General features: G+C 41.8%; 1 protein-coding gene across 4 annotated transcripts; it reads left to right on the top strand.

Moving 5' to 3' along the window:
* The first annotated feature begins 32,303 nt into the window (after window positions 1–32,303).
* On the top strand, window positions 32,304–57,630 carry BNC1 (basonuclin zinc finger protein 1). 4 transcript variants are annotated; one of them, XM_073653124.1, is made up of 7 exons: window positions 32,304–32,593; window positions 37,612–37,678; window positions 40,492–40,594; window positions 40,696–40,931; window positions 46,359–48,241; window positions 50,508–50,851; window positions 52,847–57,630. In XM_073653124.1, exons 2-7 carry the CDS (start codon window positions 37,670–37,672, stop codon window positions 52,921–52,923), a joined length of 2,652 nt encoding a protein of 883 aa, XP_073509225.1. In that variant the 5' UTR covers window positions 32,304–32,593; window positions 37,612–37,669; the 3' UTR covers window positions 52,924–57,630. The 4 variants fall into 4 exon arrangements, with proteins under 4 accessions (XP_073509225.1, XP_073509223.1, XP_073509224.1 ...); XM_073653122.1 differs by lacking the exon at window positions 52,847–57,630 and having other exon boundaries at window positions 50,508–52,828; XM_073653123.1 differs by lacking the exons at window positions 32,304–32,593; window positions 52,847–57,630 and adding an exon at window positions 33,414–34,346 and having other exon boundaries at window positions 50,508–52,828.
* The last annotated feature ends 14,459 nt before the right edge of the window (window positions 57,631–72,089 follow it).

The raw sequence follows: 72,089 nt of genomic DNA, 5'->3' as shown, positions 1-72,089 counted from the left end.
GTACTTAACTCTTTTTCCAAGTCTACAGGTACGCCTCCTGCTCCGGTTTCTGCTGAGGACGAGTTTGAGGTAGAGAACATTCTTGCCACCAAAAGGGTAAGAGGAAAGACCTTTTTTCTAGTAGATTGGAAGGGGTTTGGTCCTGAGGAGAGAACGTGGGAGCCCCGGGAGAACATCCATGCCCCTCTTATCCTTGCTAAATTTCTGTCTGGCCTAAAAAAGGGGGGGCCTAAAGGGGGGGGTACTGTAGCGCCGGCGTCCCTGCCCTCTGCTAGGCAAGGACGCTGTTCCCCTCACCTCCCTGCTCCGTGCCCGGCGTCCTCCTCCCGCTCTGCTGGCAGCGCGCGCTCCTTCCCGGCCACTGTGCTTAGGGCGCGCGCGCGCGCTCTCCCTCCCTCTTAAAGGGGCCGCGCGCGCCGTCCTAAGGAGTCCCCGGCCAATGGCCGGAGGACTTCACCATATATAAGGCACCTCCTCCAAAATGGAGGTGCCCGAGCAATGTTGTTGCACTGTTCACTACTCTGCTTCAGCCCTCAGGTCCCGTTGCCAGTTACCTGCCAGTTACCTGCCAGTTACCTGCCAGTTACCTGCCAGTTACCTGCCAGTTACCTGCCAGATTCCTGCCTGATTATCTGCTACCTGCCTGCTAGTCTACCTGGAGGCTCCGCCGTCACATGCTGTGACCACCTGCCTGTCCAGTGACTCCTGCTCGCTCACCTGGGAGCGCTCATCTGCTGCCTGTCTGCTAGCCTACCTGGAGGCTCTGCCGTCACGTGCTGTGACCACCCGCCTGTCCAGAGACTTCTGCCCGCTCACCTGGGAGCGCTCATCTGCCGCCTGTCTGTTGGTCTTCCTGGAGGCTCCGCCGTCACATGCTGTGACCACCCACTTATCCAGAGACTCTCGCCTGCTCACCTGGGAGCTCAAGTCTACCATCAGCCGCCACAGGTCGTACCAACCCTTTACCCAGAGACTGCCCCGGTCACTTGCCGTGACCATCTGCCCGTTCACCCAGAGACTGCCCCAGTCACTTGCCGTGATCTCCTGCCCGTTCTTCCAGAGACTGTCCCGGTCACTTGCCGTGACCATCTGCCCGTTCACCCAGAGACTGCCCCAGTCACTTGTCGTGATCTCCTGCCCGTTCTTCCAGAGACTGTCCCGGTCACCTGCTGTGACTGCCTGCCTGGTCGCCACCCGCTCCCTTACAAGGACTGCCCCCTTGTATAGTAGCTCAGAGGTTCCGCCTCCCAGACCCGTTACAGTCTGTCTTCACGGAATACAGATTTTACCCGTGAATTGAGAATTTTGAATATGATCAGTCCTGGAGGAAAAAGAAGATAAAATATATTACAAAGTTTCTTATTTTCATATGTATTACTAAATTTGTGAAAAAAAATAAAATGACAGTTTGGCTAAGTGCCCACGATGCAGAAATGCTGCATATTTTTTCCGCTTCTCCCTGCAGGAAAAACGCATGCGGATTTTACATGCGTTTTTCCTGCCAGGTAGAAGCGTTTTTGCATGCATTTTTGCATGCGGGTTATTTAAGCGCTTTTCCAAGCGATTTTAGCATCACTTGGAAAAGTGCTTGGCAACTGTAACATCCCTGGCGGCATGCTTGCATGGCTTACCATCTCCCACCATGCAAGACCACAATCTTACCTTTCAGGCCAGGCTGCACACTTTGCTCCAGTACCTGCTGTTTGTATGTTTCTTGTCTGCTGGCTTAGGGCGTCGGCGCTGTTGCTTCCTGATTCTTAAAGCTACAGTGTGCGCAGTCCTAATGCGTCCCCAGCCTATTGTTGTGAGTCACTGGATACTTAAACCCCCTCCACCCAGTAGGAGGGGCCTGAGCAACACTTTCTTACAGTGTGTTCTGTGCAACTGTGAGTTGCCAGGTCCTGTCCTGACTCTCTAGTCTGTTTCCGCCACCCTGGGGGCTGAGTACCCAGGGCCTCTACCTGTACCTGTGACTTCTAGTCAGTTTCTGCCACCCTGGGGGCTGAGTTCCCAGGCTCGTTCCTGTATCTTGTTCCTGTCTGAACAGTGTCCTAGCCCGTTACCTGTTTTTCTCTGTCTGAACCTGCACCTAACTCCAACTCGTCTCTGTACTTCTGTTTGTGAGTTTTGTGTCCACTCGCTACTTCATTGTAAGTACCTTGTGTGTATCTGGTTCTGCTTGTCCCCTTTCCCTGCCTCTGTATCTAACTCCTGTGTTCCAGCTGTCTTCTTGTGTTTTCCAGTTTGTTCCATGTGAACAGAGCCCTGTCCTGTCTACCGCATCTGCGGGTTTTGCTTGGCTCTGCTTGCTCACCGCACCTGCGGTTTTGCTCTGCTTTGCTTGTTCACCGCATGTGCGGATTTTGCTCTGCTCTGCTTGTCTACCGCACCTGCGGCTCTTTTCCTGTATCCCAGTCTGTACTGGTCCCTATCCTGCCTACGTTCCTACCTGCCAGTACCCGCCTGTCTGCATGTCAGCCGTGCCTGCCTGTGCCCATCTGTCTGCATACCAGCCGTGCCTGCCAGTACCCACCAGTCAATATGCCAGTTTAACCTGCCTATTCCTGCATTCCCCGTAGTGGGTCAACAGCTGTGACCAGGGTCTGACCTGGAGTAGCACCTGGTCCCTCTGCTCGGTTCCTCCCTGGTTCACGGAGTCGACTGAGCTGCCGTGCGACCTTGGTAGGATCGGGTTGATACTTAGTTACGCCCCTCCAGGCACTCCTCGGTTCATGGTACAGTGGGATCACTAATCAAGCTCACGCCAGTTAGTCCGAACGCGAGCGTAACAACTTGGTCACACTATATAAATCCATGCAACCGGCATGGATTTATATAGTTGACCAAGTAATAGTTAAAAAAAAAAGAATGGTAAAAAATAAAGATTAGACTTTCCTTCCGATGTCCCCCAGTATTTTTTCCGCTCCGTCTGGTCTGTTGTATGGGTTGCGGTGGTGTGAAGGACCTGCGGTGACGTCACTCAGTCATGTGACGGGTCACGCGACCGCCGACGTCAGCGGTCGCGTTACCTGTCACAAGACTAAATTACGTCATGGCAGGTCTTTCACACCACCGCGACCCATACAACAGACCGGACGGAGTGGAGAAAATACCGGGGGCCATCAGAAGTTAAGTATAATCTTTATTTTTTATTTTAAATTCTTTTTTTAACAGGTTCTATGGTACCAGAGTCTGGAGCAGAGTCTCCTCTTCTCCAAACCCGGGTACCATCCGCACATAGATTCGCATAATATCAGTGTGTGCAAATGTACTGACACGGATATTATGCGTTTCAATACAAGTCAATGGCGGCAATTACGCTGCGTGTCTGCAAAATTAATGGACATGCTGCATATTTTTCCGCAATGATAATCCGCAGCGGAAATTTCCGCAGCATGTGCATAGCACATGCGGATTATCATTGGGGGCATGGGGCACGTATTACCAAGCGTTTAAGCGTTTTCGCTGCGGAAATTCTGCCGCAAAAACGCTTGAAAAACGCATAGTGGGCACGCCTTACTCTTTAATATCATAGCCTGATAATAACATCTAATTGATGGAAGTCCACATCATAATATTTAAAAGTCTAAGACATAGCATTTTGCCATTTTTGTTGCTTTTTTATCTATTTTACTCTAGCAAATCAGGTAGGTGGCACAAGATAAACACTACCAGTGTCCCCAAAAAGATTATTTTTCTTAACTAGTTTCAAGATAAAAACCTAATAAATCTACGATTGGTTCCCAAGGCAGCAACACTATGTGATTCGCCTACTTATTTCAGGATCTTAGGTAATTTTACACAAATACTGGACTTGCTTGATATTCTGAAAATATTATTTTTATGATAATCACTGGGTCAAATCAAACCAGCGCGCCTGTGTTCTGTTCATAATAACAGTAGAGGCGTGGTCATGATTGCCTTCAGCACACAGCCTTCTATTTATTGACAAAATGCTGGTGAAGTAAGTGATACTTGGATAATGATGACGATAATGATCATGTAGCTGAGAGCACTCAGTACAAAGATCATATACTAGATCGTTTATAAAAATGCTGAACAACACTGTGGCCAAGAAAGAGCCTTGTGGTGCCCCATTTGAAACACACTTCCAACTGGATATGCAACCATTTATTAGAATCACTGAGCCAGTAATGAAATCACCTAACCGTAGCCTTGTCAATTCCATACTTGGTCATTTTTTCAATAAGTATAGTATGAGATACTTTATCAAATGCTTTGCTGAAGTCAAGATATACTATATCTACCCCATTTCCCTGATCCACCCAGTCAGTGATCCTATCATAGAAGGAAATTAGATTAATATGGCATGACTTGTTTCCTACAAACCAATCCTGGCTCTGGTTAATTACTGTATTCTTATTCAAGAACTTACATGTTGTTTAATTTTTTTGTTCAAAGATCTTTCCTGGTATAGAAGTAAGGATCACTGGCCTGTAATTTCCTTACTCCATCTTTTTTCCGTTTTTGAAGATTGGAGAAGGGCAAATGTTATACCCATCTTCTGGGACTTCTCTTTTCCAGGAATTTTCGAAGATTCTGGCCAGTGGTTCTGAAATTTCCTCTTTCATCGCTTTCAGTGCCCTAGGATGTAATTCATCTCGACCAGGAGATTTAAATTAATTTAAATTAGCTAAGTGTTCCCTCACAATATCTCTGTGTATAGATGGTGTGAATTATTTTATTTAGCAAAGTGAGGATGAGTTGATGTCACATTTGCTTTCTTAGAGAACACAGATGCAAAATAGGAATTTAAAATTTCGGCCTTCTCAACATCATTTTTGACCACTTAAACCTTTTCTTCTTGTAAAAATCCTATAGCATCTTTGACTTTTCTTTTGCTTTTGACACACCCCCAAAATCTTTTTTTTTTATTGCTTTTGGTATTTCTTGCAAGCCTTACTTCATTACTGGCTTTAACTTTTCTAATGCTTGCCCTGCTTTCCCTGCAGACAGCATTATATTCTTCTTTAGATATGCCCTTCTCTTCCCATTTTGTTATACATTTCTTTTTTCCTTTTTAGCAAGTGTTTAGGTTCTGTGTTTACTCATCCTGGTCTCTTTTTAATGCTTCCAATTCGTATTTCTTTTTGGGATTGTTACTGATTTGTGCTGTGAGTATTTCATTTAGAAAAAATCATTCATCATTCTTTGACATTTGTGTCCTTTAGAACATCCAGCCATTGGACCTTTCCTACCCTCTTTCTGAGTCCATTAAAATCTGCCTTTCTGAAGTCCAACCTTAAAGTCTGAGTCCTCGCTGGTCTTCCTCCTCTTGTAATAAAAAATTTGAAGATAGCATGATAGCTGTCTCCTAAATCCCCAGTTACCTTAACTTCCTCATCCATTTTCTCCCTGTTGGTAAGAATTAGGTCCAAGATGGTAGATCCTCTTGTTCTCTCCTGCCTTTTTAAAAGATAAAGTTGTCAGTGAGAGTAGATAAGAATTTTCTGGACTCATTTCTTTTGAGAGACATTCCCAACAGATATCTGGTTAAAATCTTCCATGATCACTGTCATACTTTTTTGAGAACAAATTCATCTGATGTAAAAATAATTCATCCATATCTTTTTAGTCTGTCCAGGTGGCCTATAGTAAACACCTACAATAGTGTCCTTTCTGTTCTTCTCTCCTTGTATTCTTATCCAAACAGTTTCCACAGAGCTACCATTCTCTGAAGCTTGGATCTCTGTGGAGATGTACGCTTCCCTAACATACAATGCTACACCTCCTCCCCTCTTGTTAAGCCTGTTTCTTATAAATAAGTTGTAGCCTTCAAGGTTTGTATTCCCATCATGTGTATCATCCCACAAAGTTTCAGTGTTGCCTATGACATCATATGTCTCTTCCTGTGTTAGCAGCTCCAATCCTTGTTTTTTTCCCATGCTCTGTGCATTTGTATAGACACATTTTAGTTTGTAGTCGGTTTCTCTTGTGCCTCTATTTTCATTCAGAATTTTGTTGTCTTTGTTTTTTATTTCCACTTCTAATAGCAGGGGTCTCAAAAAAATTAATTTGCTGCATACTTTTTCCTCGCCGTATATTTTTTTATTTTCTTTTTATCATTTTCTTTCTAGATTTTTTTGTTCTATTTTTTTTCTTTCTTCTTTTCTAATAAATAAAAAAGTTTACACCAAACACACACAAACGCACCTGAATAAAATTTGGTTATTTTACATAAAACACACACCCACCACACATGTGAAAAAATGTCCCACTCATTCTAAACATGGTATTGAGCCGAGGAGGTATACTCCTTCCTTGCCTCCGACACTGATAGTGAGGGAGAGGATGCCACCTTCCTTTATTTTTCCTCCTCCTCTTTCTCAAGTGATGCCTGAATTGCCACGCAGACGCCTCAGGAGAGCAAATGAGCCATTGCCCAGGAATGCAATTTGATACTACCGGTAACACAAAAATCTAAATTTTCAAGGTCTTTTTCTCTGATGATTATGTAAACCTCATGGTATCCGAGACAAATTTGTACGCCTAACAACTTTTGGCCCAAAACCCCACTTCATTATTTTCTAACTAGACCCCCATAGATGCAGTTGAAATTAAGTTTTGGGGCCTTGTTCTTCACATAGGGATAGTAAAAAGACAGAACTTTGGAAATATTGGAGTGTTGACGTTTTATATCACACTCCAGTGTTCCGCATGGCTATGACCCATAATTGCTTTGAGGTCATCCACAAATTTTTGCATTACAACAATAATGCAGTGGGTCCTCCCTGAGATTACCCCAACTTTGACTGACTGTTCAAAGTTCAGCCTGTCATTGATAACTTCAGCAGCTAGTTTGCTGAGGTGTACATTCCCCAAAGGGACATCTGTGTGGATGAGTCCCTAATACATTTCAAGTGGAGGCTCAAATTCCGACAATACCTGCCCAGTAAGTAAGAGGGCCAGGTATGGAATTAAACTCTACAAGTTGTGTGAGAGTACCTTAGGGCAGTGTTCCCCAACTCCAGTCCTCAAGGCCCACCAACAGGTCATGTTTTCAGGATTTCCTTAGTTACACAGGTGATGTAATTATTGCCTGTGCAGGTGATGGAATTATCACCTGTGCAATACTAAGGAAATCCTGAAAACATGACCTGTTGGTGGGCCTTGAGGACTGGAGTTGGGGAACCCTGCCTTAGGGTACACCCACAGATTTAGGGTTTATGAAGGGAAGGACACTTTGATTCAACCCCCTGCATGCCCCCTGTCCTGGGAGTGAGTGGGAAAATTGTGTGGGATTTGGTGCACTCACTGCTGGATCAAGGTGATCACCTCTGCGTAGATAACTTTTATACCAGCATCCCACTCTTCAAATACCTCTCTGACAGAGCTACAGCAGCATGCGGTACTGTGTGCAGAAATAAGAGGGATGTCCTTTTCTTGGCAATCATACATGGTTATGGCAGCACCCCCACCTTTGTACGAGGTCCCTCTACACAGGTCCACAAACCAGACTGTGTCCTGGGGTACAATAAAAATATAGGGGCAGTTGATCTTTCTGATCAAGTCCTTCAGCCCTACAGTGCCATGTGGACAGCTATGGTGTGGTACAAGAAGCTGGCCGTGCACATCATACAGATGACATTGTATAACTCTTTTGTGCTAACACGATGTAGAGGTCAGACTGGCACATTCCTTCAGTTCAAGAAGGCAGTGATGAAGGCCCTAATCTTTGGAAGTCAGGAAGGAGCGGGCCCCAGTACTTCTGGAACTGAAGGTGCTCGTATTTCCCACCTGAAGTCCCTCAAACTTCCAAGAAAGGAAGGTTGCAAAAAAAGTATTGTGTGTTACAGAAGGGGGATAACAAAGGACACCATTTATTAATGCGACACCTGCCCCGACAAACCTGGCCTGTGTATAAAAGAATGTTTCAAACTGTACCACTCATCCATGGGCTACTAAATTTATTTCTGACTTGCACAACTTGCATATACCAACCTGATGCAATCTACACAACTCACATGCCAACCTGATGCACTCTACACAACTCACATGCCAACCTGATGCACTCTACACAGCTTGCATATGTCACCACATTATAAAATTCACATACCAGGAAAACACTAGATCAATTCCAATATGGGGTCACTTATGTTTTTTTTTCATTGTTTGGGCACATCATGGGCTCTCCAAACGCAATATGACAACCGCAGACCATTCCATCAAAGTCTGCATTCCAAAACGTCGCTCCTTCCTTTCCGAGCCATACCATGCACCCAAACAGTAGTTTTCCCCCGCAATTGGGGTATGTGCGTACTCGGAGAAATTGCAGAACAAATTTTGGGGTCCATTTTCTCCTGCTATCCTTGTGAAAATAAGAAATTTGGAGCTAAAACATAATTTTGTAGGAAAATCTTGTTTTGTTTTTTTTTTTGTTTTTATTTTCATGACTCAACGTTATAAACTTCTGTGAAGCACCTGGGGATTAATGGTGCACTCCAGACATCTAGAAAAATTTCTTGAGGGGTCTAGTTTCCAAAATGGGGTCACTTGTCGGGGGTTTTCACAGTTTAAGCATATCAGGGGCTTTCCAATCGCAACATGGCGTCCCCTCTCAATTCCAGCCAATTTTTTCATACAAAGTCAAACATTGCTCCTTCCCTTCCAAACCCTGACATGCACCCAAACAGTAGTTTTCCCACACATATGGGGTATCTGTGTACTCAGGAGAAATTGCACAACACATTTTTGGGTCCATGTTCTTATGTTTAACCCCAATTTTTTTATTTTCACAAGGGTAAAGTAACATTTTTGTGAAAAGTAAAATCTTCATTTTTTTCCTTCCACATTGCTTTCATTCCTGTGAAGCACCTGAAGGGTTAATAAACTTATTGAATCTGTTTTTGAGTACTTTTAGGGGTGCAGTTTTTAGAATGGTGTCTCTTTTGGGTATTTTCTGTCATATAGTCCCCTCAAAGTCACTTCAAATGTGATGTGGTCCCTAAAAAAAAAATGGTTTTGTAAATTTTGTTGGAAAAATTAGAAATTACTGATCAACTTTTAACCTTTCTAACTTCCTAACAAAAAATTGTTTAAAAAATGGTGATTTAAAGTAGACATTTGGCAAATGTTATTTATTAACTATTTTGTCTGACATAACTCCTGGTTTAAGGGCATAAGAATTAAAAATGTGAACATTGTGAATTTTCAAAGTTTTCAAAAATTTCCGTTATTGTCACTAGTAAACGCAAGACATATTGAATAAATTTTACTATCATGAAGTGCAATTATGACACGAAAAAACAATCTCAATCACTGGGAACCATTGAAATGTTCTAGAGTTATTGCCACATAAAGTAACAACGGGCCAGAATTGTAAAATTTGACCTGGTCATGAAGGTAAAAACAGGCTGGAGGTGAAGGGGTTAATATGTAGCGGCCTCATTTTAAACTGACCAAAATTAATTGGACGGTTATCTCAAAAGCTCTTTATTGGGCTGCATGGGTTTTTCCTTGGTTAATCCATTATCAGTTAAGCAAATCTGGAGCTGATTCCAGGTGTGTTATTTACATTTGGAAGCTATTGCTGTGAACCCACAACTTGTAGTCAGGGGAGCTCTCAATGGAAGAGAAACAGAGCATCATAAGCTGAAAAAAAAGAAGAAATCCATCAGAGATAGCAGAATTGTTAGAATTGGCCAAATCATGAGTCTGGTACATTCTACAAAAAAAAAGCGCACTGGTGAGCTTGGGAACTCAAAAAGGCCTGGACGTCCACGGAAGACAACAGTGGTAGATGATCACAGCATCCTTTCTATGGTGAAGAAAGACTCCTTCACAACATCTACCCAAATGAAGAACATTTTTCAGGAGGTAGGTGATTCAGTATCTAAGTCTATCATAAAGAGAAGACTTCATGAGAGAAAATGCAGAGGCGCAAACCATTAACTAGCCTTAAAAATAGAAAGGCCAGTTCTGGAAAAGCATTGCTTGGACAGATCAACCTATACCAGAATGATGGGGGAAAAAGAAAGTATGGAGAAGGCTTAGAACGGCTCCTGATCTAAAGCACATCACATCCTCTGTTAAACATGGTGATGGCATGGGCATGCATGGCTTCCAATGGCACTGGGTCACTAGTGTTTGTTGATGATGTGACTGAAGAACGAAGCCGCTGGATGAATTCTGAAGTGTACAGGGCTATACTTTCTGCTCAGATTCAATCAAATGCAACTAGGTTAATTGGACTGTGCTTCACAGTACAGATGGACAATAACCCAAATATACTGCGAAAGAACCTTTTTTTTTTTTTTTTTTTAAGGCAAAGAAGTGGAATATTTTGCAATGGCCGAGTCAATCACAGATCTCAACCCCATTGAGCAGCATTCCACATGTAGAGAATGACTGCCTAAAGTTTGGAAGGCATGGACGTCATCAATGTATGAAAAACTAAAAAATTTTTTATGGTAAAATTAATTTGTCCAATTTGGTTTTGAAGCCCTGAAATGAGGAGGCTTTGTAGAAAAATGGTTGCAATTACATCACAGGATATTTTTTTCTATCCCTTTTAATTAAACCTCAAAGTCTGCACTTCAGTTGCATCTGTTGTTTCATTTTAAATAAAAAAAAAAAAAAAGTGGCATACAGAGCCGAAATCACAAACATTCGGTCAGTTTCCAAATATTTCTGAACCTAATTCTATGTAAAAGGATCATTAGAAAGGTCACTGTACTGTCCATTCATATATCTGTATATTAGAATAGGATCGCCCCTAAGCCTTGGGGTTATAGAGTTTGAAAAAACAAAGTTTGATAGCCAAGTATATGATCAAAAGAGAAATCTAAATCAAATCAAAATTTGGCATTGCCATCCCTAGCCATTTTTGTCATTCAAAAACTGTTGGCAAGTTTACATAGAAGAACTGATGCCTTCTTGAAGGAACTCTGCATGGTGGGTGTTCAAAACATCTTTGAGAACTAACCACAGATCTTCTGTGGAAGTAGGATTGCACATTGCCTTCTTTATATAATCCCACACAGACTTGATAATCTTGAGATCAGGGCTCTGTGGGGGTCATATCATCACTTTTAGGACTTTGTTCTTTTTATACTGAAGATAATTCTTAATGACACTGGCTTTATGTTTAGGGTTGTTGTACTGCTGCAGCATAAAGTTGTAGCCAATCTTACACCTCACTGATGGTATTGCATGAAGTATATGACTTTTTCTCAACATTTAATCCTGACCAAATCCCTTCTCCATTTGCTGAAATACAGTCCCAAACTTGAAAGGAACCTCCACCATGCTTCACTGTAGCCTGTAGACACTCATTATTAGACCACTCTCCAGTCAATCGGTGAACAAATTGCATTCTGTTACAGCCAAATATTTCATGGTTAGACTCATCTATTTAGAGTAACTGCTGCCATTTTTCTGCACTCCAATGTCTGTTTTTGTGCATAGTTGAACTGTTTGGCCTTGTTTACATTAGACGGTATTGCGGTATTTATGGAAGAATTTTGTCCAAAAAGCTTCTGGCCAGACTTCTTCAAACCATAGATTGGTGCAGGTGCATCCCATTGGTTCCTGCCAGTTCTGAGCTGATGTCACTGCTTGACATCTTTTGGTTTCGAAGGGAAGTAAGCATGATGGGTCTTTCAACTGCTGCACTAAATTTCCTTGGTTGACCACTGCATTTATAGTCCTCAATGTTGCCCATTTCTTGGTACTTCTTCAAAATTGCTTGAACTGCACTTCTTGAAACCTCAGTCTGAAATTTTTGCCTTGCTGAAAGACATTGCTGATGCAGTAGAACTACCTTTTTGTGTTACTGTTCTCAGTCTTGCCATGGTTTATAACCTGTAAAATGAAACCACCTCACTTTTTTAGCAGCTTTTAGCTATTCCTCACCCAATTTTAAGCCTTCTACACAGTTATTTTAATTGATGACTAGCTTTCAGCATACAATGAAAATTATATTCATTATAATCTGTTTGGTGTAATTGGTTTCCCATACCAAATATGTTTTATTTTTTATTTGCTCATGTTAAGGTTGGTATCACATAACAGAGTTTTATGGTTTGTATATGGACTGAGATTTTCTAATCAGTTTTAGGTCTCCTGACCCAAACTTAAAGGGAATCTGTCACCAAGTTTTTGCCACCTAATGTGGGAGCAGCATAATGTACAGTAGATACAGCGATGTGTCACTTACTTGGCTGCTTATGTTTGTTTTGATAAAATCACTGTTTTATCAGAAGCCGATTCTCATTAGAGAACTAGTTAACCTGCTGCCACATAGTCTTCCATATTCTTCTTCTCTGTATAACCCTGCCTCCACCACTGATTGCCTTCTTTCTGTCTAATTAGGGGTGTGGGTGGGGTTATACACACCTTAGTATTCAGAGAACTCGTAGATCACGAGATAACTGTGATTTTATGAAAACTACAGCAAGCAGCCCAGCAAGTGATACATTGCTGTAATCTCAGTCTCTGGCCCTATATCATACTGTTCTTAGATGAGGTAGCAAAAACTTGGTGGCAGATTCCCTTTTAACAGCCTCATAGGATGTGTGAAGCTGGTATTCGTGAAAACATTTTAAAGCCTTGTTTACACAGTGAACTCCTGATTTTGGCTGATGCTAAATTTATCATAAACTACAGTCCAATGTAAAAAGTTTTAATTTAGTTGCTGGACAAAGAATTTCTAGCCGTGTGGATTTTGTTTAAATGCTGCCTGCTAGGTTACTGAGAAGGGACACATCTGATAAGGTAGCCAGTAACACTTTCCTCATCAATCCAGGATGAACACTGAGAATCTTTTTATGTTTCTTTACATTCCTTCACCATTTTCTTCAATGAATTCATCCATCGCTAGCTGTGAAGATCTCGGGTTTACAGAATACAGGTGTACACAGTAGCATATTTTCATTCACTCTAAAAGATGACTATCAATATTTTTCTCCATCCATTAGTACTTTTAGATTTTGTCTGTGTTTTTTCCCTGTATTAAGTAATGAGGTTTCTATAACTTTAAAATTGCAGATACCAATTTCATGTATAGAGAAGAAAGATGACTTTCTGTGCAGGTTACTGTGATGACTTCCAGATCATCTAATGCTTCAGGCACAGTTAGGTCACCCTTATGTCTCTGTGACCCTTCCTAACCTACACTGGTCAGCAGGCTAAATCTAGTGTCAGTATTGTTTACTTGGCTGAGACTGATGGCATCCAGGTGGACCCTTCTGTATGGTTACCCTGCACTGCTACTTTGGAGCTCTTCTAATCTCTAGTTGAACTTCGGGACCTTTTTGCTGTAGCAGTAGTTTCTTGCAAATATCCTAATCTTGGTGCAACTCTAAACACGTGAACCCTAACGTGTATTAATTTTAAATTCACTCTTGTAGTTTAGGCTATGCCCTTTTGACATGACATAAAAGCCCTTTTTGTATCTCTTATGTCCCAGAAAATACCAAGATTTTTTTTTTTTCATTTTCCGCTGGACATCACTGTCCTTGGAGATTTATAGGACTTTCTTTGTAAACATTATTCCATTAATTCCATTAAATGGTCTGTCTACGTTAAACCTCTTTGACCTTGACAGTCCTGTTGAAGATGTTGATGAGTGAACATTCCTACAACAAATTCATCCTACATAACATTTAGCACCAGCCACATCACAGATTGCAGAGAGCATATCATGTTTTACTGAATAGCATATTCCCTTTAAGTGGGTCACCAACACAAAGGCATTTTAATTACAGCGAGGGCCATACAATGAACATTGTCGGTAAATTATACATCTGGATTTCTTATGTTGGAAGTGACCTATTCTGTACATGGCGAAGTGATAAAGAAATGATGAAAATATTTGTTTAAAAAGAGATACTTTCATATTTGCAATATCCCATCTTTTTTTGAAATCCAAGAGGAAATCATCCTGTTTGTGCTGACCCTGAAAATCCGGAATATTTGTTAAAATCCTAGCATGAATTGAATTCCTTCAATTCAAGAATTTTCTCCATCCATTAGTACTTTTAGATTTTGTCTGTGTTTTTTCCCTGTATTAAGTAATGAGGTTTCTATAACTTTAAAATTGCAGATACCAATTTCATGTATAGAGAAGAAAGATGACTTTCTGTGCAGGTTACTTTGAATTCAAGAATTCCTTCTTGCTGTTTTAGGCATTGCTTTTAGAGAATAACTTTGTATATATGGCATCTAAAGCGGCATCCTTCAATTATATTTGTATTTGTGTAAGCATATATTTTTATTTGTATGGAAGGCAATGAAAAATCTCTGTATAAAGAGGTCTGAAACTAGATGCATACGGAGGCACATTAGAAGTCTTGGGGCAGTGCTCCTACACTTCAGTCCTCAAGGCCGACCAACAGATCATATTTTCAGAATTATCACCTGCCCAATACTAAGGAAATCCTGAAGACATGACCAGTTGGTGGACTGGAGTTGCAGAAAACTGCTGTAGGGTAAGTGCACGCAAAGTCTTTAAGACGCCAGTGAACGCACTGAGGTTTTTGTAGGCGAAGCCACATCAGGAGACAGCCAGTGTTTTTTTTTTTTCTGAAGTGACTTTCCTGGCAGTTTTGCCACCATATTTGCACTAGCCACCGGCATCTTTTTTTTTTTTTATTTCCATTATTTATACTCTAGTGAGTTGCTTCCTGGTAGGTTTCCGAGCCCTGAAGCGGTTAAAAAAATAAAAATAACAAAAGGCTAAACATATGCACAGTAATGCCGTTTTTACATTTCTGTGCACTGTTCATTTTTTGCGACTGTTTTGTGCTTTTTCAGGAAAGTGGAATCCACCTGAAATGGATGTTGCGTACAGGTTACAATAAGGCTAGGACTACACAGCGACATGTTGTAAGCCTGGAATTTCCGTTTTCTTTTTCTCCTCTTGTGGGTATGTTATAGGGAACCTGTCATGTGAAAAAAACACTATTAACCTGCAGATATGGGGTTAATCAGCAGGTCATAACGTTCTGACACTATGCTGCACCCGCATTAAGAGCCCTGTTGTTGAGAGGAAATTAACTTTATTCCCCCTGGCAGCCTCACTGTTTCAGTCATAGGGGTGGCGGCTGCATGGCTTGTCACCGCTGTACTCATAGATAACGGCCACTGTAACTGCACCCTCAGCACTGACTGACAGCCAGTTCATCAGTAGGGCTGGCTAACAGTCAGTACGGAGGCGTGGTTACAGCTGCCACTCTCTAAAGTACATTTCCTCCCAACAGCTGGGCTCTCGGTGCAGCAGCTGCTCAGAACGCTATTCACCTACAGATTAACCCCATATCTGCAGATTAATAGTGCTTTTATACATGACAGGATCTCCTTAAGTTTTATGTTCAAATTTTCTCCATAGAATTGCATTACATGTGGAGAATCTGCAGTCATGTGTGAATTACTTGGTATATATCAATTAAGTTTTGTGAAAGCCAAGTACCAGGAAGTAACAAAAATGTCAAGCTTTATTTAAAACTTGACATGCCAAAAATAAAAAGATCTCAGCTTCAAAAATGAGATAAAAATGCATATAAAAAAATTCCACCAAAAATGTAATGTAAAAAATGCAAGTAACCTAATTGACTTAATAGGTGCACAAATGGAGCAGAAAATCTGCAACATCAAAAATTCACCAAATACTCATTGTGAGAATGTAACCTATGGTATGTGCAAACGTTGAGTATTTGCAGCGGAAAACAGTGTTGGCAAGAAAAACATTGCGTAAAGATGTATTTTTGATGCACTTTTTTTTCCCATTCATTTTGGGTGAAAAGTGTTAAAGATTGGCTTTTCATATACCAGTGTTAATGAAGGGCTTGCTGGAGTACTATTCTCCAAATTCACTGAGAAGCGCATACCGCTTAATGAGAGCAGCGCATCTTCTCAATGATGTTGGTCTCTCTTGCGCCTTGCTAAAAATGCAGGGTCTAGAGTGGCATTTCTGATGTAAATGAACACCTGCAATTTTGCTTAATTTAATAGCCACACCAAGTTTCACCCCAACTCTTCCCCATACATTTTTGGTGGCGCTTCATCAAGCTAATGTAAAAAAAGCATCAAAAATTGCAAAGTTGTTGCACAAAAATATTGCTACTTTTTAAAGCCTTTTACTCTAGTTTTCTGGGGTAAAAGCATCAATGAATCACCCCTATAGACTTTTTTGCAGGATGCCTTTGCAATGGAAAATATATTTCACTATGCTTTTCAATAATCCAAAAAATGGATCCCAATATATTGCACGTGACAAACTTTATGCCAAAAGGACTGCACATACAGTACAGACCAAAAGTTTGGACACACCTTCTCATTTAAAGATTTTTCTGTATTTTCATGACTGTGAAAATTGTACATTCACACTGAAGGCATCAAAACTATGAATTAACACATGTGGAATTATATACTTAACAAAAAAGTGTGAAACAACTGAAAATATGTCTTATATTCTAGGTTCTTCAAAGTAGCCACCTTTTGCTTTGATGACTGCTTTGCACACTCTTGGCATTCTCTTGATGAGCTTCAAGAGGTAGTCACCGGAAATGGTTTTCACTTCACAGGTGTGCCCTGTCAGGTTTAATAAGTGAGATTTCTTGCCTTATAAATGGGGTTGGGACCATCAGTCGTGTTGTGCAGAAGTCAGGTGGATACACAGCTGATAGTCCTACTGAATAGACTGTTAGAATTTGCATTATGGCAAGAAAAAAGCAGCTAAGTAAAGAAATACGAGTGGCCATCATTACTTTAAGAAATGAAGGTCAGTCAGTCCGAAAAATTGGGCAAACTTTGAATGTGTCCCCAAGTGCAGTTGCAAAAACCATCAAGTGCTACAAAGAAACTGGCTCACATGAGGACCGCCCCAAAAAAGGAAGACCAAGAGTCACCTCTGCTTCTGAGGATAAGTTTATCTGAGTCACCAGCCTCAGAAATCGCAGGTTAACAGCAGCTCAGATTAGAGACCAGGTCAATGCCACACAGAGTTCTAGCAGGAGACACATCTCTACAACAACTGTTAAGAGGAGACTTTGTGCAGCAGGCCTTCATGGTAAAATAGCTGGTAGGAAACCACTGCTAAGGACAGGCAACAAGCAGAAGAGACTTGTTTGGGCTAAAACCCACAAAGAATGGACATTAGACCAGTGGAAATCTGTGCTTTGGTCTCATGAGTCCAAATTTGAGATCTTTCGTTCCAACCACCGTGTCTTTGTGCGACGCAGAAAAGGTGAACGGATGGACTCTCCATGCCTGGTTCCCACCGTGAAGCATGGAGGAGGAGGTGTGATGGTGTGGGGGTGCTTTCCTGGTGACACTGTTGGGGATTTATTCAAAATTGAAGGCATACTGAACCAGCATGGCTACCACAGCATCTTGCAGCGGTATGCTATTCCATCCGGTTTGCTTTTAGTTGAACCATCATTTATTTTTCAACAGGACAATGACCCCAAACACACCTCCAGGCTGTGTAAGGGCTATTTGACCAAGAAGGAGAGTGATGGGGTGCTACGCCAGATGACCTGGCCTCCAGAGTCACCAGACCTGAACCCAATGGTTTGGGGTGAGCTGGACCGCAAAGTGAAGGCAAAAGGGCCAACAAGTGCTAAGCATCGCTGGGAACTCCTTCAAGATTGTTGGGAGACAATTTCCGGTGACTACCTCTTGAAGCTCATCAAGAGAATGCCAAGAGTGTGCAAAGCAGTCATCAAAGCAAAAGGTGGCTACTTTGAAGAACCTAGAATATAAGACATATTTTCAGTTGTTTCACACTTTTTTGTTAAGTATATAATTCCACATGTGTTAATTCATAGTTTTGATGCCTTCAGTGTGAATGTACAATTTTCAAAGTCATGAAAATACAGAAAAACCTTTAAATGAGAAGGTGTGTCCAAACTTTTGGTCTGTACTGTATGTTCAGCCCAAAGAAGGCACCAGGAGCATATAGCATATGTGCCCTTTGAATTTAGTCTAAACAGTTTGGAGGAAGCCTGTTCATGTTTCCATTGGGCACACACCACTTTTGGGGAATTTTAATATTTTGGGCATATTACTGTGCCATGAGGAGTACAGTAATACATAAGAATTCTAAACAAAAGGAAACACAGTAGATGTAGATAAAGGTAATCTATATATGTAGTTTTTATTTATTAAATTGCAATTTTAAAAAGAGATCCATTTTCTGCTTCTGCCCCTGAAAAGGTTAATGATGTAAGGAGTTTAGGCGAGCAGCGAGCCTTGCTTTCCTTTGTGACGATTCTGAATGCTGCTGCTCTAGTAGTTTATTTTCTGTTCCTCTGAAGACGGCTCTGGCATGATTAGTGCATCTTCCTGTTTTCTACCTATTCCTCGCTGCTATCTGCACTTCTGAAAACCTCACTGAAGTTAAAACATGACTTCAGGAATGTTATGTTTATGTGTACTCTTGGCCTATAGGCTTCTTTTAATTGGATGCAACAGAAAAAGGATCACCAAGTAGATGGATATCTGCAGAGCAGAGTGTGGTACTTTTGCTCACATGCATCTCTCATAAACCATTAGGAAAAAGAGACTTTTTTATTAATTACTAAACTCCTGGTGACAGACCAGACTTGCCTGTTAAAACTTGTATTGCAATTTATGGATTAAAAGCCACACCTCTAGGGAACATCCATACCAGAACTGTTTTTTTGTTGTTGGAGACGGTGCTTGTTTAAAATCGGTGATCTTCTACACCAGTATTACACACCGAAGGTGACACAGAATTAACCCTGTAATGTGTGTCTTCATAGACATTGCTACAGGCTAAACTCTCACATGGGGAATGAGGAGTTAGTGGAGCATCTGAGAACTGTAGCTTATTGATGGGTGTCAGTAATTACACCCTTCTCCAAAAGCTTAGGCTGGAATCTCACATGAAGTTTTTTGTAGAGGCTTTTGATGCAGGTTTTTTGAGCCAAACACCAAAGTGTACAGTTAAGTCCAGAAATATTTGGACAATGACCAAGTCTTCGTGATTTGGTTTCTGCATGACACTATTTTTTATTTAAAATGAAACAACTCAGATGCAATTGAAGTGCAACCCTTTTTCTACAAAGCCTCCTCATTTCAGGGGCTCAAAAGTAATTGGACAAATTAACTTTAAAAGAAATTAAAATTTAATTTTTAATACTATGTAGAGAATCCTTTGCAGGCAATGACTGCCTGAAGTCTGGAAGCTGTGGATGTCCCCAAATGCTGGGTTTCCTCCTTTGTGATGCTTTGCTAGGTCTTTACCCCAGCTGACTTCAGTTGTTGCTTGTTTGTGGGTCTTTCTGCCTTTAAGACAAAATTTAACATGTGAAATGCTGCTCAATGGGGTTGACATCTGGTGATGGACTTGGGCATTGCAGAATATTCCACTTCTTTGCCTTAAACGCCAAGCTTGCTTTAGAAGGACAATGGCCCAAAATATACATCTGTACTGTGAAGCGCCATCCAATCAACCTTGCTGCATTTGGTTGAATCCAAGTAGAAAGTATCGCCCTATACACTTCAGTATTCTTACGGCTTCTTCGGTCTTCAGAAGCAAGCCATATAGGTCTATGCCATCACACTCTCTCCACCACATTTTACAGAGAATGTGGTGTGCTTTGGATCATGAGCCATTTCAAGCCTTCATACTTTCTTCGCCCCATTATTCTGGTACAGGTTGATCTTAATTGATCTGTCCAAAGAATGCTTTTCCAGAATTTGGCTAGCTTCTTTAGATGTTTTGTTTGCAAAGTCTAATCTGGTCTTTCTATTTTTAAGGCTGATTAATGGTTTTCACGAAGCTCACCAGTGCTCTTTTTTTTTTTGCAAAGTGTATAAAACTGTTGATATGGCTAGTCCTAACATTTCTGTTGTCTCACTGATGGATTTTTTTTCAGCCTAATGATGGCCTGTTTCTCTTCCATTGAGAGTTCCTTGACTGCATGTTGTGGGTTCACAGCAACAGCTGTCAAATGCAAATGCCACACCTGGAATCTGCTCAAGACCTTATACCTGCTTAATTAATGATGGATTAACAAGGGAATAGCCCATGCAGGCAATTAAAGTGCTTTTGAGAGAATTGTCCAATTACTTTTGGTCCCTTTTTAAAAAGAGGCAGCTACATATTAAAGAGCTGTAATTCCCAACTCCTTGCTCCAATAGGATGTGAATACTCTCAATTTAAAACTGAGAGTCTGCACTTTAAGCCCATATTGACAATATAACTGTGTGAATACTGGAATATTTTTTGGTAAACCGCTAAAATGCCAAAACTTGTCACTCTCCAAATATTTCTGAACCTAACTGTATACACAAAGGATATATGTGGACTTGGGTTCAAGTCTGGAGAACAAAACTGCAAGCTTGATGAATTTCCCCTATAGTGTTTTGTTTGAATCTATTAGATGCATATACAGTAGTGGCTGTCGTGTAAACCTGGTAGTAAAGCTTTTTATAGTATTCAGACAATACTTCAGGGGCAAAGGCTAAATAAAATTAGTCTAATCATTTAAAAATTTGCTTGCCCAAAATTTTACCATTGTTCTGTGTAAACCAGTCGCTGCACTAGACTAGACCACAATGTGAAATAACATCCTGTAAAACTTGGAGCTGACCTACTAGGACCCTTGCTGATCCAGCAATGGAGAATTTCATCCTTGCCTTGGCTCAAAATCTGACATGCATTTTTGTGGACTGGTCTGCACCAAAGTACAAGTACGTTGACTATAGAGGAGAACAAAAAAAATGAAAAAGATTCAGACTATTAAAAAAATGACTAGTCTCTCTGTGCCTGACTCTCATGAATCTCTTCTGCTCTTTATGATCCCAACTAGTCTCACCAAATACAAAAAGTCTTTAATAAGCTACCTTATGCAGGCTGCTAAGAATGTCATTCCTCATCACTGGAAAAGTACTTCTCCACCTACTCTGTAGGAGTGGTTCTGTGAAAAAGCCCTTCTAAATAGAATGGAACATTTGATTGCCCAATCCCCCACTGATTGTGATAGATACTGTGAGACTTGGAGAGATTGGATTGAATTCAAGGAATCTGATGCCTACCGTCTTACATCAGACTCATGTGACCCACCCTTTTCTCTGGTGCGTTTCTTCTCTGTCCGGATTGTGCTCCGTGTAGGTTTGCGCCTGGCTGCACTATGTATGGTTTCCATTGGATTTTATTTGTAATACTGATGGCCTAAAATGTTCCCTTCCTTCCTTTTTTCTTCCTATAACTTGATGTTTTATTGGACGTTATACTTATATTCTATGATATATTGATGCTATTGTTGTCCTGGTTATTCTTTTTTTTTTTTTGTATTTTTGTAATTGAAAATTATTTAACCTTTCAATAAAAATTGAATTTTGAAGAAAAAAAATCAAAGAAAAAAATGTACATAAAAATGCTTATTTTAAGTCTAGCCAAAATGTGTATGAAGGCGGCCATAGAGTATGTTCTGAGGCGGTCACAAAAGTGTCGTCAAACGCGCTATTGTATCTGCCTCAAAAAGGTAGACACTGCCAAAATGAAGGCCTCATTAAAGTGAGTGGCCCCATGAAGGGTTCCGCCCAAATTCTATCTTTCAGGGCTTCAGATGGAAGCCCAAACAGAACATGAAAGTACCCTGAAAGAGGCTGTGTTACAGTTCTCTGCACAATTATGTGCTGATCTAGGCTCTACATGGGAAAATTGTGAAGGAGCCATACTGCTTGACTAATGCCATTGCACCTTCACTGTAGTAAGTCTTAGTTGTCAGACTTGCATAATTTTTGGTCATAGCAATATGTCATAATCATTGTACAATAAAACTTTTTGTAACTTTCTAGTTTTATACATTAATTGCTCACCTCTCTGAAGATTCCTGCTTACATATAGTTAATGAGGGCATTAATTGATTACATTTAGGGCAAGTGCAGATGACCATATGTTCTCCGTCCAAGAAAAACTGTCCGATTATGCTAATCACACTCTGATTGGATCAGAGTGTGGTCCAATTTTATTGGATGTGGAGAATTAAAAGAAAAAATGGTTTCCATCTTCTCCATTCAGTCTATCTGTGAAAATCGGATCTCACTCGGATGTCATACTAGTGTGGTCCGATGTTTTCTATGGGCCCGTAGACCTGAATGGGCGAGTGCCATCAGATTATCAGAGGCAAATTGGAAATGTGCACTGTATCATTGAATAACATTGGTCCGAGTGCGATCCGATGTTTTGACGGATCGCACTCAGCCGGAAACTATGGTGGTCTGCACAAGCCTTTAGAAGCAGAAAACCTGTCCATCCATGTTCTGTAGTGCAAGTGTAAATCTGATCAGGTTTTCAGGTATCAATTCACTGACCGCAAACACAGATATTGAAAATCATAAAGTGAAGTATCTTCTATTGAGAGAACCCACTAATATATAGGGCAGCACGTTGGCTCAGTGGTTAGCACTACAGCCTTGCAGCGCTGGGTTCCTGGGTTCAAATCTAACCAAGGACGACATCTGCAAGGAGTTCGAATATTCTCCCCATGTTTGCGTGGGTTTCCTCTTGGTTCTCCGGTTTCTTCCCATACTCCAAAGACATACTGATAGGGAATGTAGATTGTGAGCCCCAATGGGGACAGTGCCCATAATGTCTGTAAATTTGTCTGAATTGTAAAGCGCTGCTTAATATGTTGGTGCTATATCAAGAAAAAAAAAGATATCCCTGCAAAAGGTTATGATCATGTACAAGAAGTAAATTCACATTGGTTGGTGAAGTGATGGCTGGAATGTCCTGCTGCCTCGGGAAGGAATGTAATTTTTTTTCTTGGTGACTTCCTCCATATGACTGTGCTGACCAAATTATGTCCTTTTTAAAATGAAGGAATGTTTGAAAGCTTTCTGCTCAACTTTTCAAAGCTACAAGTATATGTGTCCTTAGGTTGTAATCTGACTCTCACTTGTACCCTTCAATCTTCATAGCCTTCAGCAACCGTAAAGTGCCCCATAAATCCCTTGAATGCTAGGAGGACTGTGATGTTAGATCAGCACTACCAGTGTACAAGACACGCAACCCTGCCATGACCTTATCCTGAAGGGTATTAAGAGGGGCTTTCTGCTGCTCTCATGGGCTATTATCAGCTCACTCAAAGTAAAGATTTTTGTCTCTGTTTACCTTTCCTAAAAAGGGCTGTTTACTGCCTTCTGATGCCTGTCTTCAGTTCATGGCTATGTTCATTTTAGGAGCTATGGGGGTGCTGTGGGATGTGTGAAGCCAAGGTCAAAGTAGAGTTGTTGTTTTTCTTGACCATTTTGTGTTTTTTTTTCATTATATATAAACTAATGGACATTTATTTATGAAAGACTTTTTCTGATGGCCTTATTTACAGTTATAAAAACCACAGACTAAGTCAGTTTCATACACTTGTTTCTTGTTATTCACAAAACTACCCAACGGTTCCGCGTTGATTTTATGGGATATAGTATACATATTGCAATGAATTTTTTTAAGTTCCGTTCAGTTAATTTTGGCTGTCTGCTTTGGTTCATACACAAGAACGGATACAGTCTCCCTCCAGACACAGAAAATTGATTAGCTTTCAACGTTTCGGCTTTCTAAGCAACAATCTGAAATCAGAGGAAGGTTGGGTTTCCAGAGCGCATTTCTTGGAATGTTGGACAGTGTACTGTGAAATTAAATTGTTCTCACAGGTGCTTTATATTTTCCTGTGGAACTCTTTCAGGCTTCATATGATGAGGTTTCGGTATATGTACAGTACCGAGCAAAAGTTTGGACACAACTTCTCATTTAATTTTTTTTCTGTATTTTCATGACTATGAAAATTGTACATTCACACTGAAGGCATCAAAACTATGAATTAACACATGTGGAATTATATACTTAACAAAAAAGTGTGAAACAACTGAAAATGTCTTATATTCTAGATTCTTCAAAGTAGCCACCTTTTTCTTTGATGACTGCTTTGCACACTCTTGGCATTCTCCTGATGAGCTTCAAGAGGTAGTCTCCGGAAATGGTTTTCACTTCACAGGTGTGCCCTGTCAGGTTTAATAAGTGGGATTTCTTGCCTTATAAATGGGGTTGGGACCATCAGTTGTGTTGTGCAGAAGTCTGGTGGATAGACAGCTGATAGTCCTACTGAATAGACTGTTAGAATTTGCATTATGGCAAGAAAAAAGCAGCTAAGTAAAGAAAAACGAGTGGCCATCATTACTTTAAGAAATGAAGGTCAGTCAGTCCGAAAAATTGGGAAAACTTTGAAAGTGTCCCCAAATGCAGTTGCAAAAACCATCAAGCGCTACAAAGAAACTGGCTCACATCAGGACCGCCCCAGGAAAGGAAGACCAAGAGTCACCTCTGCTTCTGAGGATAAGTTTATCCGAGTCACCAGCCTCAGAAATCGCATGTTAACAGAAGCTCAGATTAGAGACCAGGTCAATGCCGCACAGAGTTCTAGCAGCAGACACATCTCTACAACATCTGTTAAGAGGAGACTTTGTGCAGCAGGCCTTCATGGTAAAATAGCTGCTAGGAAACCACTGCTAAGGACAGGCAACAAGCAGAAGATACTTGTTTGGGCTAAAGAACACAAGGAATGGACATTAGACCAGTGGAAATCTGTGCTTTGATCTGATGAGTCCAAATTTGAGATCTTTGGTTCCAACCACCGTGTCTTTGTGCGACGCAGAAAAGGTGAACGGATGGACTCTACATGCCTGGTTCCCACCGTGAAGCATGGAGGAGGAGGTATGATGGTGTGGGGGTGCTTTGCTGGTGACACTGTTGGGGATTTATTCAAAATTGAAGGCATACTGAACCAGCATGGCTACCACAGCATTTTGCAGTGGCATGCTATTCCATCCGGTTTGCGTTTAGTTGGACCATCATTTATTTTTCATCAGGACAATGACCCCAAACACACCTCCAGGCTGTGTAAGGGCTATTTGACCAAGAGGGAGAATGATGGGGTGCTTTGCCAGATGACCTGGCCTCCACAGTCACCAGACCTGAACCCAATCAAGATGGTTTGGGGTCAACAAGTGCTAAGCATCTCTGGGAACCCCTTCAAGATTGTTGGAAGACCATTTCCGGTGACTACCTCTTGAAGCTCATCAAGAGAATGCCAAGAGTGTGCAAAGCAGTCATCAAAGCAAAAGGTGGCTACTTTGAAGAACCTAGAATATAAGACATATTTTCAGTTGTTTCACACTTTTTGTTAAGTATATAATTCCACATGTGTTAATTCATAGTTTTGATGCCTTCAGTGTGAATGTACAATTTTCAAAGTCATGAAAATACAGAAAAAACTTTAAATGAGGTGTGTCCAAACTTTTGGTCTGTACTTTACAAAGTTTGCTTCTTTACATAGTAAATATGACCACTATGTAAACAGATATTGGCACATATCTTCATAGGACATCACCTGATTGAGGACTTTTACTACACATTTATACAGCAAAACTGATAATGAACTTTGTAATGGTTACTAGTGGCCCTACTTCTTTCTATTATTCCTAAACTTTCTGGCTTGAGGATTAGGCATTTATATTGAAATAAACACTTTCTTATTCTAAGACCTATGATTTGCTGCATCAGTCAGGTGACCAATGAACTGGATGTCATTGCTTCCTGTCCTGCTGAAGACCACTGAAACAGCCTGCATAGGAGCTAAGGGGGTTACAGCAAGAAAGTGCTCAATAATTTATCTACCTGAATATGAAAACAATATTTTCTGAGAAAATTGAACTTACTACTTTTCAGTGTAATCCCCCTTGACATCAACGCACTTATTTCATTTTGCCACAATTGATTGGATGCCCTGAGAATAGAAGGAGATTCTTACTGCTGCAAAAACCCTGTTATTGCCCCTTTGACTGAAATATCAGGAAATCATTGCCCACGCAGAAATTCTTTCAGGTCCTGAAATCGTAAGTAATCACTGGGAGCCAGGTATGGACTGTAGGGCAGACTGTTAAGCTCAATGCAACCACATTTGCTGATAGCACCTCGTGATTTACAAGACTTGTGAACTGGTGCATTGTTATGACACAGCAACACACCTTCCAACAATGTTTCACAGCATTTTTCTTTGATAACCTCACATAATGCCTTTGCAGTTGAAGCATAGGTGTCTCCAGTATTGTTCTTTTGTGTGGCATGGCTTCTAGTAATAAAACGCCTTCTGTATCCCAAAAAACTGTTGCCAAGAGCTTTCCAACTGACTGCTGGACACAAAATTTCTTTGGGGTTGGTGACCACTTGTGCTTCCATTGCATTGACTCTTGTTTATTCCCAGGATCATGGTGGTAAACCCATGTTGCATCACCCATAATAATTTGACAATAGAAGTCTCCTGGATTTTCTCTAAGCACATCTAAATTCTCTTGGCTAAATTGCTGGCGACTTGTTTTTTGCTCAGGCATCAACATTCGCGGCACCCAATGGGAACTGACCTTAGACATTATCACAACATCATGAATGATACTGGAAACCTTGTCAACTGAAATGCCTAATTCATCAGCTATAAGAATTACTTTGACCCGACGATCTTCTAAAATCATGGCCTCCACTTTACGGCACATTTCCTCTGAAGATACTTTGACAGGTCGCTCTGTACAGGGGTCATCTTCAAGTGATTCCCTACCCCATTTAAACGGTTTGGCCCAAAACTTTAATTGGCAATAGGAAGGTGCATCATCACCATATATAGCAATCATCCTTTCATGGATTTCTTTAGGCTTCTTTTCTTCCTTTGGAAGAAAAAGCAATTTAATCACAGAACAAAGCACCAAACCCCTCACTTTCTTTGTAGAGCGACACTGTACTACACTTGCCATCCTGTCAATTCCAGTTCTTTCATGTTCAGACTCAATATGCACAGGAAAGCTCCGCTCTCTAACACTGACAGAACATGCTGGGGTAGATAACCACATACGAGGGGTGTTCAATAAGTTGTTTTATTATTTTTTAAACACCCCTTCCTTATGTAAAGAAAGCTATTGGGTTGCTTTTGCAGTGTTTTGCTAGTTATCCATTTGTGCTATGAAAACTGTCCCATGAAAGCAGTTGACTAAGGGACCATTTACACTTCAAGTTTATCATGAACGAGCATTCCGAGAAACACTTGTTTTATACTAATCTTGCAGTCTAAACAGCCTGATCACCTGTTGATGATTGTTGGCTGACGTGATCTTTTTTGCTGCATCGTTCTCAGCAGCGCTTTGTCCTGTGTAAACAAGACTTGTGCTGCCGAGAACAATGGCAGCCTATCTATTAATCTATTATAAGGCTAAGTGCACACGATGCGTAATTGAAGCGGAAATTTCCGCTTCATTTCCGCATGTCCTTTTTCCTGGAAAACGCATGCGGAATTTGGCATGCGTTTTTCGCGCGTAATTCGCGCGTTTTGCACATGCGGAATTGCCTTGCGTTTTCTACTGCATTGTAGATGGCAATTCCGCATGCGTAAACGCACAAAGAATTGACATGCTGCGGAATTTTCCGCACAACAAAACGCTGCGGAAAATTCCGCAGCGTGGGCATTACAATTGCGGAATGCCATAGGGGACCATGGCAAAAGGCTAACATGCGTAATTCATGCGTTTACGCTGCGGAAATTTCCGCACAAAATACGCATGAAATACGCATCGTGTGCACATAGCCTTACTCATTCTGTGTGCATCACTAAGCGCAGGCTGCCTGTGTACACAGGTAATTTGACCGCTAACCTTTAAGTATTTACCTATCGGTGGTCATTTAATACGGCCAGTTGGTTCGTGTAGATGGACCTTAAATCTAGGCAGAATGTACAGCTCTATACACTTAGAATTAATCCTGCTACTTCTATTTGCAGTTACATCATCAGTAAAAGTAGAAGGAAGCAGTAGAAAAAAAAACGGAAATTGAGAAAAAAAGTGCTACATGGGGTGAGTACGTCAATGGATATTACAATAAGATAAAAGAAAAAATGGAGCTTTCTTGTAATACAACAAATATGACTGGAAAAGTCAGTTGCATGTTCCATATCAGAGTCCCTAGGCTTGAAAAAGGGGACATGTATCCCCCAAATCGCATTGACTATTTGCAACTTATTCATATTCATTTTTTATCCTCCTTTTCACCATATTTTTGAAATTTTAACTTTTAGATTAATTTGTAATAAACCTATTTATTTTGTATATTAAGGACCAATGGATTATTTAGCGTTGTCCTAGTTTTTACTTTTTGGGCTTTTCTTAACCCTTTTGGTTTTACACTTATTTGGAATCAACAGTTGAAGAAGTGACCTAGCTCCACTTGTATCTAGTAAATTATGGTCCGTACTGTTTTTTTCTTTCCTTTTACTCTGATGCTAAATAATCGGGTGATGATTACCTAAATCACTTAGTTTGCTCAGTGGGTTCTAAACATAAAAAAGTTCACTTAAAGAAATCTGTTCATTAAAAAGAATTATTCTAGACTTCTGAAACCTCCCCTTGCTATGAACCTAAATGTATTTACCCTTCATTGCTACTGGCCCCTTCCAATTGTAGTTCCTTGCTCAGTGGCCTAGCATGCACAGTTCTTCCTCCTTTGCCTTCTATTGAGTTAGCTGTGCCCATCAGTGGTCTAGTATGCACAGTTCTTCCTCCCTTTACCTTCTATTGAATTAGCTGTGCCCATCCTGAAGTCAAGCTTGTATTGCCTAAGCAGCAATAGAGCATGTGCTGAAGAAAAATTCCAATGATAACCACCACAATAGCTGACAATGAAAGCACACAAGCTAAACCTGGGAGGTGAATGCACCAAAATTAGAGTGAGGACCTTCTGGGAAATATAGTTCCTCACTAGAATTGCTGGTCATGTGATGAGTTAAAGCAGAACGTTCATTTAAGATGATTTTTTCTGTTTGGGGCAGTTTTTATATACAATTTGACTATGTCCTGTGCTTTTGTTAAAAACCTCCTATTTGTGTGCGAGAACCCCTTTAATCATGTTTAAGTCCATTGAATGTTTATACACATTTTTTAGAGGTTTTCCAGTAAAGTGTAATCTGGCCTTTTTGTTCTTGAGTGTTACCAGTGATTTGTATCTTGTGATAAACCCCCTAGATATACACACCCCAGAATGTCTGCCTACAGTGTGCAATCAATGGACAATGATACACCCACCTCCTAAATGGTGTACTTGACTTGATGTGAATTACTAAAGGCCCCGTCACACTAAGCGATATCGCTAGCGAGATCGCTGCTGTCACGGTTTTGGTGACTCACCAGCGACCTCACCAGCGATGTCGCTATGTGTGACACTTTGCAACGATCAGGCCCCTGCTGTGAGGTCGCTGATCGTTGCAAAGTGTCCTGGACCATTTTTTGGTCGTTGGCCTCCCGCTGGCCAGCACACATCGCTGTGTGTGACCAGCGGGAACAATGATCTGGCTGGTAACCATGGTAAATATCGGGTTACTAGGGGCACACGCGCACTTAGTAACCCGATATTTACCATAGTTACCAGCCTGCTCCTGCTTAAGCAGCAGGCTGGTAACGGGAGCAGGACATCGTGGAACGATTCTTTCCACGATATCGCTGCTCCCCTCATCGCTGGTGAGCCTGCCTGTTTGACAGCTCACCAGCGATGTATTAGCGATGCAGAAACGATCCCTGACAGGTCGTATCGTTGTCGGGATCGCTGCTGCATCGCTTAGTGTGACGGGGCCTTTAGAATTCTGTGATCATCCACTTCAGTTGTCTTCTGTGCTATTCTAGGTCATTTTGTGTTACTACGCTTGCCATTCCGTTGCTTAAGAATGTTTTAAATAGTTGATTTGTTAACTTATATATTAAATTATGTATGTTAATTCCTGGAGGAAATCTAGTTTGTAGTATACACATCCACCATGTTTCACTATCAACTAGTTTGCGTTTATCATCGCCTTCTCTGAATAATTGTTTAACCTCCTCAATAACATTCACTCTAAATTAAGTGACATCGCTATTCTGTTTTACTGCACGTTGTTATGATACTTCCGAGCTTTTAAACAATAATTTATTAACTGCATAAGAGAGATGCCTCCAAATACAAATTTTTAAGAGAACCTGTCTTGCAGCCAACATACTGCAAATTGCAGCTTGTACGAAAGATTAAGTAAATTACATTTGTCATATTGCAGTTGATATAGGTATAAATGTGATTATGTTTTAGAAGTCACCGAAAAAGAGAAAGTTAGTAATATTATTAGAAAGCACATACCAATGTTATTTCTGGATAAAAATCTAAAAAAAGATTGTCTGAAACTGTACGGTTTGTAGCCAAAAAGGCACCTAACATTGGAGATATACTTTCACCTAGCTTATATCTAAACAAATCTTTAAATTCTAACAAAATATAATGTGGCGCGGGGCGGTAGCCATCGGCGAGGTGCTCGTCTGTTGTGCCCCGGCACTTTACATGGAAGTGGGGGTCCTGGCTGGGTGTGTGGACTTGTTCTGGGAGGACGCTATGCCCAAGCTGGCTTTATGTAACTGATGTTGCTGGTTTGCCAGGGCCAGATAAAGACTCGTTTCCACAAGGAGACCTCCAGTTAATTTTAAACAGTGCTTTACTCAACACTTCTTCATAATCATCAACTTTATACACCAGATAGCAGCCACATATCTTCCAGCACATTTCAGTTGTACAGAGCATATTCAGACACATCTGCAGTTCCATCTAGATTTTTTCTGTTCTTACTGGTCCTGTGAGTCCAACACAAGCCAGCCTAGCTCAATAGTCCAATCTGTAACAGTCACTTTCCCTTTCCACGGTTCCACGTCTATTCTCCTCACACAGAAGGGGGTAAGGGATTTGGTCACTATGAATTCTGATATATTCAGGGCCATACTGTGTGCTCAGATCCAGCCAAATGCAGCCAAACCGATTGGTCGTCGTTTCATACTACAGATGGACAATGACCCAAAACATAAAGCCAAAGCAACCCAGGAGTTTATTAAAGCAAAGAAGTGGAATATTCTTGAATGGCCAAGTCAGTCACCTGATCTCAACCCAATTGAGTATGCATTTCACTTGTTAAAGACTAAACTTCAGACAGAAAGGCCCACAAACAAACAGCAACTGAAAACCACCGCAGTGAAGGCCTGGCAGAGCATCAAAAAGGAAGGAAGCACAGCGTCTGGTGATGATCATGAGTTCAAGACTTCAGGCAGTCATTGCCAACAAAGGGATTTCAACCATGTGCTATAAATGAACATTTTATTTACAATTATTTAATCTGTCCAATTACTTTTGGTCCCTTTAAAAACAGGGTGGCACATGTTAAGGAGCTGAAACTCCTAAACCCTTCATCCAACTTTAATGTGGATACCCTCAAATGAAAGCTGAAAGTCTAAACTTCAACTGCATCTGTATTGTTTTGTTTAAAATTCATTGTGGTAATGTCTAGAACCAAAATTAGAAAAATGTTGTCTCTGTCCAAATATATATGGACCTAACTGTATAATATGTATATTTGAATAAATCTCGCATGGAAAATAATTAAGTTTAATTCTGTATAAAATGTATTTTTGTGCTCTTATTTATTACATATTTAGTTCACATTAGACTCATAAGTACTCATAAGTGTGCAGTGCTATTTTTCTTTATGCCTAGCTGTGCATGCTTTACATTTCATGGGTGCTCTGGTGACAGGTAAGTTAATAGACTATTGAAATGTCATATGGGTAAAGACCTCAAAGTCACAGGAGAACAAGTAAAAAGCTTAACCAATTGTATACTGTTAGTATTTTTAGAACACCTCTGTCTTTTTAAGTGTCTTTAGACGTACAGTAATTGGATTTGACAGGTGCAGGAATATTAGATGGACATGTACGATTCAGATATAGCTTTAACATTTAACATAGAAACATTACTGCTCTGATTGATAACAAATTGCAACAATTGTAATCAGATTGTTTGTTGCATTTACAAATCTATGCATTAAATGCTTAGCACTCCTGAAAATCCAGGTTCTTTTCTGCATCTTGTTATAAGCTTTAAGACGGCTGAACAAATTTCAGTTTGGGGAGTTAGTTTAGGTGGGGTTAGGTCACTGGTTCGAACAAGTAATTCCAATCTGAAATAAGCCTGGTGGTTTATACACAGATAGTTCTGTTTTTCAGGGAAAAAAATGGTAAGTGGCCTTAGGTCAGCTGCATTGATTTAATGCATTACTTAGGCTGCCAGAACTGAGGTAGAATCTCCTTAGACTGCATCAGGAGTGCCTCAAGCCTCTGTGATTCCTTTTGATCAAATCTCTGTGAAAGATGAGTGTCATGCCCTCTTCAAGCCAGCTGTGAGGGGACTGCCCTGTGACTCTGAGAGCATGCTGGAACAGAGCAAGCCAGGGCACTGAGGTGAGAGCATGCTGCAGAGGTGAGCGAGGCAGACACAAACTTGGAGGGCCCACAGATCACCAAGTGGGAGGATCTCATTCCACTCCCCTGTGCACAGGCTTAGTATTCATCAGACCTTGAGGTGCTCATATTCAGACAAGGCTAAGAAGGCGTGTGATGTTCTGTTTTAGTACTTGTACAGACAGGAGTACGCTTAAAGTACATAGCTGGAGTACTCATTGAGGGAATAAGGAACTGCCTGGGACATGATATCTCTCTAGCAATGGACAAAGTAAGGAAACTTCACCTATTCATTTCTTATCAAATCTTAAATAGTCTTGCAATTTTTTTGTTAAATAAGTATATATTTCGTATCATAAAACTATATATTGTGCAACTTATATTGTCATGCAACTTTTAGTATTTTTTTTTTTAATTCTTTTCACCTCATGTCCACGCACGTAACTTTAAAGGAGTCCAGGATAAAGTGCTTTAAGCAAGTGCATTAATGTCCTTATTATGATGCAGAAATGCTCTTTAGAGCAGGCAGTAAAACCAATTTTCCTATATTCGTTCTTAGTGTTATTAGTGGCTGGTGATCTGTGTTTGTAAATTATGCATACAATCTTATCCTTTTATTGAAGAGTGCTATTGTCCTTCCTCAGAGCACACTTAGTCCTGTAGTCCTGTGCATTGAAAGCACTGTAGTGATGATGAGGATGGTATAAGGTTGGCTGCTCCATTCTATTCCGTCCTATTTCAACAGAATATTCTCAATACACTCCACTGTCGTAACACTTAATATTCTAAATATGATTCTCAATATGATTCTCACAAGTGCACTTTATACATTTTTAAAACGTTGCTATATTTTTTTAGAATGCCTGCTGAAATTCTTTTTTTCTCCTTTTTTTAATGTTAAGCTTTTCCAGTAGTTGTAGATAGGAAACCAATCTTTCCACTGAACTTGGTACAGAACGATCAATACACTGATAGATGGCTTTAACTATGCAGTATCCATTAAGATAGGTGTGCCCAGCCCATTTTCTTAGTTTGACGTAATGCTAGAGATGGAAAGTGCAATCTAAAGACAAACTGTCCTCTTTCGCCTGCACGAAGGTGTCTTTCTGCTCTTACGTTAATCTGTGATTATCTCCTTTTACAATGCTCTCCTGCACAGCCCGGAATCATGTAGCTGCTTTGGCTTCTTGAACTGGAAAGCGTATTGTTGTTTGTGTCTTTTGGGTGAGCTAACATCTATGTTGCAAGGACCTCCAGGCATCTTGTGCTGCTTTGTGTTTCTGCAGTCTACAAGTGAAGTCAGCTTCATTAGTTTCATGATGGCATGATCAGTACAGGACTGGTGTTACCGCTTCCTTCTAGCAAGTCCTGGAGCATGATCTGGGCTGCCTAGGTTTGGATAAGCTTGTAAGGATTTGTCAGCCAGATGTGACACGATTGTCAAGAGGCAAGTAAAGGAGGAGATCTGATATTAATCAGTGCATAGCTGGAAGCCAAACTTTCTCAAAGGCAGTGTAGAAACATGTTCTTCTCTACTGCTCCTCTTTTCTTACCATTGAGCTGCCACTGTCTCAACTTCTGGGTTTATTACTGGCTAGAACGGAGAAGTGTTTTTTTATTCTTCATGTCTGTCTGCTCCTTTTCATAAAATGCTATAATTTTATCACCATTCCTAAACATGCATAATGTATCGCTGCTTTTACATCCTTTTCCTGGTGAGGATATTTTTTTTCACAAGAGGCCCTGGCAAGTATGTCATTCTCTGATGTCTGATCCTTTACACAGGTCAGTTCATCCTAATTAGTGCCTCTATTCATTAATCCTACAAGTATGTGTGTCTGATATTAAAAAGGAAAATATTTGTGGATTTATTAGTTCTGCAACTGTGGAACTAAAGTGAACATTACTTTTTTGGGGGAAGAAGGGGGTGTCTTGGAAGAGACCCATGATTTCCTTCCTTATGGGAAACCTGACAGCTAAGTCTGTCTGGACAAGTGCAAAATTCTCTTGAAGATTTTCAACAGGTAATGTTTTATGGCTCCTCTGCAGACATTAAGACGTATATTGCATAACTATTTTGCCAGTATATTCCACTGTGTTTTAGATTGATTGATGTTGATTATGAAATCGTGTAGATAAAGGTTGATTCCTAAGGCATGACTTTGGGATCTTTACTGTACTGTTTGCGCCTTGTAAATTAGAACATTAGATCTCTATGGATATTGATATATTCTTAAAGGATTTAACAATGCATGGACCTAATTGTCTAGTGTTCAGACACCGGGTAACACAATGGTCCAGCAAACCATCGTCATGTGATGGATGAGCAGCTAACTGTACAGACATCAACAAGAAATGCAGCATTGCTAATTGACAGCTACTGTCAATTGCTCTGTATGTGGCCTGGAGTCTGTGTGACCAAGAATCGTTCCTGGTGTTTGAATTGTCCTCTTTTCATATGACTGGGTTAAAGAATTATTTTAAAAGTCTACTGTTAAGAGTTAATCAACACTTGATTGCAACTGAAGTCACTCACCTAGAGGTATAGTTTTGGGGAGGTAGCTAACATTCACTTTTATCATGTCTAATTGGTTCAATGCCAATTTTTTATTCCAAAAAATGCTCCTCCTTTTAGTTTATGCCACTTTTTTTCGATATAAACATGAAACAAGGAGCAGTTTTACAGAAAATAGGATGTGTACAGATGCAACAGTACAAGTTTGTCATTCTGACACAATTCATGGTGTTATCTGATTGCTTGAAGTTCTTGAAAGACTCCATATCTAGAGTGGAGGAACTATGGGATTTAGGAATTTCCTTCATACTGTAAATGCATGATTAAAATAAATCTGCTGCTAACCTCCCAATTACCTGTATTGTGATGGGGTGGCTTTTCATTACTGCATTGTGTGACAATACCTGGGGACATAGTTACATCAGTTGCAAAAAATGATCACGACTGCTACTGAATGATTCTGCTTGAGTTTATGGATTGCTCGGAGAACCTGTAAGTAGAAATGCTAAAAGTTTACTGATTGGAAGTGAGTATCTAGCAGAGTAAACACCAAAGCAGATGTGCACTGCCGTGCCAACCTCACTCCCTGTGAAAGAACCACTTCTATTACATTGACCCTTTTTCTATATTTGGCTTTATTAAGCGAAAATAAAAATCCACACACTTGAATCAATGTAAACAGATATGACCTGTTTTACTCCATAATGGCCAACAAACATTGTATGTAATACTGCAGTGCTCCTGTACTTTTCGGTAAATCACCATACCCCTGTTGTGTGTTGAAGCTTGCCTTGTACCAAGATTGTCCCTTATACAATTATCATCATGGGGGAAACATAGATGTCAATCATGTACACCTTGTAGCGTTATATGGAGACGTTACATAAGCACAGCCTGCTTAGATCTTGGATGTGTGGTGGGCTACTAGGAAGGTCTTCTAATATTTTTGTACTATACAGTATCTCTAGTTGAGGCATTAGCACATGGCTGACTTCCTAATCTCCTTCTACTGGATATGCTTATGCTAAGTTGAATGTCCCCTGTATGTGAAGTAGATTTGAAGAAAAGACACCTTACTTCTGCAGAGTCTGGACCATTTTGGGGTTTTCGCTCATGTGGCAGATTGTTTGCAGAAATATCATCCCCTGTATTATATATTAGAATATGGTTTAATAAAAATACATGGATGTGCTGAAGTCAACCACATTCAGATGGATATTAAGGCACACTCATGCTGTACCATGAGTAAATACATAGATGTGTACTTGACATGTAACTACACTAATTAAGTTGTAGATAATTTTCAATTTTATTAATTGTGTGTATATGTATATATAATATATTATAGCAAATGACTGTATACTATTTGGGAGGAATATTGAAAAATGAATTGAGAAAGGAGATGCATGTGGAATGATGTTCTGTGTACGTATTCCAGATTTCTACATGACCCTGAAATAGTTATAGTGGAAATGATTCAGGCCCTAATGATGAGCTCATCCTTTCCTGTATGAGTTGCGTCTTATGGCTGCCGTATAACTTCTATTGTGTCATTATTTTGTCTGCACCAGTGTTTTGGGGTTACCTGACTACAGCCAAACGTTGTCACTTGAGATTTGTAAGCAAGACACATTTGATTATGGTCTCAGATCAACTTGATTGTCTGCTCATTAGTCATCCATGACAACAAATCTTTTTGTCTAGTATTCAGCTCGTGTGCCGTCTGAAAAATGAGTAATGATATTGAGTATATATGAGATTGTGAGATTATTACTTCTGTATATTTATCAGTGTACTGCCATAATAGAAGTTTTAGTATGCCTTCACCTGGAGCAGTGTGCACCATACATGCAGAAGCTATAATGTGGTTAAATGCACCAGATCACACACTTCATTACTTTGCGTTTTTCCACTAGCTAAAGATGTCTGTACACTTTACACAACAAATATCGCCCAACTAACAGAAGTTTTGACCCTGCACCACAACCTGTCCCTGCTGTAATATTGATCGACCCCTGTAGTAGTGCCCACCTGCCAGACGTAGAGTAGTATACCAGGCTTACCTGTCTGCTTCCTGTAGGTCACATATTGATTATATGCCCATGCTATACCCTCGTTCGTGGGGCTCTGATTTGTAATATTCTGGTGTCTCTTTCTGAATTTCCCTACCTTATCACACTTATGTGAAGGAGTTACTTCTTGAATTTGCCACCAGGACACTACATACAGGAGGAGTAAAATGCCACATGAACTGTAATAATATACATGGAGGGAAGCTTGACCCTGCTCCCTTGTCTACAATGAGAGTTAAGAAAGATGGGGAATGCTGGATTATATGTGCCTTGATTCCTTGTACCCCTGGATAAGGAGCACGGTTGGAGGTGCCTGGCAGTGACATTCACCCCTCTTGTTAAAATAAACATGCACGTTTGGCAGATCCACACATGAATGTTTATGGGGGAGTCAGAGGAGAAAGCTGTTGGCTGTGTGTGGCCACCTTAAGGTGGAGACAAGTAACGACCTATTAAACAATGCTGGATGAAGATGACCTTGCTGTTTCATGGGCTATGAAAACTCTCCAGCATCATACCATGTGTGTCCCTGCTACATGCAGAAGGTCTGTATGGCGTGCGTGGCTTCAGGCTTATTGATACTGAACAGAAGTCATTAGTTGTAGCAGAGTGAATATCTGTAATGAGGGTGGTAGCTGGTTTGGGAAACATTGCCAAGAAGTGTTTTCAGAAAGTAACTTGACCTTCTGTTTTGTGTGTTAGTGAGTGCATTCCAGGGAATGAGATTCAGCTGTTTGTGGGGACTGAACCAAAGCAGAAAATGAATGAGGTAAGTTTTTACTTTTTTTCCCAGATTAACACTTTACCCTCATCTGCTTTATACTGACTATTTCATAGATTTAGTTTGCACTACTAGTTTGCTCCCTACTAGGAATGTGGTAAACATTGCTGAAAATATTAAAGCACCTTTTATTCCATTGACCCATATTGTAGTTTTATAAGAGAACAGCTTTAAATGGCAAGTGGAGTATTATTGGAAAGGTCTTACATCCTAAGTCATGTGGCAAGGCTCTTTGGTTGATATGGACTGTAAAGATTGCGGCTTCCCATAGGGGAGCACTAGAAAACCTTTCCTCTGTGAATATGAGCTTTGTATATTTAATTTTACATGGAGCATTGCATGGCCTAGAAGTCTCCCTACACCAGCCTAATGGTCTCCTTAAAGGAGTTTCCCCACAAACAAAGCTAATGTAAATCAACATTTTAATCAATAGATATTTGAATAATAATAAGTTCCACAATTGGATGTGCTGTGCTGCGATAATCTTATAAATGTGCCCCTGCTATGTACTGTGTAATGGCTGTGCCTCACCGTACAGGAACATGGTCTGATCATACCACAGCTCCTGGGCAGGAGAGGAAGCAAAAGCGTATACAGATATAACCGCAGGGGATCACAGCTGATTCTTTCTTTGAGATAAAACCTTGTTTAAAAACAGGTAGTGAAATGTTTTACCGCACAAAAAGAATCAGCTGTGATCCCATGCGGATGCCTGTATACTCTTTTGCTTCCTCCCCTGCTCATGAGATGTGGTATGATCAGACCGTGTTCCTGCACAGTCAGACACAGCCATTACACAGTACACAGCAGGGGCACATTTATAAGATTATCTCAGCACAGGAACATTTTTTGTAAACACATCCAATTGTGGAACTTATTTTTATTCCAAGATCTATTGATTAAAATGTACTTTGTTCATGAGAAAACCCTTTTAAGAAGAAACTTTTACACCTTTTCATGTCCATCAAAGGCCTCTCATCCCTCCAACCAGTCTCCTATTTGGCACTGATGAGGGGCACAAAACAAAACTGATCCTTGCAAATGTAGATTCAGGTTTAGCTTTCTATCCCAAGACATGTAGCAAGGCTCTTTTGAAGGGTCGATAATGACTTCTACCAGCTATTAGAAGTAGCAATCATATAGGTGACTATGCTCTCTTCCTCTGTGAAGAGGCTCTTTGCTTATGGAAAGGATATCTGATGAGACAACACTGCCCCACTTGCAAGCTATACCAAGTGATCATGACCTACCATGCCTCATGTATGATCACCACCTTAACATTGAGTTTGTCTTGTAATTAACAAATCTAAAATAATTGTTAGCTTAATTAAGAGTGTAAGATGATGGATGTCTGCCACATGGACCCAATTTTGTCAAAGTCCATGGAAATTCTGAACATTATAGTATCACTTTAGCATAGAGGCCGGAGTGACTTGTCCAAGGGTCCCCAAAGAAGAGAAGATTCTAGTGTTGGGACAACCTTCAGACAGTTGTAATCTGTGAGGGAACCTGGTATTTAATCTCCTTACAGCACACTCACTGGAGAAAGGATTAATAAGGCAATTTGAAATCAATAGGCAGTCCGTATAGTGTATATATGGGCTGGGTCCATGGGAATTGAACAAACATTATGGCTCTGGATTTCCGAATAGGGTATTTGAAAAAGTGGTTTCTAAATCAAGCCGTCCTTTCAAATTGAATGTCACCTGTTAGAAAACCCTGGAATGCCTATTATTCACAATGGGAGGGGTGTAATCACCTTTTACTAATAAAAATTGAATGAGACTGCACCGTTCATGCAAATAACTTGAGATTTTTGCTTGTTGAGTAGTCCTCGCTTTATTGAAATTTAATATCAAGCCGAAGTCCAAGAATTCAGCTCTGCTACCACATTTCATGTATTGATCTTGTGGTTGTGTAAATCAGTTGCACACAAAGTTTCAGCAGATGTCCTAAACCCCTGTAGGAAGCGCTGCTGATGAAATGCTAATAGGGGTAACTTGAGACCGGTTTTCTTAGACTGCCATAATCTGTTTTCCACTCTGTACAGGAATGGTTTCCCCAGAGAATTAATATACATACCCAGCCTTAAGACTCTGTTACCATACAGCTGGGTGCAGTGCCCTCCAATACAGAGCTTGTAGGAATTTTATGTTCCTAGAAACAGTCAGTGATGGAACCAGTGAGAACTTCAATCTGTCACCACCTTTTAGATACATGTATCCCAAATTCATTCATCCAAATTTAAGCAAAGTTGTGTGAATGCAGCTGCCCTCCCTGGCCCCGAGGAGTTCATAAATCAACAATCTAAGAATGATGATTGGGGAAGTCTGTGTTTTAGGAAGAGGTTTAGCACCTTTTCATCTTTTTATTATATAGGTGCATCCCTGAGAACACATGATCTTTACCCCCTTTAACTTCTAGAACTCTAAGTTATGTATGTAAGTCAGTGCATCGGACTGTGGAGCCCCAGTATGTTAGAGATTATTTATGACCTGCATACGGCATCCAGATGGATAAGATGTACTAAGACCATGTAAAGTGATCATTGCATTGTACTTGAAAGTTATAAAAGTATGAACATGTGCAATATATAATCTAACTGATGTCCAGAATATAGTGTGTGTCTGCATTTGTCTATCTTTATTTGATAGTGGTACCATCAGTTTATCCCCATTGTTGCTCATTTACTGGAAATTGGGAGTAACTAAATGGCTGCAAGATGACTAAAAAAGAAGTGTGAATTCTATTTTATGCTTTATTACTGTATTAAATGATAATATTCAGTATTTTTCTTTTAGGCAATAAGATGTACACTGGTAAACTGCATCTGTTTGGGATTCAAACCTGGCAAAATAAATCCCCGTCAGTGTGAGCAATGCAGACATGGATGGGTGGCACATGGTAAATGTTATATGCCTATATTCTGATCATGATGAAATTTTCTAATGCAGCTATTCAATTACTTTATTTCTAACATATTTTTTTTTTATCCTTTTACATAGCACTGAGTAAACTACGGATCCCACATTTTTATCCCACCGGTCAAGTTGAAATTGTTCAGTCCAGCGTAGTCTTTGATATTAGCAGCCTTATGCTTTATGGAACTCAAGCCATTCCTATTCGACTGAAAATTCTGCTTGATCGACTCTTTAGTGTCTTAAAGCAAGAAGAGGTCATTCAGATACTTCATTCACTTGACTGGACGCTCCAGGATTACATCCGGGGCTATGTGCTTCAGGTACTTCTGCAGTATTTCTGGACAAAGTTTTATCCATCCATTATCTCTGTACTGCCTGTATACATTTATCTCGCTAAAAGTCAATTTATATAACAACCAATCAGCTATATAAGTTGATTTCCCCTTGGTTCAATGGTCGTTTGAACAATTATTGCCCAGTGTTAATTGGTTTTAAATTTTCCACACACGGTCTGCAGCATTTTACAGTAAAAACACAAAAATTGAGCTTGATTTAAGTTGGTATACATGCAGCACATAAACACATGTTCACAATGGCCATAAGTCAGACAAAACCTACAAGAAACAAAATGAACATAAGCCCTGCTGTAACTAAATAAGTTAAAACCAAAAGTGCATTTAATTAACATAGGGTTCTTAGTAATGCTGTTTTTGATCAAAAATAGCATAAAAGACATCCCATCACGGCAAGGTGACCCTATTCGGGACGGTCCTACACGGTCTAATATTAAAAACCTTACCATGTGTCCATGTTGACCTGCGTGTGTGAATAAGGGCAGACAAAGGACTGTTCATTTTGTTTCTTGTAGGTTTTGTAGCATTTTACAGTACCCACAATGTGGATCAAACTTTTAACTTACTCTTCTGCTGCATGTGTTTTTTGGTGGAAATTGCCATTTTGTTTTTTTTTGTTTTTTTAATCTGCAGCATTTCAATTTGTGATGTTAAAAAAACCAACAAACACCTTTTTGGTTCAAAATTTTACCCATTCATTTGAATGGGGACCCTAAATCTGCATATTAAGCCATTGGTCTGGCATTGTTTTGTGTCCTTTTGGTGCATTTCAGCAGCAATAACAAAAATACAAGTAAAAACCCATGAATAAATGCAGAAAATATACTAGGATTTTTATGCAGAAATTGCAGTGGATTTCAGTTTAGAAATCTGCAAGTAAAATCCACACCAAATATGCAATGTGTGAGCCCACCCTAAGAAGGAAGCCTGCTCCTTAGCTTTAGTACAATGCATGTTGTAAGGAGCAGAGAAAATGATTGCGCCTGCAAATGAGTTAGCTATCAGGTGTGTTGAGCCTAGTATGTAACGGATTATCAATCAGAATTAAGGAAATCCCTAATACGTGACCTTCTGATGGTTTCAGATAGTGTCTTAGACTAGAGATAGTGGCCCCATCGGGGCTTACGTCTGAAGTCATGGGAAACTAAATTTGGGCGTATGCGCTGACTGGGACATTGACTGTAAAGATGCAGATCGCGTTACTGTTTGTACTGTAGGACATTATTATATGCCTATTTGCTCCAAGACTTTGTCGACTGCTTCTTGGAACCCGCCTCAAAAATGACATCTAGCAGAGCACACTGACTCCGTCTGCACCCTAACAGTCAGTGGACCCATCAGCTCATGTATGACTGATTCCCATTTTCAGCCCCACTGGACCCACTGATGTGAGGATAAAATGCAATATGAACATGGCCTTAGAAGCACCAAGCTAGAGAATCTCTTTAAAATAAGTGAACCTGCAGTACCTCTGCCAGCCAGCATTATAATGGTGCAGTTTTATGACCAGTTGACAAGGAATCACATGCATGGTTAATGCTGTAAAATCTAGTCTCTTTTCTTTATAAACTCTAATAAGAATAGTAAATCAGTTGGAAGATCTTTAGTTTGCAGACCATTATGGTCATCTTGTAACTCGTCTTTACCTTCACAGAGCACAATGGACCTCAGTTAAGCTATGCTAATTAAACAGCTTGTGAGATCCTTTCACTTCCTGCTGCTTGCTACAATTATGTTTTTTTTTTATGCAAAGCTCCATTATGGTCTTATATCATGACACAGTTCAATATTTAATGATCTGGATAATCTTGCGTTTTAGTGTTGGGATTAAAAATATGGAATCAATTATCTCAAAGCCTCTTCAGCATGAAAAAAATATGATGATACATTCTTCATCAACCTGGAAAGTCTTTCATAGACTGTGAAAAATCTCAGTAGGCTATCAAATACATGTCCTGTGATAAAATATTTATTGTAGTTATTGGGAAAAGTTAGACAAGGCCAGAGTTTGATATAACTCCAACACTCAAGTGTAATTACAGCTGTGCTTTGTGGACGCTGGCTATAGATCAATATGCCTTCATTTATTCCACGATCCTTAGTTGCCAGGAAGATTATTAAACTTACAGTGGGGGGAAAAATTGGAGTTGACTAAAATGAAAAGCTAATCTAAAACTTAAATTGCATGGCGTTTTATCTTTATATTAGTTGATCCATTTAAATTTAGGTGAGAAATTCTCTTTATATGTTATCTACTTTCTAAGTCTTAAAAGTAGTATGAACAGTTTGCATTTTCAGATCACTGCTCCACTATCCGTATTCGATCAGTCATTTTTCTCAGGAGAGGGAGACAAAACCAGGAGTGGATGATAATAAATGCAGAATTGGTGACTTGTTTCTATTATACCTTTTCTCTGATTGTTGCTCACCTGGTTTTGGCTCCCGCTCCTGAGAAAAAATACTGACCAAATACTGATAGTGGGGCCGTGGCCTTAAAGGGAATCTGTCAGTAGGGTTAACCTTCCCAAGACGTCTCTATGGGCACATAGGTCATAGGAAGTTAAATAAAATGATATCATGATATCTACTATCCAACGTCTTATTCCATAGAAATCCACCTTTTTCTTATATGTAAATGACCTGTTAAAATCTATGGGGTGGACAATGATCTGCTTGAGAATCTGCCTCCAGAGATTATTATAAATGAAAGGGAACATTACCTGTGTGCTGTCAGCTCTGCTGCAGAGCTGTGCATGATTATTGCCAACACAGTACAGCAGAGTTGAACTTTTTCTCATTACAAACACAACAAGTCCATTTGCAGTTGTCTTCTCAAATTGATTTCAGCTCTGCTCTGCTGCCCTTCCCCCACCCTAGCTGTCTGTGAGATGGAAGCTGAATCACTATTAGAGGACAAGTGCAGCTACAAATATTTTTGTAATGAAAGTTCACTTCTGCTGTGCTGTGTTAGCTCTACTGTGATGTGCAAGTACTGATCTCACTGCAAAGCTGTGTGTGATTACGAAGGCCAAGTGTCAGTCATTACTTGGTTCACCCTGGTAACACCCCCTTTCATGTAAAATAATCTCTGGAAGCAGATTTTCATGCAGATCTGTATCTGACCCGCAGATCTGTGTTCGGCCCATAGATCATAGATCTTAACCTCTCATTTTCATATAAGAAATATATGGATTTCTCTGGAATAAGACATCAGATCGCAGATATCAAGGTATCATTTTGTTCAACTTCCAATGACCTGCATGCCCATATAGCAAAGATGCAAACATGCTTAAAAAGGGAGCCTGTCAACAAAAATAATTGGTATTTGCATGCAAAAATTGTGGTAATCTTCAAGTAAATCCAATTAGACATCTGCACATGTTTAAAATTGTAAGTGCGGCTGCAGAGAGAAAATGAAGTTATATTTTTCCCTTAAGCCACTCACTTCCAGTCAAGTGCATGGTGCAGGGGGCTGTAGCTGTGAACCATAAATGGTTACTTCAAAGTGAGCAAAATGTAATAACTCCCCCCTAATTGACTCATTGACTGACCTCCTGCTCTGTACACATGCTGTGTTGCAGGGGGAGTGATTACAGTGTGCTCACTGTGTAGTGAGCGCAGATTGTTCACTTCCTCACTGCTGCCACAATGACTGGAAGCGAGCGGCTGCAGGAAGAATAGAACTTAATTTTCTCCCTGCAGCAGTGTTTCCAATTAGAATGCTGCACATATTAAAAATTATATTTACCTCCACATTACTACAATGGCTGCACTTACCATATCTTTGGACTGTAGGATGTACATCACTGTAAAATGTAACTTTGTTTTTGACAGCAGAAAATGTTTTTCCTATTTCCTACTAATAAAAAAATTCCTTGGCGGTGTAAAGAAGCTGATGTTTCAGTAACAATAATTTTAATGCACTAGGGTAGAATAGTGAAGTGATAGATCTATAGTTGTTTCTCTGCATTCTACATGTATAGTTTTATATAACACGTATTATGGATGCTCTCTGCAGTGCATACATATACACAACACTGTTGCATGTACAGTACACATTTTCTCAGCTACATACAATCAATACAAACAGCTCAGCTATATCACCAAAACACACAAAGCTCATCTACAATACATTCAGCTTGGACAAATCATCAAAGCACACACACTCTATACTCCACTGCATTTTGAAGTTCCTTCCAGGAATGTGACTGATTACATGGCCTGAAAGGACCTCCAGCTACTCAGGACATGCAGCACCTGTGCAGATCCTGGTAGCTTTTTCTCCTGTCCTCCACTGATCAGATATCCATGTGGGGCAGGAGGAGATAGAGAAATTTTCTCAGTGATGGGGAAGGGTTTTGTCCATGGTCACCATTTGTAGGGTTTAATTTGTAATCTTCAGAATTGTTACTGAATGACAAACACATTAACACTATTGTTTCCAGGTTGCTTATAAAAAATATGAACAGTGTGACTACTATTACTGCTATTAGTCAACTTTACCTGTGTTACTTCTTTAGAACTCATTCAGACGTAAGTTTTTCTTATACAAATTCTATCTGTGTTTTTCACAGATATACACATACCTCTTACAGTCTATTATGATGTCTGTAAGCGCTGTGGAATTAATGGCGCAGTTTAAGTGAGTAAAATAAATAGATAAATGGAGCTGTTCACATGTTTGTGATTTGTTAAGGACCACTCTGTTTGCAAAAAATACACGAAGAACTGTCCAATTTTGATCCGTTTCTCGGATAAAGTTCAACAATGTAAGTCTGAGTCTGTGAAAAATAATCGGACAGCACTCTTATGCCAAGCATGTGCAGTCGGTTTTTCACAGATTGTTTGATAGAAGCTTGAGAAAACTCAGTGTTTGTTTTTTTTCCATCTGAGAAAAGTGATGAAACTTTGACCACACTCTAATGCAGGGTTCCCCAACTCCAGTCCTCAAGGCCCACCAACAGGTCATGTTTTCAGGATTTCCTTAGTATTGCACAGGTGATGGAATTATTGCCTGTGCAGGTGATGGAATTATCACCTGTGTAATACTAAGGAAATCCTGAAAACATGACCTGTTGGTGGGCCTTGAGGACTGGAGTTGGGGAACCCTGCTCTAATGGATGGTGAAAGCTGACACTCTAATTTTAAAAACACAAAAAAAACGAAACTCATGAAACTCGTTTTTTCTATATGAGAAATATTACTGATGTCTAAATGAGTCCTTAATGGTTTTGGGTAAAATGGCTTCAAATTCTTGCAATTGTCCATATGCATTTAGCGTGCTTAGTATTTGTTTATTTGTATATATCCTATACCTTCAAGATTTATTCATGGGTATTAACAGATGTTTTTGTTTTGTTTTTTTCCTTCTTTCTCCTACAACACTGACTTTAGGATGCATCTGGAAAAGTATTGGATCACTGGTCAATAATGACTCTAGAAGAAGAATTGGCTACATTGCAGCAGTTTCTTCGATTTGGAGAAACCAAATCTATTGTAGAACTGATGGCAATCCATGAGAAGGAAGGATACTCCGTACTTGTTCCCAGCACTCGGGCAAATTCTGACATCAGAACGTTTATTGAAAACAGCAACCCCAGAAACAGCCCTATTATAGTACCTAACCCGTTGGAGAAAGTGTCTCCATCTTCCATACATCCATTTGAGAACATGATCAATAACATGGCCTTCACTTTACCATTTCAGTTTTTCAGCCCCGTGCCTCCCCCTCTCATAGGCTCACCACCTGAAAGGCCATTTACTGAAAGAAGCCAGGATAGAGGGAGCGATGGCAAACAAGATGCCCATATATCATTCTCTGAAAGCAGCTTCTTGACTTCTAGTTCTGCATCATTTAATTTAGAAAATGAGTCCAGCATAAGTGCTCAGGATGTCATCACCAAAGCAGAAGATGATAGCCCATTAAGCGATTCCAGTTCACACAACACCTTGACGAACTATGAGATGTCGTCAGTCTCTCCTGAAAATAAACTGAATATTGCTGAACGAAATGGCACTGGACCCAGGAAGGGCCGTGTCTTCTGTACTGCTTGTGAAAAGACCTTTTATGACAAGGGAACATTAAAGATACATTACAATGCAGTGCATCTGAAGATAAAGCACAGGTGTACCATAGAGGGCTGCAATATGGTATTTAGTTCACTACGTAGCCGAAATCGTCACAGCTCTAATCCCAACCCACGTCTTCATATGCCAATGAATAGGAATAATAGAGATAAAGATCTTAGGAATGGACTCATTATCTCTGTATCTGAGGACCACAAAAGGCTGGGAATAAAAAGTCCATGTCTAGAAAACAGATCTCCTAATAACTATGTAACTCATAGCACTGACTCAAAAATGCCAACTGGTTTGCCTAATCTTGGGCAGTCTTGTGTTCTCATTCCTAACTTGAAAACTGTTCAACCAGTTTTACCTTTCTACCGAAGCCCTGTTACTCCAGCTGAAATTGCCAATACTCCTGGCATGCTTCCTTCCCTTCCATCCATCTCTTCATCGGTCAGTGATAAGACGGCTTCTGCAGATCTTTTGGATACCATGCCAAAAAAGAAGTCTCGAAAATCTAGCATGCCCATCAAGATCCAGAAAGAATCTGTGGATACCCCAGCAGAAAGCTCAGAAAACATAAGCTCTGAGGAGGACCTCTCACCAAATAAAGATGATTCCTCTGTATTTGATTACTCAGACAGAAATGTAGGAACCTCCTCTGAAAGTCCAGGTAGACATGAGAGCGAGAATATGCGTTCTTCAATTCCTTTCCGTTCCCAAAATGGAGACGAGCAAAATTCTCATACTGCAATGGATAAAAGTTATGACAATGCATCTTCTGACTCTGAGCATGAATTTCATCCCTTCACTCAAGAGCCGGTATTGAAAGATTCCAGTGAAAATAAATATGATCACTTAAACCACTTTAATGTTGTGAGGCAGCTGGCTGACCCCTCCCTCTATATTAAAGAACAGCCAAAACATGCTGATTCTGAGGAGAGTATTGAATTTCGGCATTGTCCTTTTAATGGGGGCATTTTTGGTTCAATATCAAACAAAGGCCCTGGCTTGAGTGACTCTTCAGACATAGATCAGCACTTAGACATATCCAAGGATGAAAACCGTTTCCACTGTGAGATTTGTAAGAAGGCATTTAAAAACCCATACAGTGTTAAAATGCATTACAAAAATGTGCATCCAAAAGAAATGCATTTATGTACAATTGATGGCTGCAATGCTGCTTTTCCTTCTCGAAGAAGCAGAGACAGGTAAAGACCTATTTACTAAATATGAAAAGTTTATTTTAGGTGTTTTGCCATAATTAGTTTACTGCCATAGCACATCCAAACTTCATTTATCTATAGCATATGTACATTTGTTTCCTTAGATATATCAGGGCTAAATATTTATATATTCATTGACTTTAATAAGGCAGACAAAGTCCAAAATATGAAACTGATCTGTGTTCCTTTGCTGTTCGTCTCTTTAATTGGACACAATAGCACCATCTACTTCATAGTTAGACATACTTAAAGATAAGAATGTAAAATATTCCTCCTGTTTATACATGTAAATTACATGTATCCACAAAAAAAGGCTAAATCTTCCCCGCTAATATGTCAGTTTAAAAAATTACCGTTGTACTATTGATTTATGAAATAAAAAAGTACATATAATGAGCTTTGTAATATATCAATATATTTCAAAATAGCTTTCTGATACTATACTGATCATTCGCTCTTAGTTTAGTAAAGACAGATTTTCACTTCACTGAGGGAACACATTACAGCTCCTTCTTTTAAAATTCCACAAAGATGGGAGGAGGAGGTAGAGAAGGACCAAAGCAAACAGATATGCTGCAGCAAGTTTAAATGGAACAATAGTTACATTAACTTAAAGGGAATCTGTCAGCAGGATTTTGCTAAGTAAACTACAGGCATTGTCATGCTGGGGCTGTTGCACTGATTAAAATGATACCTGAGGTGAAGAAATCAGTCTTGTGTAATCATTGTTTGCAATTTTGAGCTAATGATATGCTCGTACTCTGGGGTGGGCCTGTAGGCAGGGTCTCATCTTGGTGCTCTAGGCCAGATCAGCAAGAAAAGATTTGCCCACAGGCCCGCCGCGAAGCACAAGTATGTTCCTCATCATAGACACAGCCAGAGACAGACAGACACCTAGAAAGGGAGAGAGACAGATGACCAGACAGACACCAATAGACAGCCAGAGAGTGAGCGACAGCCAGAGTATCTGTCTCTGTCAGTCTCTCTCCCTCTCTGGCTGTCTTTATGATGAGAAAATAAACTTGTGCTTCAGGGCGGGCCTGTAGGCAGGTCTTATCTTGCTGATCTGGTGTAGAGCACCAGGATAAGACCCTGCCTACAGTCCCACCCCAGAGCAGGAGCAGATCATGAACTCAAAACTCCAAACACAGATTACACAAGAACCACAAGACAGATTTCTTCACCTGAGGTATCATTTTAATCAGTGCAACAGCCCCAACATGACAATGCCTGTAGTTTACCTTGCAAAATCCTGATGACGGGTTCCCTTTAAATGGGATATCTTTAGCAAATGTTTTGGGGATATTATTTTTTGCCACTTTAATATATAAAATATGTATTAGTAGAGGTTTCTATCGTTTGTGAGGAAGGCTGAACTAATGAGTGAACAGAACTTTACAGATTGCTCAACATCTTTTTCTGAAAGTGGCAATTGATAGAAAAGCATGTGACCAGACCTGTCCATCAGCCTCCTCCAATTAAAAAATACTGCCCATGGGAAAACTGTCTTTTTTTTTTAAACTTTTTATTGGAGGAAGAGAAAAAAAGAGACAGGCTCACGTAGAGGATGTTAGGGAAGCTAAGGGGGGTGCTCACCTGATTAGGTTGTGCATGTCACAACCCCATTGTATGCCCATGGAGCTGCTGCAGTCACGCCGACGCATATAAGGAAATCTTCGTCTGCATATATTGAGGAGTAAAAGGAGATGGACGTTTCCAGTTGACCGCGCTGCTGCTGGAACAGTAATCATTTTATGCTGTGGTAGTATATAATAGTAGCTTTAATACGTGTTTCAAGTTGGTACCAAACTCTTTTTCTCAAAAATAGCTGTATGTAGTCTATTTTTGAAAGAGTTTGGTACGAACTTGAACGCGAAATAAAGCTACTATTAAGTACTACCACCGTGTGTACTGACTACTTTTCCAGCAGGAGCACAGTCAACCAGAAATGTCCATCTCCTTTTACTTTTCAAATGGAGGAGGCTGATGGATAGCTTTGATTTTCATAAAGTGCCATTTTAAGAACACGTGGAAGAAGGTGGCATTCTATAGTCTATTTCTTGGTGAAAATTCCTTACTCTTTGTTAATCACTTTCTAACATAAACATTTCTGAAGACTTTGTTTTCTGTTCCTACAGAAAAAAAATCATACTTTTGAGGTCGAGATTACACTTTTCCATAATACATCTAAAAGTAGGAAGTTACCTTCTGTTTTTTGGACTTCCATCTTACTTCTCCTTTTGTCTTTCAGGCACAGTTCTAATCTGAACCTTCATCATAAGCTTCTAACCAGAGATGCTTTGGAACTACAAAACAGCCCTTACAATTTTCCTTATCTTTTGAAAGACATGGCCAACAATCACTACCAGGAATCCCCACTAAAAAACCCAGGACAGACATCTGTGATCTTCAAAGGAATGAACCGGACAGGGAGTCTGGTTTATCCCATGAGTAAGATCAGAGAGCCTTGTTTGGACAGCTTTGGTACGGATCCTGTGAATGACAGTGTTGTGTTGGATTTGAGCACAACCTCAAGCGTCAAGTCAGCAAGCAGTTCACATTCCTCTTGGGACTCGGATGGCGGTAGTGAAGAAGGTAACCTACCAGTGGAAGATAGGGATGAAAACTTTGAAGGCTTGAACTTTATACCACAGGAAGAGCTTTACCACAATTTTAATTTGGTCAGTAGAGTTGACCAAAGTTTCTCGAATATACCATCTGGTATGCCAATAACCTGCCACATCTGTCAAAAAATATACAGTAATAAGGGGACATTTAGGGCCCATTACAAAACAGTACATCTAAGGCAACTCCATAAATGTAAGGTGTTTGGTTGCAACATAATGTTCTCTTCTGTGCGTAGTAGAAACAGACATAGCCAAAATCCCAACTTGCACAGAAGCATATCTGAATCACCTAGTACTATTTTTAGTACCAACGATGCAGGGTTAAAAGAAAGTCTGTCTTCGGTACTTTAAAGGCCAGATTTATGTTAATGGCTCCCTAATTTAAAAATACTTTTGAAAGCACTGGGCATTTTCATACAGTTGATCTTGGTGATTGTCCATCCTTGAGCATACTTTGTTTTGTAATTGTTTTAATCTAAATAGGTTAAAAATTCTGAGCAATTCAAGTTCTTTATTGTCCTAGAGACTGAAGCTTTATTTTTGTCCTGAAAAGCTAAAAATCACATCAATAAATGTAGATTTAAAAATGCAGTACCACTAGGAGGGGCCTTGGAGCATAGTGCATACTGTCTATACATTGTACTCAATAATAACACAGTATGCAGTAAGCTCCTATGCCCCCTCTGGTGGTAACTGCATCTGGTAAAACTTTATCTATTCAGTGGATTTCAAATACGGAGAAAAAAACCTTGACCAATATATACATACAGTATATAGGTCAAGGTATATCATGATAAAAGGTTAAAGGGTTGGTCCAAAACTAATGGATTTTAGTCCTGAATGTGTATCTATTTATTGTAATAATCAAATCGCTTTTATTATACATTTTAATTAAAAAAGTCCATACCATTCCTTACCTAACTTCTTTATTTTTTTGCCTACTTTCTTTTTGATGTTTCATTTGAGAATCCCCAGTGCATGCTGGGATACTCAAGCGAGACTTCATCAGGTCACAAAGGCTGCCGTCCTGCCACAGCCTCTGTCTCTGCCCTAAAATGAAGTGCCATCAGTGACGTTTGTTTCAGGAGCTGTGCTAGTCCCAGCTCTACTGAGCATGTGTTGATTGGAATTTCTGACATATGCTCAATGTGCAATATTTTTTTCAATGCACTGTGACAGTGCACTCCTTCACCAACTCTAATGAGAGGTGACAAGCCAGCAAGCGAGTGCATTGTAAGGTGACAACGCAGAAAGCAGTATCTAGCTTGGTCTCTGTTCTCCTTGTTCACTGCTTTCTCTCTTTTTATAATGCACACTGACAGTGCACTCTCTTGCCAGCTTATCACTTTTCATTAGAGCCAGCGAGGGAGTGCAGTGTCACTATGCACTGAAGAGAATATGGCACAGTGACAAAGGAGCTTGTACTGAGCATACGTCAGAAGTGACAAGCAACATGTGCGGAGTAAACATGCTTCATTTCTGGGTGAGGAAAGATGCTGTGGCAGTGGCTGCCTCTCCTGCCCTCTGATGAGGTCCCATGTGAGTACCCCAGCATGCACTGGGGATTCTCAAATGAAATGTCCTCAAAAAAGAAGTAGATAAAAAAAAAATATATAAAAAAGCAGTTAGATTAATAATAGGGGAATTAGGGATTAGGGGAACAATAGGGATTTTAATGTAGATTAGAAGAGCGATTTCGATTATTACAATGAATGAGTTAATAGACATTTAGGATTAAAATCAATATTAGTTTCGGACCAACCCTTTTAAGATTTACAACTTGTTTCCGTTTTGTTTCCTTTTTTAAAAGGGTTTTGTCAGGAGGTACACCCATTTATTATTTGAAAATGATAACTAATGTAAAGAGCATATGTTATGTGGCATAGAGATGGCTTACTTCTCATAATACAGTAAGGAACATGTCGCTCGCTGCTCTCTTTTTAATGCATCTTTTTCATTCTAGGAAAAAGCATGATCTTGAAAGAACGAAACAATGATGCATTTCAAAGTAGAGGATGTACAAACAACTCCCTTTATTGAACACAAAAACACACAAAATGGTCAAACCACTACTGTTATGATGCCAGCTGAACAAAATAAGTGTTCACATTTTTGTAGACATTAATGAGCTGTGTAAGTAGTAACGTCATTCTCTGATTTGTACAGTTTTGATACCGTGTCACTTCAGCCTCGCCACTGTATAATGTTTTTGTTATTTTGTATGCTATGCACTTGTTCCAGGCATTTTGTATTAAAATGCAGTCTGTTCACTTTTTTGTTATAAATAATATATCTTATTATAATTATTATTATTATTATTGTCATGTATGTTTTTGTTTTTTTTTCCTTGGCTAAATTGGAAAAGGCCGTTGATGTTTTCCAGAAGCATGATATCGATTAGTTTGTAAATAGTAAAAAGATTTTCTTTCCTTCATTCCATGTATTCCAGTAACACTGGAGTTGTGTAATTGTTATCATGCACTGTAAATATATGAGAGCAGAAAAACTAATTTTGTTTGTAGCCGTATTTCAGTTTTGTTTGTATTTAACTTATTGGGAATGAGCCCAGTTGGTATGCAAGTTCTTGCTATGTATCTGCAGTGGAAATCTATGTAAAATGCATCTGAACTGGGAAAAAAAGTGTATCCTTCCCAGAAACAACTCCATTTATGGGGGATAACTCTAAAATGACGTTTTATTAAATGCTATAGTGAATTCAGTCTTTTATACACTGAGTCATCTGTAAATCTTAAACTTGGTAAACATGGGTTTACTTTTCTATGCACTTTCAGACTAACACTTTCTTGGTCATGGATGATATTGCATCTCTGGTATTTGCTGTATAGCCCATTCAATCAAATGCACAAAGTCCATGACTCTAGAGTGGCCCTGATCCTGACAATCAGAAGACACTTTTTTTTTCCCTAATCTTAGACAACTCCTTTAATACTGTGGGCTATGATTTTGAGACAGATTAGTTGCTGTAGATACACTGCCTTCATTAAATGTTTGCAACCAGACTGCCTAGGATTATCAGGGTCTTGAGCTCAAGGCAATCAGGTTTTCCTATCACATTAACTGCAGTCTCTCTAAGGTCTCATTTAGACATCTGTGTTTTTACTAATAGGACATGTACCTATCTATTGGGCTTTCCCATGACCACGCTTTTTTCAGTCTGAGAGTCTGCAAAAAGACTTTTCGATTTTGAATTCTAGATATGGACTGAGCTCACTTATTCAAGTCTATGACTCAGTGAAAAACCTGGACAGCACACTGGCATCCTAGTGCTGTCATCCTTTTTCTCATTGACTGGTAGAAAAAAATGAAAAACCTCCATCAGGTTTTTTGGGGTTTTTTTGCATACCAAAAAAAAAAAAAATGATGAAGCACTGATGGTAAAATTTGACACCCTAAAAAACACTGATTAAAATCTGTTGCAAGACGCTGTAAATCATTTGTTTGCAACACGAAAAAAATCTACTTCTGAATGAGACTTAAGCCTAATTTGGAAAAGACCAGAAATATATTGATCTGCACCTGTGAAGCGCGCACTAAGTACAATACGGCTTACTATTTAGAAAAGAATGAAAAAATGTTGATTTTAATAACCAGTCAAGATTATAAGTGTATTTTTATTTTCTCTAGCAGTGAATATAATTTTTTTTCTTCCTGTGGTAAACTCCGTTTTCAAAACTGAGCCTCAACCTGTTTGCCAATGTGAAATAATGTGCATCTGCAGGTCTCAGAACTGCAAACTATCTCCTCATTTCTCATTCACAGAGGGACTCTGCTGCATATGGCTGTGTCTTGTTTGAGATCTAACCTGTGAGGATTATATAGCAATCTCTGGCTTTAGGTATCAAAATGTGTTTCCTTACGTTCCAAATTCATCTTTTGGCCAAACTGAAATGTAATGTGGATTCTCATGTTTGTTCCTTGGACGCGCGCCACCCTTTGCCTCCTGACTTCCTGATTGTCGGGGTACGGTGCACTCCTGAAAACTTACAGTTCAGCCATGACGCTAGCCCGAACTGCGTGCTCCACAATGCTGCTAGCAGAGGTATCAGGATCTAGCAAGCCATCCAGTTTCAGAGCAGCGCTTGCAAGATGTGTGGAACACGGCTTGCAAGTGCAAGCTCCTTGCCTAGGAAACTGGCTAACAACTTTTAAACTACGTATAACATTAAACACCTCTAATTTTTCTTATTAAAACTTCTCTCCCTTCTCAAGAACAAAGTTACTTTTATAAACGCACTTTGCAAATTTAACCATTTACTAAGACTAGACAACCTTTAAAGAGATCTATCAAACTGATGAATCTACAATGGAACTCTGAAGTATAAAGTATGTCTTCCATGTTTCATCCGTTTTACACAGACTTTAAAGGGAATCAGACACCATTTTTTGCTACTTTATTTGAGAGCAGCATATTGTAGAGACAGAGGCCTTGATTCTAGCAATGTGGCACTTACTAGGCTGCTTGCTGTCATTTTTATAAAATCCCTGTCTTTGCTGCAGATCTAGCAGTTCTCTGAATGTTGAGCTCTGTATGACCCCGCCCCCACCACTGATTGACAGCTGTCTGCCTATGTACAGTGTACACCAACAGCTGCCAATCATTGGCAGAGGTGGGGTTATACAGAGCTGATGAATAAGCTTGACTTTTTGGCAGCAAGTCAACTAGTCTTCTAGTGCTAAAACCTCTGTTTTATCAGCAGGAGATTATCAAAACTACAGGAAGCAGCCCAGTAAGTGGAACAGAGGTCTGTCTCTACATTATGTCACTTACAGATTAGGAGGCAAACACCTGGTGACACTTAACATTTCCAGAGGAAAATCATTCTTAAAGGTAATCACATTCCACAAAATAATTTTCCTAACTCTAGTAGTCATCCAGTTAAATTTTTAAAGTTTAAGGGCTCATGAGCTTGGCCCTATAAACATTGCTTTCAGGGGAAGAATATTGTGCCTTGCAGAGATTTGCCATGTCACACAGAGTGCCTAGGGCTGTGAAAAATAGAACTATAGGGATTAGGTGCGTCACTGCAGGCTTGTGCACGCGTCTTAAGGTAAATTACACCTGTCATTTAATGGACAATTGTAAAGATTTAATTGGCATTATCATGAGCGGTTAATCTGAAACATGACTTAAACAGCTAAGCGCTTTTATTCCTGTGATTGAGATCTTTGATGTCTTGCTACTGGCTTTGTTTCTGATTATTTTTTTGTCATATTGACAGGAAATGGCCTTGAAATGAACAGTATTCTGTGATTAAAGCTTACACTAATCTACAGTGGTGGCCAAAAGCATTGGCACCCCTGCAATTCTGTCAGATAATACGATCAGTATAATTTCAGTTTCTTCCTGAAAATGATTGCAATCACAAATTCTTTGGTATTATCTTCATTTAATTTGTCTTCAATGAAAAAACACAAAAAGAATTGTTCTAAAGCCAAATTGGATATAATTCCACACCAAACCTAAAAAAAGGGGTGGACACAAGTATTGGCACTGTTTGAAAAATCATGTGATGCTTCTCTAATTCGTGTAATTAACAGCACCTGTAATTTACCTGTGGAACCTAACAGGTGTTGGCAATAACTAAATCACACTTGCAGCCAGTTAACATGGATTAAAGTTGACTCAACCTGTGTCCTTGTGTGTACCACATTGAGCATGGAGAAAAGAAAGAAGACCAAAGAACTGTCTGAGGATTTGAGAAACCAAATTGTGAGGAAGCATGAGCAATCTCAAGGCTACAAGTCCATCTCCAAAGACCTGAATGTTCCTGTGTCTTCTGTGCGCAGTGTCATCAAGAAGTTTAAAGCCCATGGCACTGTGGCTAACCTCCCTAGATGTGGACGGAAAAGAAAAATTGATGAGAGATTTCAACGCAAGATTGTGCGGATGGTGGATAAAGTACCTCGACTAACATCCAAACAAGTTCAAGCTGCCCTGCAGTCCGAGGGTACAACAGTGTCAACCCGTACTATCCGTTGATGTCTGAATGAAAAGGGACTGTATGGTAGGATACCCAGGAAGACCCCACTTCTTATCCCGAGACATAAAAAAGCCAGGCTGGAGTTTGCCAAAACTTACCTGAGAAAGCCTAAAACGTTTTGGAAGAATGTTCTCTGGTCAGATGACACAAAAGTAGAGTTTTTTGGGAAAAAGCATCAACATAGAGTGTACACGAAAAAAAAAGAGGTATTCAAAGAAAAGAACACAGTCCCTACAGTCAAACATGGCGGAGGTTCCCTGATGTTTTGGGGTTGCTTTGCTGCCCAGTGTGAGAAAGCTGGGTCTCCCTCAGAGGTCATGGGTCTTCCAGCAGGACAATGACCCAAAACACACTTCCAAAAGCACTATACAATGGTTTGAGAGAAAGCACTGGAGACTTCTAAGGTGGCCAGCAATGAGTCCAGACCTGAATCCCATAGAACACCTGTGGAGAGATCTCAAAATGGCAGTTTGGAGAAGGCACCCTTCAAATATCAGGGACCTGGAGCAGTTTGCCAAAGAAGAATGGTCTACAATTCCAGCAGAGCATTGTAAGAAACTCATTGATGGTTACCGGAAGCGGTTGTTCGCAGTTATTTTGGCTAAAGGTTGTGCAACCAAGTATTAGGCTGAGGGTGCCAATACTTTTGTCTGGCCCTTTTTTTTGAATTTTGTGTGAAATGATCAATGATGATTTTTGCTTCATTCTCTTTTGTGTTTTTTCCTTGCAAGCAAATTAAATGAAGATAATACCAAAGAATTTGTGATTGCAATCATTTTCAGGAAGAAACTGAGTATTATCTGACAGAATTGCAGGGGTGCCAATACTTTTGGCCACCACTGTAAGTGGTCCCGTTATCTTCAACATTCCACAAAAAAAACACATTTCTAGGTCTTTCAAAATCTATTGTATTTTGCTAAGTACGGTATTTAAAATCAAGTGTTTCCCAATGGCTACATTTGTATAACCTATGTATATTTTTTTTTGTATTAATAAATCTTGCTCACATTACACTGATTAATATTGCGTTTTGTAAATAAATGGAACTACTTTCATTTAATGGGTCCCTTGGCTTGGTCATACCAATTTTGTTGTCATGTAGTTAACAGTTCTTTAAGGAAACAAAGGATGTAAACCTTTTTTTATATATATATTCCGTATATACTGTATTAAAGTCACATGTCTCATTTATTTAATTTTTTACCTATTCTTTTAGAAGTTTAAGTGGTATAATTTTGCCTTTACAAAAAATATATATACAATATATATATATATATATATATATATGTATGTATATATATATTCTTGCAACCTATTAAAAATGAATATCTTTATGAAAATTCTGTTTTTTTCCACCATCAGAAATATTTCCTCTACTATTCATAAAGTGGTTTTCTAGGTAGAAGCATCAGTGGCCATTCTTAGGAGCAGTGTCGGACTCTCAGCTTCAGTACCAGGCACAGACACGTACCAATGAACTGCTGTGTCTGAATGTACAATGAGTGGTTTTGGTGCTGCACAGTGGTCAAGCATAAGCCAGGTTTTTTCTTTTTTTGTGGTAACAAATTTTTAGTGGTAAAATTTAGGTCAATATTTTTTACATTTGTGTAAATATTGGAATTTTGGCGAAAATGTTTACAATTTTGCAATTTTCAAACTTTTAATTTTTATGCCCTTAAAATAGATAGTTAAATCACACAAAATAGTTAATAAATAACATTTACCACATGTCTGCTTTACATCAGCATCATTTTTGAAACATTATTTTTTTTTGTTAGGAAGTTAGAAGCGTTAACAGTTGAACAGCAATTTCTTATTTTTCCCACAGAATTTACAAAACCAATTTTTTTTTTTAGGTAACACCTCACATTTGAAGTGACTACGAGGGGCCTACATGACAGAAAATACCCAAAAGTTGTGACGCGCCCCTGGGCCTGTGTCGCGCTGCGTTGCGCACGCGGGAGCTTACCCGGAGCCGGATCTCTTGAGGGTTGTAGTCTCGTGGCGGTGACCCGGTCCGTGCCCAGGGAGTCAAACTGAGCGGCGATGTAACAGCGTTAGATGTAGGACGACTACGCCACCCGTTGAATGCAGCTATGGAGCTGCCGCTGCAGGACAGTCCGCTGAGGCCGGTGGATGGATGGTGCAGCGTAGATGGTATAACCCCCAACGGGAGGGGTATGGCCTCAGGGCAGCAGATGTGGATGATGGGGGTAGCAGGAACCACTCAGAGACGGTGCGGTGTAATTCAGGGTCTTTACTGGTAACAACGATAGACCCTCCCGGAGTACTTGCTAGTGAACGGGGCCTGGTCAGTCCTTGAGCAGATGGGATCTCCCCTGGCCAGGCGGAGTTGTAGGCCTCCCAAACTGACTGTACTCTTCTGGCTACCTTGCTAGAAGCGGATATAAGTAGCCCACGTCCCTGAGTGTACCGTGTGGTGCTCACCCGTATGGCCGGTGACTCGGGGCCTTCTAATGGCTTCCGCTCCACGATGGCGGTGCTGGTCCCACGCGTGTGACCGTGCCTTCGGGTTTCTGGGCCTGAGGACCTGAAATCCCCTGCCGGTCGGCTTCTGCTGCTGGGTAAGAGTTAGTCCCCACAGCCTCGGACGCCGGGTCCGGTAAGAAAGCTTCTCAGTCAGGGCGAGCTCTGCAGCTGCCAGCCCCTGACTCGTAGTAGTATTGCTTCTGCTGTTTCTTGTCTCTACTCTCCTTGACTGACTAACCCTGCCTCAGCCCAGGGTTTATACAGGGGAAGTTCTTCCCCTCCCAAGACTGGGCAGGAGGTGTGGCATGCACAGGATCCCTGACCAAAGGACCTCCCACCTGCTCTCAGACATAATATCTCTATCACTGTGGCAACCAGACCCCTGGGGTGTCACATTCCCCCCTAGTGAAATTTAGTACTCCGGGACTAAACATATTTTAGAAAAACATAACAAGGTATAAACAATAATAGTACAATAAGAAAAACATATAAAGATGGTCACGGCGTGTCCGCAACCGGGTGCAGTTTTTGAAGAAAGCAAGGTGTCCATTTCACCAAAACATGGAGACGTAACCAGGTAGGGGTCTGTCCTACCCCGAGTCCTTAACAGTCTCTAGTCCATCCTGGGTTACGCTCCAACTATGTACAAGGATTCCCGGTAAATCCACCAAGGATTCCTAAAAATAACTGGAAACACAAAATTATACACAAGCAACAATACACAGATAAACATAAATAAAACAATTTATACACTTCAAATCCTCCAGCGTGCGGGTAACTGGCCTCTAGTGGCCCTAGTGGACCTACAGAGCTGACTGTCTGGCCCTGAACTACAGGGTGTAGGAGCTGTCAAGGGTAAACTGGGCAGCTGTCTACCGGCTCTTTGTCTCACTAGGGGTACGGCAGGCTCACTATAAGCAGAGGGTTGATCCTCCTGTCCTGCTTGTGTGGAGTCTTCTGCCTCCTGGACCGGCTGTTCTTCCAGCTCTACCTGTTGCTCCGTAGGTGCTTGGGATGCTGGTTGGAGGAAGGTGAGTACGGGTACCACAACTGCACCATTGACTTGAGTCCAAGACCGAGGGAAGTCCCCGAGCACAGTACTAACCATATCTTCCCTTTCCTCTACGGGTCGATGGTCTTCTTTTTCCTCTTCAGGGTTCCTCAGTTGTTCGGGACACTTCTTCAGGTGGTCCCGGGATACAATGGCTGTGGTTTCCCCTCCGTCTTTACTGATGGTACAAACCTTCGGGTTCTCGTGGCTTGAGGGCAGTACGGTGTACGGGTCCTTCTCCCACTGGTCATCCAACTTGTGGAGCCGTCTCTTCCTCTTCAAGACCTGCTCTCCGGGTACCAGGGGAACAGCGGAAGCATACTGGTTGTAAGTTTTCTCTTGTCTTTCCCTAGCCTGACAGAGACTTCGCTCCACGCTCTCCTGTACTCTCCGGTACTGCTGCTGCCTCTCTGTGTCCCAGTCTGTTTCTGGTGAAGTGTCCTCGGGTGTCAGGACTCCCATTTCCAGGTCAACAGGTAACTTACCAGGTCTTGCCCTCATTAGGTAAGCCGGGGTACAATTGGTGGAACCTACCGGGATGTGGTTGTATAGGTCCACCAGATCGGGCAACTTCTCAGGCCACAGACTGCGTTCTTCCAGGGGCAACGTTTTTAGAAGATCCATTACCACCTGGTTCATTTTCTCACAAAGTCCATTAGTTTGCGGATGGTAGGGTGTCGTCCTTATCTTCCGGCAGCCATACAGATTGCAGAATTCCTGGAAGACCTCCGCTTCAAAGGCAGGTCCCTGGTCCGTCAGCACTTGGTCCGGGTACCCGTGTGGACGGCAAAAGTGCTGCTGGAAGGCTCTAGCTGCTGTTTGAGCCGTTAAGTCCTTGACGGGGACGACAACCAGAAACCGGGAGTAATGATCCACGATGGTTAACGCGTAGACGTAGCCACTTCTGCTTGGGGTCAGTTTTACATGATCCAAGGCTACCAGTTCCAACGGTTGCCGGGTGACGATGGACTGCAGGGGAGTCTTCTGGCTGGCACGGTCCTTCCTTCTCAGGTTGCACGGGCCAAAGTCTCTGCACCACTTCTCGATGGTTCCCCTCATGCCTACCCAGTGGAACCGCTCGCGCAGCAGGAACTCCAGCTTCTTCCACCCGAAGTGTCCAGCTCCGTCGTGGTATGCCTCCATCACCATGGCTGCGTCTCTTCGTGGCACCACTACTTGCCAGAGTAATTCATGCGTCCGGGAGTTAACCATTCTGCGGCACAACTTCCCTTTGTAAAGGAACAGTCGACTCTTCTCTGCCCATAGTTGTTTGGCTTCCTCCGGAGCGTCTGGTTCAAGGCGAGCCTCCGGCCGAGTCAGCATCTCCTTCACCAGTCGGACGGCAGGGTCGCTGTCTTGCGTTTCCGCCCAGTTGTAGTGGGGTAAGGGGTTCAACGTAGCAGCCTGCTTACTCCTTACCCGGTGGGAATACTGGATAGTCCCATGACGGTGGAACGCAGGGAGTTCAACTTCTTCCAGTCCCTCCGGATCTTCTCCTCCGTCCGGCAGGTTGGGCATCCTGGACAGGGCGTCCGCGTTGGTATTGGAGCGTCCTGCCCGGTATTTGATTGTGAACTCGTAGTTGGACAGACGGGCCATCCACCTCTGCTCCAGGGCACCGAGTCTTGCCGTGTCCAGGTGTGTCAACGGGTTGTTATCCGTGTACACGGTGAACCGGGAAGAAGCGAGGTAATGCTTAAAGCGCTCGGTGACTGCCCATACTACGGCCAGGAACTCTAACTTAAATGAGCTGTAATTCTCGGGGTTCCTTTCGGTGGGTCGCAGTTTTCGGCTGGCGTAGGCGATTACTCGTTCCTTCCCCTGCTGGATCTGGGACAGTACGGCTCCTAGCCCGATGTTACTGGCGTCGGTGTAGAGAATAAAGGGCTGGCTATAATCCGGGTACGCCAGGATTTCGTCCCCCGTAAGGGCCATCTTCAGCTGGCGGAAGGACTCTTCTTCCAGCTCCTCCCATTTGAAGGGCGGCTTCTGGTTCTTGGCCTTCCGGGACTGGCCTATCAGGAGGTCCTGCATAGGTGCTGCCTTTTTGGTGAAACCGGGAATAAACCTTCGGTAGTAGCCTACCAACCCGAGGAACTGCCGCACTTCTTTTACGCTGGAGGGGCTTGGCCATTCCTTAATTGCGGTGATCTTATCAGGGTCGGGAGCCACTCCGTCAGCGCTCACCACGTGTCCCAGGTACTGCACCTTTGGTTTCAGGAGGTGACACTTGGAGGGTTTCACCTTTAGGCCGTCACTTGCCAGAGCTTCGAACACTTCCGCCAGGTGTTTCAGGTGGTCCTCATACGTCTTGGAATATACGATGACATCGTCCAGGTACAACAGGACCGTCTCGAAGTTTCTGTGGCCCAGACAACACTCCATTAGTCGTTGGAAGGTTCCCGGAGCGTTGCAGAGTCCGAACGGCATGCAGGTGAACTCGCTAAGTCCCATCGGGGTGGTGAATGCGGTCTTCTCCCGGTCCGCCTCTGCTACAGGAACCTGCCAGTACCCGCTAGTGAGATCCAAGGTGGAGAAGAAGTTAGCAGATCTTAAAGCAGCCAAAGACTCCTCTATCCTTGGTAAAGGGTACGCATCCTTGTGTGTGATACGGTTGATTTTCCGGTAATCTACACACATCCTCATAGTGTTGTCTTTCTTTTTGACTAAAACTAGGGGGGCTGCCCAGGGGCTACAGCTATCCCTGATTACCCCAGCCTCCTTCATGTCTCTAAGCATCCCCTTGGCGTGTTGGTAATGTGCAGGGGGTACGGGTCGATACCTCTCTTTTATGGGAGGATGATCTCCCGTGGGGATGCGGTGTTCTACCCCCTTGACTCGCCCGAAGTCTAACGGGTGTTTACTGAACACTCTCTCGTACTCCTGAACCACCCGATAGACTCCTTGTTTCTGGTGTGCGGGAGTGGAGTCAGTACCCAGATGTAGTTGCTGACACCAGTCCTCCATGTTTTTCTTAGAGCCGTTACCTTCCTCCGGGTGAGATGGAGGCAAGGGTTCCACAGATTGTATAGAATTTTGGTTAATGGTATATAATTTGGCTAGCGTGGCATACCGGGGCAGGTACACTTCCCTCTCCCCGATATTTATTATGCGAACGGGCACCCTCCCATGGCGTACATCAACCACCCCCCGTGCTGTCAAAATGGTGGGCCTACTGTCCGAGTAAACTGGTTCTACCATTGCCTGGTAATCTCTACCTCTCAGACCAATAGCTGCCCGGCACCAAATCATCATTTCACTTTTTGGGGGCATGGCAATAGAAAAAGGGTCACACATTCTTACGCTACCAATCTCACCGCCGGAGAGTTCCACCTGTTGCCGTCGCATCAGTGCCCGGATCTCTTTCTGGAGCACCCGCTGCTCGCCGGAGCTGGCGTTCTTGGCAACCTGCTGTAAAAGGAAAATCACCTCTGCAAGACAATTTTCAATTACATTAGTTCCTAGAGTTATTTTTGGGTGACTCTCATGTTTGTCAATATCTACAATGATCAGTCCCTGTGCTGCCAGTTCGACTCTACCGATTTTGATGGTCACCTCTTTAAATCCGATCTGTGGCACGGGCTGGCCATTGCTGGCGATGATACTCAAGTCGTCGTCAGGGTAGCGGGTAATATCCGAGTCATTCCAGTACTGCTTAAAGAGCACGTACGGGATGGTGGTGACCTGTGACCCGGTGTCCAGTAGGGCACTCATGGGAATGCCATCCAGTACCACAGGCAAGACTGGACGTCCTCCCACATATCTGTCGCGCCAGTTCGATGGGCCTGGTGATCTTTTTCCTGGGGGTTGGCCCTCTACCCCAGGTTGTGCCCGTTTAAAGAACAGTACCTTGCCATATGTCCAGGTTGATTGCAGCGGCGGCAGATGGGTCGTCCGTCCTCGCTGTATCGGTCACTGGGTCTTCCTCTGGCCGGTGGGGTCCTCCTTGGTCGACGCCACGGGATGTCCTCCGGTCCGGATGCCAGCTGGATCTTCCCTGGGGTGGAAGCCTGTAAAGACTGCACAGTTCGGGTTAGCGCAGCAACGCTCTTAGCTAGCTCTTGGACCTGATGGTGTAGGTCTGGAGCCGGGTCATTGTCCAAAGCCTGCGCATCAGCTCCCACAGGCCCTGCCGACAAGGGCGCCGCCTCCTGGTGGTAAGTGATAGCAGGGCGCTTGTGGGTCACAACGCCACCCGGTGCCGGTTCTCGGAGCACCCGGATGGCTCTGTCCTTGAACTGTGCAAAGCCCAGATGGGGATCCTGTAAGGCCATTGCCCGCAACTGGGTTCGGTGGGTATTACAATACAGTCCCTCTATAAACTGTTCGGTCAACAGCCTGTCCTTGTTTCCCACTCCATCAGGGTCGGTCTGCTTAATGGCCCTCAGGGCCTCTTGTAGGTTTAGTGCATAGTCCCTTATACTCTCATGCGCTCGCTGCTTGCACCCGTAGAATCTAAGCTTAATCTCGGCTGAGGTGCGGGTATCAAAGGTGTCCTTCAGCCGGGTTAGTATCCCTGCGACAGTCTTCCTCCCAGGTGGCCAGGATTTTACTTCCCTTTTGGCTGCCCCGGTTAGTTGGGCCACCAGGATGCTCACTTTTTGCTCTTCTGTGAGGGGGTACACCTGGAAGAGGCTATCCAGCTTTTCTCTAAAGTCATGCAGGGTATGTGACTCCCCTGAGTACTGGGGTAGCCAAGCTGCTCACGGGATATAGGGCATGGTGAAGGGCATAACTGCAGCAGCGGTAGCGCTGGCGGGGGTTGAGGCAGTGAAGCTCTCCTCCGTATCCGACATCTTCCTCCCCCCTAGTGGACCGTGGCCTACCTTGCGATGATCCTGTTCCGTAGGCCGCGGCTCCGCAGTGGATCGTCAGGGTTGAGGACCTTCCGTCGCGCTCCTGTGACGTCGGCGTCTGCTGGGCTCCTTCCAGGACCTTACGCAACGTCCGGACGTGAGGCGGGGCTTCAGTTCTCGCGCGCTTTCGGAGTCCACGCCCCTCTTCTTCCCGCGCGGCGTCCTCAAGATGGCGTCCAATGGCGGGAAAACTCCACGGATGGCGGGAAGAAGGCAGAAGATGGCGCCGGATGGCGGGAAACTTCACCGATGGCGGGAAGAAGGCTGAAGATGGCGCCGGATGGCGGGAATCTTCACCACAGGTAAGTTTGAAAAGTCTCTTTTTCAGGCACGCAGTACCCGGTGGTTGCGGGCACGAGATCCTGCCGACTACGCCAAAGTTGACGCGCCCCTGGGCCTGTGTCGCGCTGCGTTGCGCATGCGGGAACTTACCCGGAGCCGGATCTCTTGAGGGTTGTAGTCTCGTGGCGGTGACCCGGTCCGTGCCCAGGGAGTCAAACTGAGCGGCGATGTAACAGCGTTAGATGTAGGACGACTACGCCACCCATTGAATGCAGCTATGGAGCTGCCGCTGCAGGACAGTCCGCTGAGGCCGGTGGATGGATGGTGCAGCGTAGATGGTATAACCCCCAACGGGAGGGGTATGGCCTCAGGGCAGCAGATGTGGATGATGGGGGTAGCAGGAACCACTCAGAGACGGTGCGGTGTAATTCAGGGTCTTTACTGGTAACAACGATAGACCCTCCCGGAGTACTTGCTAGTGAACGGGGCCTGGTCAGTCCTTGAGCAGATGGGATCTCCCCTGGCCAGGCGGAGTTGTAGGCCTCCCAAACTGACTGTACTCTTCTGGCTACCTTGCTAGAAGCGGATATAAGTAGCCCACGTCCCTGAGTGTACCGTGTGGTGCTCACCCGTATGGCCGGTGACTCGGGGCCTTCTAATGGCTTCCGCTCCACGATGGCGGTGCTGGTCCCACGCGTGTGACCGTGCCTTCGGGTTTCTGGGCCTGAGGACCTGAAATCCCCTGCCGGTCGGCTTCTGCTGCTGGGTAAGAGTTAGTCCCCACAGCCTCGGACGCCGGGTCCGGTAAGAAAGCTTCTCAGTCAGGGCGAGCTCTGCAGCTGCCAGCCCCTGACTCGTAGTAGTATTGCTTCTGCTGTTTCTTGTCTCTACTCTCCTTGACTGACTAACCCTGCCTCAGCCCAGGGTTTATACAGGGGAAGTTCTTCCCCTCCCAAGACTGGGCAGGAGGTGTGGCATGCACAGGATCCCTGACCAAAGGACCTCCCACCTGCTCTCAGACATAATATCTCTATCACTGTGGCAACCAGACCCCTGGGGTGTCACATTCCCCCCTAGTGAAATTTAGTACTCCGGGACTAAACATATTTTAGAAAAACATAACAAGGTATAAACAATAATAGTACAATAAGAAAAACATATAAAGATGGTCACGGCGTGTCCGCAACCGGGTGCAGTTTTTGAAGAAAGCAAGGTGTCCATTTCACCAAAACATGGAGACGTAACCAGGTAGGGGTCTGTCCTACCCCGAGTCCTTAACAGTCTCTAGTCCATCCTGGGTTACGCTCCAACTATGTACAAGGATTCCCGGTAAATCCACCAAGGATTCCTAAAAATAACTGGAAACACAATTATACACAAGCAACAATACACAGATAAACATAAATAAAACAATTTATACACTTCAAATCCTCCAGCGTGCGGGTAACTGGCCTCTAGTGGCCCTAGTGGACCTACGGAGCTGACTGTCTGGCCCTGAACTACAGGGTGTAGGAGCTGTCAAGGGTAAACTGGGCAGCTGTCTACCGGCTCTTTGTCTCACTAGGGGTACGGCAGGCTCACTATAAGCAGAGGGTTGATCCTCCTGTCCTGCTTGTGTGGAGTCTTCTGCCTCAAAACCACAATCAAGAAGTTTATGAACCCTTAGGGTATGTGCCCATGATGCAGATTTGAAGCAGAAATTTCCTGAGCATTTCTGCATCTCCTTGGCAGAAAAAACGCATGTGGATTTTACATGCTTTTTTCAGTGTTTTTCAAGCGTTTTTACATGCGTTTATACATGCTTTTTTTTCAAGCGGTTTTCCAAGCGATTTTTTGAGGGCTTGAAAAGTTGGTAACACAATATAAATCCATGCAGCTGGATCTATAAAACAAAATAATCTGATCGATAAATGGCTTAACGAGAAAAAAAATCGAAACCTCATCATTGTAGTTTTTTTGTCCACCGCAACAACAGAAAAAAATGCAATAAGAAGTGATCAAAACTTCGTGTATATACGCCAAAATTATATTAATAAAAACATCGGTTCGAGGAGCAAAAAACAAGCTATCACCCAGCTCCATATCCTGAAAACTGAAAATGTTCTGGTATTCAGAAAGTGGCTTCACAGGCAAAAAAAATTTTTTAACAAATTTCTGAATATTTTTTCACCCCTTTAAGGGATACTCCGGGGAGGTAAAAAAATAATATAAAAAAATGTACTGTCGCAGCCATCATAAACTATACAGATGAGATACCCAGTGCAATTCTATTATCTTTATAAGGCTTATAAGTCAGTTTGACAGGAACTGCTCCTCACTGCTCTCTCCTCCTGTCTGGAACAATATGTCACACAGCAGCATGCAGCTCCCCGCTGTGAGAACAGCCAGTCCTCTGTGAGAGGGCGTGATGGGGGCATGACCTGCCCCTTCTTTCCCCAGGCTTCTAGTAGCAGCAGCCAGTAGCCCGATGATGTCTTCTTCACTGCAGGGGTACTAGCCCGGAGCAGGCCATGCCCCCTCACATCGGACTGCAGACAGGGAGACATTATCATGGGGCTGGTGTGACAGGAGCTGCTCTTCAATGCTCATCTCTCCGTCTGGAATGTTACAGCAATGTGCAGCTCCATGCTTTTACTATCAGCCAGTCTCCTAATAATAGCGGTTACTCTGCAGAAATCAAAAACCTGCCCCCTCTTCTCAGGCTGGCTGTTACTCACAGGGGGGAGTTGCGCACTGTTGTGTGATGTATTATTCCAGACAGGAGGGGGCAGCAGTGAAGAGCAGCTCCTGTCACACTGAATAACAAGTGTTAAACCATGGCCCTGCTATCAGTATTTGGTCAGTATCTGTTCCCAGGGCCGGCTCCAGGTTTTTCTGGGCCCCGGGCGAAAGAGTCTCAGTGGGCCCCTTTAACACATACCACGATTCATGATGCAGAGATACAGCGGAGAAATATATATATATATATATATATATATATATATATATATATATATATATATATATATATATAGTACAATGCAAAGATTTCACTTCTTACATTACATGAGTGATATCTATTGTAAATTCCACAATAGCTCAGAAACCGGCGAATCGCTCCACACAGAATACTGGCCCCCATATAAGGCTCCATACGGAATACTGGCCCTCATATAACGCTTCATACAGGATACTGGCCCCCATATAACGCTCCACACAGAATACTGGCCCCCATATAACGCTCCATACAGGATACTGGTCCCCTTATAAAGCTCCATACAGGATACTGGCCCCCATATAACGCTCCATACAGGATACTGGTCCCCTTATAAAGCTCCATACAGGCTGTTCCCCCCCACATAATGCACTATGCAGGCTGCCCCCCCTTTATAATGCCCCATGCAGGATGTCGTCGTCCCCTTTATAATGCCCCATGCAGGATGCCCCCCCCCTTCTCTTTATAATGCCCCATGCAGGCTGTTCCCCCCCCCCCTCCTCTATATAATGCCCCATGCAGGATGTCCCCCCCCCCCCCTTTATAATGCCCCATGCAGGATGCCCCCCCCCCTTCTCTTTATAATGCCCCATGCAGGCTGTCCCCCCCCCCTCTATATAATGCCCCATGCAGGATGTCCCCCCCCCTCTATATAATGCCCCATGCAGGATGTCCCCCCCCCTCTATATAATGCCCCATGCAGGCTGCCCCCCCTCTTTATAATGCCCCATGCAGGCTGCCCCCCCCCTCTATATAATGCCCCATGCAGGCTGCCCCCCCCCCTCTTTATACTGCCCCATGCCTCCATACATTAAAAAAAATAAATCAAATACTCACCTCCCTTCTCACCTGCTGCCGCTGCCCGCTGCTCAGCTCCGAACTCCAGCGTTGTCGGCGTCTTCCCGTTCAGCGCTCCCTGTGATAGCTCAGGGGAGGGCGCGGTGAAAAGACGTCACCGCGCCCTCTGACCTGAGACGTCACAGGGAGCGCAGAGCAGGAAGACAGCGGATCTGCGGAGGCACGGGGAGAGGTAAGTATCGGGCTGCCGGGGCCCTGAGCAAGCGGCGGAGAAGGGCGGGCGCTGACACCGCTCTCCTCCGCCCATAGCCCAGCGGGGTGCGCGACCACCAGTGGGCCCCTCTGCCTGCTCAGGGCCCCGGCATTTGCCCGGGTGCGCCGGGTGCTGACGCCGGCCCTGTCTGTTCCTCACCTGGTTGTGGCTCCCACTCCTGAGAAAAATCAGGGAAAAGGTATAATAAAAACAAGTGCACCAATTCTGCATTTATCACCCACTCCTGGTTTCGGCTCCCACTCCTGAGAAAAAATACTGACCAAATGCTGATAATGGGGCCTTTGCCTAATAAAGATAATAGAACTTCACTGGGCATCTCATCTTTATAGTTTGAGGGCAGGGACAGTACAAAAATGTTTTATCTCCCAAGAGTATCCTTTTAATTAAAAAAAAACTATGAATGTTTGGTATCTGCGTAATCGTACTGACCTGGAGAATCTTACTGCCAGGTCAATTTTACAGTAAAATGAGCGCTGTAAATAAAAAACCCAAAATACCATTGCGGAATTGCATTTTTTTTTGCTATTTCACCACACATGTAATGGAAATTCCATCATATGGTAAAATTAATGGTATCATTCAAAAGTACAACTCATCCCACAAAAAACAAGCCCTCCCATGGCTATGTCAGCGGAAAAATATAAAAGTTATGGCTCTTGGAATACGGGAAGGAAAAAACGAAAGCGCAAAAATGAAAAATCGCCCAGTCCTTTTAAGGAGTTGAAATTGTAGAGGAGTGTAATATCAAGAACCCTAACAGTGTGTAACTCGATTTGACAATTTGAGCAGTCATCTTGTCTTTGCTTCTGTCAATGCCCAGAAAATGTAAACACCACTAAGTTTCAATATGCAACCTTCATTAATTTTCAGACCCCCTGATACGTAGTTTGAAAATCGATCCAAGTTTCAGATTTTTCTCTTTTGGGAGTGTCTATCCCAGTAATACAGGCTGAATGTGACTAGCCAAGGTGCTGGTGTCTTCATTAGCTCATATATCAGCCCAAATTCTATACTGAACTTAGTATCTCAAGGAGGGCTGAGAAAATATTACCTCTCCCCACCCCGTACTGTGGAGATCTGTTTACACTAGGGATGAGGGAGCACTAAAATGCTTGGATGCTCCTTACTCAAACCGAGCAATTCCTAATGCTCGGATGCTAGTTTCGAGTAACGAGTATAATGGGAGTCAATGGGAAATCCGAGAATTTTTCCGGCAGACCCTACAAGGAGGTCTGGCGGACAGTGAAAATGTTGAAATGGATGGGAAAAGTGCTGAATGGAAGGATAACAGCATGGGGAAGACCCCTGAAAGCATCTTTGACTCCCAGATCACTGCTGAGAACAATAGTGTTACACTTTTACTTCACTCTAAGGATTGACAATAAAACGTTAAAAATGGACGAGAAATTGGATTTTACAGGAAAAAAATGTTAAGAAACATTCGTTCCTGTATAATGACTTGTATATAAGGCAAAAATTAAAAAGGATAAAAAAAATGAGTTAAGTAAACCAAAATGTTATTTTTTAATCCATTTTTTTAATAAAAAATAAAAAAATGTAAATTTCAATGTAATTTATGAAGGAAGCAAGAACTTCCAAAATTAGATGTAAAAGTGACTCAGATACACCCTGTATTAGACATAAAGGAAGGCTTCATACACATTCTATTCAAATTGTCATGTAGTGGTACTCCTAGACTCATAAAGGCTATGCATGAAGTGCAAAGCCTGTCAAAAATTACAAGCAGGGTCATCCATACACCCCTGAAGGCACTAACTGTAGTACCTCATTTAAATATTAAGAAAATGTAGTTGTGGTACTTCTACACTCATAAAAGCTCTGCACACAGTGCAAAGCCTGCCAAAAGTTACAAGTAGGGTCATCCATAACCCTTGAAAGCACCAACTGTAGTACCTCATTTAAATATTAAGAAAGTGTAGTTGTGGTACTTCTACACTCAAAGGCTTTGCACACAGTGCAAAGACAAAAAAAAAATATAAGGAGGGTCATCCATACACCCTTGAAGGCAACAAGTGGAGTGTCTCATAAAAAAATTAACAAAGTGTAGTTGATGTACTCCTACACTGTTAATTTTTTTTATGATGAACTCCACTTGGTGCCTTCAAACATGTATGGATGACCCTCCTTATAATTTTTTTCCTGGCTTTGCACTTTTTGCAAAGCCTTTATCAGGAGGGTCATCCAGTCCAATATAGACCCTAAAAGGCAACAACTGGCAAGCCTCATATAAATATTGAAGATTAAAAACGCTTTATGTGCTGCTGTCATCCGTTGGTGTGGAAAAGTCGGGGCTAATCCAGTCTTTGATCATTTTTATCAGAGTGAGCATGCTCGTTACTAAAGATTTACGAGCATGCACCCGAGTATCTTAAGCGTGCTCGGTGTTATGCTTTAGTCGCGCTGTGTGCGTCATTTGTGACTGTTTCACAGCTTTAATACATGTATTAAAGCTGTCAAA

Source organism: Phyllobates terribilis, unplaced genomic scaffold (genome assembly GCF_046119375.1).
Source record: "Phyllobates terribilis strain yellow unplaced genomic scaffold, ASM4611937v1 Scaffold_11__3_contigs__length_659146591, whole genome shotgun sequence".
Lineage (NCBI taxonomy): Eukaryota > Metazoa > Chordata > Amphibia > Anura > Dendrobatidae > Phyllobates > Phyllobates terribilis.
The sequence above is the reverse complement of the archived record's forward strand: the minus strand, read 5'-3'. Positions and strand labels throughout refer to the sequence as shown.

Excerpts from the sequence above, each read along its gene's own strand:
- BNC1 (XM_073653122.1), top strand. Across the intron at positions 40,932-46,358 it reads TCCGGGGCTATGTGCTTCAG|GATGCATCTGGAAAAGTATT; the intron begins GTACTTCTGCAG and ends CACTGACTTTAG. Across the intron at positions 48,242-50,507 it reads TCTCGAAGAAGCAGAGACAG|GCACAGTTCTAATCTGAACC; the intron begins GTAAAGACCTAT and ends TTTGTCTTTCAG.